The sequence below is a fragment of the Pristiophorus japonicus genome, unplaced genomic scaffold (assembly GCF_044704955.1).
Source record: "Pristiophorus japonicus isolate sPriJap1 unplaced genomic scaffold, sPriJap1.hap1 HAP1_SCAFFOLD_89, whole genome shotgun sequence".
NCBI lineage: Eukaryota > Metazoa > Chordata > Chondrichthyes > Pristiophoridae > Pristiophorus > Pristiophorus japonicus.
Genome location: NW_027254813.1, coordinates 255,597 through 327,685, shown reverse-complemented (window position 1 = coordinate 327,685; position 72,089 = coordinate 255,597). Strand labels below are relative to the sequence as shown.

The 72,089-nt window shown below is 49.7% G+C and overlaps 1 protein-coding gene and 2 non-coding genes across 3 annotated transcripts; 1 reads left to right on the top strand and 2 right to left on the bottom strand.

Moving 5' to 3' along the window:
* The first annotated feature begins 10,669 nt into the window (after positions 1–10,669).
* Positions 10,670–10,742, top strand: trnav-uac (transfer RNA valine (anticodon UAC)). Its single transcript has one exon. It is a non-coding gene; the product is annotated as a tRNA-Val (tRNA).
* A 525-nt stretch (positions 10,743–11,267) lies between these two features.
* Positions 11,268–11,339, bottom strand: trnaw-cca (transfer RNA tryptophan (anticodon CCA)). Its single transcript has one exon. It is a non-coding gene; the product is annotated as a tRNA-Trp (tRNA).
* An 18,198-nt stretch (positions 11,340–29,537) lies between these two features.
* LOC139257616 (zinc finger protein 239-like) lies at positions 29,538–53,326 on the bottom strand (the record flags this gene model as incomplete). The annotated part of the gene is made up of 4 exons (XM_070874554.1): positions 53,132–53,326; positions 52,247–52,467; positions 38,848–38,860; positions 29,538–29,858 (listed from the first exon to the last, which is right to left on the bottom strand). Coding segments are annotated over exons 1-4 (750 nt in total), but the record flags the coding sequence as incomplete, so codon positions are not given.
* Positions 53,327–72,089: the final 18,763 nt, after the last annotated feature.

The following is a 72,089-nucleotide window of genomic DNA, read 5'->3' as shown; positions in this document are numbered from 1 at the left end:
CTGTTCTGGGCAGGGCCCAGGGGATTGTCCCAATATATACCAGCACCTATGATCAGGAGCAGGACACAGGAGATTGCCCCAATATCTACCAGCATCATTTATCAGAAGCAGGACCCAGTGGATTGCCCCAATATATCCCAGCATCATTTATCAGGAGCACGACACAGGGCGTTGCCCCGATATATCCCAGCATCGCTGATCAGGAGCAGGACACAGGGGGTTGCCACAATATATCCCAGCATCATTGATCAGGAGCAGGACACAGGAGGTTGCCCCAATATATCCCAGCATCATTGATCAGGAGCAGGACAAAAGGGGTTGCCCCGATATATCCCAGCATCATTGATCAGGAGCAGGACATAAGGGGTTGCCCCAATATATCCCAGCATCACTGATCAGGAGCAGGACACAGGGGGTTGCCCCAATATATCCCAGCATCATTGATCAGGAGCAGGACACAGGGGGTTGCCCCAATATATCCCAGCATCATTGATCAGGAGCAGGACACAGGGGGTTGCCCCAATATATCCCAGCATCATTGATCAGGAGCAGGACACAGGGGGTTGCCCCGATATATCCCAGCATCATTGATCAGGAGCAGGACACAAGGGTTTGCCCCAATATATCCCAGCATCACTGATCAGGAGCAGGACACAGTGGATTGCCCCAATATATCCCAGCATCACTGATCAGGAGCAGGACACAGGGGGTTGTCCCGATATATCCCAGCATCATTGATCAGGAGCAGGACACAAGGGGTTGCCCCAATATATCCCAGCATCACTGATCAGGAGCAGGACACAAGGGGTTGCCCCAATATATACCACTTTCACTGGTGTAGAGCAGTACCCAGGGGATTACCCCAATATATTCCAGCGTCCCTGATCAGGAGCAGGACCCAGGGGATTGTCCCAATATATACCAGCATCACGTATAAGAAACAGGACCCAGTGGATTGCCCCAATATATCCCAGCATCATTGATCAGCAGCAGGACACAGGGGATTGCCCCGATATCTATTAGCATCACTGATTAGGAGCAGAACCCAGGGGGTTATCCCAATATATACGAGTATCACTGATCAGGAGCAGGCCACAAGGGATTGCCCCAATATATTCCAGCATCACTGATCAGGAGCAGGACCCAGAGGATTGCCCCAGTATATACCAGCATCACTGATCAGGAGCAGGACACAGGGGGTTGATACGATATATACCAACATCACTGATCAGGAGCAGGACCCATTGGATGGCCCCAATTTAAGCCAGCAACGCTGATCAGGACCAGGACCCAGGGGATTGTCTAGTTTGATGACAAACACCCTGCTCCCTTCTTTAGCTATCACCGTGCCCGCGATCCACTTGGGACCATGTCCATAGTTTAGCACATAAACAGGGTCATTCAGATCAATTTCCCGTGACACAGTGGCGCGACCATCATTTACATTTTGTTGCTGATGCCTGCTCTCTACCTGATCATGCAGGTTGGGGTGGACCAGCGAAAGTCTGCTTTTAAGTGTCCTTTTCATGAGTAGCTCAGCCGGGGGCACCCCTGTGAGCGAGTGGGATCTCGTGCTATAGCTGAGCAGTACTCGGGACAGGCGGGTTAGGAGTGAGCCTTCTGTGACTCGTTTGAGGCTCTGTTTGATTGTTTGTGCTGCCCGCTCTGCCTGCCCATTGGAGGCTGGTTTAAACGGGGTCGAGGTGGTATGTTTCATCCCATTGCGGGTCATGAATTCTTTAAATTTGGCACTGGTGAAACATGGCCCGTTGTCACTGACCAGTATGTCAGGCAGGCCGTGGGTGGCAAACATGGCCCTCAGGCTTTCAATGGTAGTGGTGGCGGTGCTTCCCGACATTATTTCACGTTCAATCCATTTTGAAAAAGCATCCACCACCACCAGGAATATTTTACCAAGAAATGGGCCCGCTTAGTTGACATGGATCCTCGACCATGGTCTGGAGGGCCAGGACCACAAACTTAGTGGTGCCTCTCTGGGCGCGTTGGTCAACTGAGCACATACACTGCATTGCCATACACAGGTTCGAAGTTCGAGTCGATACCGGGCCAGCACATGTGATATCTGGCTATCGCTTTCATCATTACTATACCCGGGCGTGTGCTGTGGAGATCCGAGATGAACGTCTCCCTGCCCTTTTTTGGTAGCACTACGCGGTTACCCCACAACAGGCAGTCTGCCTGACTGGACAGCTCGTCCTTTCGCCGCTGGAACGGCTTGATTGGCTCTTGTATTTCAACGGTGATGCTGGCCCAGCTCCCATGCAGTACATAGTTTTTTACTAGCGACAGCAGAGGATCTTGGCTGGTCCAAGTCCTAATCTGGCGGGCCGTAACAGGTGATTTATCATTTTCAAACGCTTCCATGACCATCAACAAGTCAGCGGGCTGCGCCACCATCAACTATTTTGCAGGCTGCGCCATTTCCACCCCCGTGGTGGGCAATGTTAGCCTACAGAGCATCCGCACCGTTCTCAGTGCCTGGCCTGTGACGGATGGTCTCGTTATACGCTGAGAACGTGAGTGCCCACCTTTGTATGCGGGCTGAGGCATTAGTATTTATACCCTCGTTTTCAGCGAACAGGGATGTGAGGGGCATATGTTCGGTTTCCAGCTCAAATTTGAGGCCAAACAGTAACTGATGCATTTTCTTTACCTCGAACACACACGTTGATGCCTCTTTCTTAATCATGCTGTAGGCCCTCTCGGCCTTAGACAAGCTCCTGGAAGCATAGGCGACAGGTTGCAACTTCCCCGCAATATTAGCTTGTTGTAATACACACCCGACTCCGTACGACGACGCGTCACATGCTAGCACAAGTCTTTTACATGGTTTATACAACACAAGCAGCTTGTTGGAGCATAAAAGGTTGCTGGCTTTGTCAAACGCAATTACTTGTTTTTTTTCCCCATACCCAGTTCTTACCTTTGTGCAATAACACATGTAGGGGCTCTAGAAGGTGCTTAACCCCGTAGGAAGTTACCAAAATAGTTGAGGAGTCCCAGGAACGACCGCAGCTCCGTGACGTTCTGTGGCCTGGGTGCGTTCATGATAGCCTCTGTCTTGGCGTCTGTGGGCCGAATGCCGTCCGCCGTGATCTTTCTCCCCAAAATCTCCATTTCTGTTGCCATGCAGACGCATTTCGACCTCTTCAGCCGCAGCCCTACGCGATCCAGTCGCTGGAGGACATCCTTCAGGTTTTATATGTGTTCGGCGGTGTCCAGACCCATAAACAATATATCATCCTGAAAGACCACTGTGTGTGGTACCGACTTGAGTCGGCTCTCCATGTTTCTCTGGAAGATCGCTGCAGCCGACCGAATTCCAAACGGGCATCTGTTGTCGCTGAACAGTCCCTTTTGCGTGTTGATGCAGGTGAGGCCCTTCAAAGACTCCTCCATCTCCTGCGTCATGTAGGCCTAAGTCAGGTAAAGCTTGGTGAACGCCTTGCCTCCTGCCAGCGCGCCAAATAGGTCGTCTGTCTTAGGTAGTGGGTATTGGTCTTGTAGCGAGAAACGATTAATAGTTACTTTATAATCGCCGCAAACCCTGACCGTGCCATCACTTTTGAGTACTTGAACAAGTGGACTAGCCCACTCGCTGAATTCCACTGGGGAGGTGATGCCCTCGCGTTGCAGCCTGTCCAGCTCGATTTCCACTCTCTCCTCATCATGTGAGGTACCGCTCGCGCCTAGTGGTGAATGGGTCGTGCCTCTGGGACCAAGTGGATGCGCCCCTTCGCCCCGGAAAAATTTCCAATGCCTGGCTCAGAAAGTGAAGGAAATTTTTTCAGAACCTGGGGACATAAGGCTTCATCAACATGCGATAGCGTTCGGATGGTATCCCAGTTCCAGCGGATTTTGCCCAGCCAGCTCCTTCCAAGCAGTGTGGGGCCATCGCCCGGGACAATCCAGAGTGGTAGTTCGTGCACCGTGCCCTCGTAGGTGACCTTGACCATGGTGCTGCCCAGGACAGTGATAAGCTCTTTGGTGTACATTCTCAGTTTCGTGTGGATGGGGCTTCGGGCTGGTCTGAATGCCTTGTTGCACCACAGTCTCTCAAACATCTTTTTACTCACGATGGATTGGCTAGCGCCAGTGTCCAGTTCCATGGTTACGGGTAAGCCATTCAATTTTACATTTAGCGTTATAGGTGGACATTTCGTCGAAAATGTGTGCACCCCGTGTACTTCAGCATCTGCCTCCTCTCTCTGAGGCTCGAAATTGCTTTGATCCACCATGGATTGATCTTCCTCTGCCACATGGTGGTTAGCAGGTTTTGCAGAGCTTGCAGCTCATTCGCAAGCTCGTTGGAGATGCCCCATTGTTCCACAGCTCTTGCAAACATACCCTTTGAAGCGGCATGTATAGGCTGAATGGAAGCGTGCACAACACCAACACGGTGTGAATTACCTTGCACTCATCCTTTGTTGGGGACTCTGAGTCATCTGGCTCACCTGAGGCCTGCTGGCAGATGCACACTCGTGGGTTCTGCCCTGTACATTTCTGCTCACAAACACAGTTCCAGTTAATTTATGAACATTGCTAGCACTTGTGTGCTGAGAGATTTGTTTGGTGTTATCACTGGTGGACATAAACGCCTGTGCTATCGCAATGGCCTTACTGAGGGTCGGTGTCTCTACAGCCAAAAGTTTTCGGAGGATGGTCTCGTGGCCAATGCCCAGTACAAAAAAAGTCTCTGAGCATTTGCTCCAGGTAGCCATCAAAGTCACATTATCCTGCAAGTCGCCTTAGCTCGGCGATGTAGCTCGCCACTTCCTGATCTTCAGATCGCTGGCACGTGTAGAACCGATACCTAGCCATAGCATCTCTCCCTCGGGTTAAGATGCTCCCGAACCAGTGTACACAGCTTCTCATACGACTTATCCATGGGTTTCACCGGAGCCTGAAGATTCTTCATGAGGCTGTAGGTCGGTGCCCCACAGACTGTGAGGAGGACCGCTCTCCTTTTTCCAGCACTTCCTTCTCCGTCCAGCTCATTGGCTACAAAGTACTGGTCTAGCTGTTCGACATAGGCTTCCCAGTCTTCACCCTCTGAGAACTTCTCCAGGATGCGCACAATTTGCTGCAAGTTTGTGTTGGATTCGTATTCTCGTCGCCAGTTATTGTGGTCCCAACACAGATGATGCTGCATACAGGGAGTTTAAAGTAACAGTGACCTGAGTCTTTCATAAGACACTCCAGAGTGAGAAACTGGCCTTAGGGGCCGGCTTAAATACAGTGCTCCCAAGGGGTGCTGGGATTCCTTGGGACTTCAGGGGATGAGCTCCCTGGTGGGGGAACATGGGAGTGCATGCTTTACAGATACACAACACCATACATTGCCTCAACTTTGATTTCTGCCAACATCCCTTGTGTTTAACCTTCGCTGCACCTCCGCCACGATCTCTCACCGTTCCTCCACCACGACCTCTCACCGTTCCACCACCACGACCTCTCTCCGCTCCTCCACCACGACCTCTCACCGTTCCTCCACCACGACCTCTCACCGTTCCACCACCACGACCTCTCACCGCTCCACCACCACGACCTCTCACCGTTCCTCCACCACGATCTCTCGTCACTCCTCCACCACGACCTCTCACCGCTCCTCCACCACGACCTCTCACCGCTCCTGCACCACGACCTCTCACCGCTCCTCCACCACGACCTCTCACCGCTCCTGCACCACGACCTCTCACCGTTCCACCACCACGATCTTTCACCGTTCCTCCACACTGACATTCCCACTCCTCCGCTGTACCTGGGTCCCGCCGATATTCCAGCCCATGCACCAAACGGCGACCTGGGTTTTGATGACGTGCAGCAGAGCAGGTCTCCAGCCGTCCTGGTTCGTCCTTGCCACTGGACCAAGACCTCACTCTGTCAAGCCCGTGTGGTGGCTGGTGAGCAATGGTCACACCACGTTAAAACAATCCACCCACAGGCATCTTCCACCCTTTGATTGGAGTTCAGGACTGGAACATCGGGTCCTTCATTGAAACACCTGTGAACCCATGTGGAAGTAAGCCTTCCTCGTTCGAGGACCCACCTATGATGATGATGATGATGATGTGTGGGACCTTACCAAATGCCTGCTGGAAACGATCAGATTAAATCTAGTAAGACCCGTCCCTTGATTCAGTTTTCACTGACCTTGCCTCAGGAAGGCTATATTGGCTTTGGAGGGTGCACTGTGTCGGTTTCCCAGAATGATACCTGGATTCCAAGGTTTAAATTAAGATATGAGATTACACCCACTGGAAATTAGAGGGTCGAGCAGTGATTTTATCAAAATTTTCAAGATAATAAGAGAACAGATAGAGTAGGTAGAGATAAATTATTCCCGCTGGTTCGGGAGTCCCAGACTAGGGGCCAAAATCTAAACATTAGAGCCAGAAGTTTCAGGAGTGAAATCCGGAAACATTCCTACACACACAGGGTGGGAGAGGTTTGGAACTCCCTTCTGCAAAGGGCAGTTGGTGCCGGGTCAGTTGTTCATTTTACATTGCATTTTGACCAAAATTATTAAGGAATATGGGCCAAAGGTGTGTATATGGAGTTTCGTCACAGATCAGCCATGATCACATTGAATGGCGGAACCGGCTCGATGTGCTGAATGGCCTCCTCCTCTTCCTGTGTAACAGGCTCGAGGGGCTGAATGGCCTCCTCCTGTTCCTGTGTCACAGGCACGAGGAGCTGAATGTCCTCCTCCTGTTCCTGTGTAACAGGCTCGAGTGCCTGAATGGGCCTCCTCCTGTTCCTGTGTAACAGGCTCGAGGGGCTGAATGCGCCTCCTCCTGTTCCTGTGTAACAGGCTCGAGGGGCTGAATGGGCCACCTCCTGTTGCTGTGTAACAGATTCGAGGAGTTGAATGGGCCTCCTCCTGTTCCTGTGTAACAGGCTCGAGGGGCTGAATGGGCCTCCTCCTGTTCCTGTGTAACAGGCTGAAGGGGCTGAATGGGTCTCCTCCTGTTCCTGTGTAACAGGCTCGAGGGGCTGAATGGTCTCATCCTGTTCCTGTGTAACAAGCTCGAGGGGCTGAATGGGCCTACTCCTGTTCCTGTGTAATAGGCTTGAGGTGCTGAATGGCCTCCTCATGCTCCTGTGTAACAGGCTCGAGGGGCTGAATGGGCCTCCTCCTGTTCCTGTGCAACAGGCTCGAGGGGCTGAATGGGTCTCCTCCTGTACCTGTGTGTAAGGTCTGGGAAACAAAGGGAGGTGATATGAGAAAACATAAACTAAATGGTATTGTGTTAAAAGGGAAGGAGAAGGATTGAGTGATTTACACACAGAAATCTTTGAAGCTGGGTAGATAAGTTGCTACGTTGTTTAAACAGAATACAGGGCCCTTGGCTTTATATGTAGTGAAATAGAGGACACCAGTGAGGAAGTTGTACCATACCTTTTCAATCCCGGTTTAGGCCTCAGTTGGAGAACTGTTTACAGTTCTGAGCACCACAATTTAGCAAGGATATCAAGGCATTGGAGAGAATGTAAGAAATATATAAGAAACATTTTCTGCTGTTGTTGAAGACACAAACACAGGCATTCATCGAGAATCAACCTGCAGGTGACCACACATAGATTAAAGAGAGCCAGAGAGACTGACAGAATCGGGAAACACCGGCAAATAGACAAGAGATATTGACAAGGACTGAAAGCAGTTTGCGATCAGAAAATTGACGGCCCAGCTGTGGTTAATGACACGGCTTTTGATGATTGATCTCCTTCCAAGCCTTGAACTCTTTGAATGGCGGTGCAGGCTAGAAGGGCCGAATGGCCTACTCCTGCACATATTTTCTATGTTTTCTATGTTTCTACTCAGCATGATTCAGGCATTGATTGGAATTATAACTTCTTAACGATAACAATTATGTGATGTATGTAACTCTGTCATACTTGCCACCAGAGGACGCGACTGTTGGAGTCCTGATGGTCACCTGCCCACACGTGCAGGGCCAGTATAAAAGGTCGGCTGCCATGTTGTTCAGGCACTCTGGAGTTGTAATAAAGAAGACTAAGGTCACACTAAGTTTAACTCACAGTACTCAGCCTCGGGGAGTTGTTCTATACCTCAACAATTGGCGACGAGTAACAGAATACGTACCTTCACACAACCATGGCTGCTGTTGGAATCTTAGAGAGATTCACAGAGAGTGAAATAAATGAGGGCAGCAGGCGGATCTCTGCCGGACACCGGGGAAACAGGGAGACAGACCTTGGAGCAAAGGGATATGGATGGAGTCGGCAAAACTAGAGGCATCTGATTCAGGAGAGTCACAAGGCGTGGAAATTCGGGAGTTTAATGACTTTAAAAGGAACATTTTTGTTTTGTGCTGTTTTGTTCAGAGAAATGTTTGTGAAAGGAATGTTTTGCAGAAAGGGATGCAGCATTTAACCTTCTGCCTTAACACTTGTTTCTGGGTGTCAGGATCACATTTCGTTTCAATGTTATTCTTCCAGAATTAATATTTCATTTGCTGTTTGACAATAACCAGACCCTTGCTCCAAGGTCTGTCTCACTCTTTCCCCGGTGTCAGGCACAGATCCGGCTGCTGCCCTCATTTATTTCAAGTTCAAAATCAACCTGCAGGTGGCCACACACAACACTGAAAAGTAATAATGGCCGAGTGGTCTAAGGTGATGTTTTCAGATCACTATAGATAGTGTTCGAATCCTATTTCAGACATTTCTTATATTGAATCATTAGACAGAATCCATTTGTTTTGTCACCACCAACTCCTTAAAAGTGCGATTCAGCAGTCCACCTGCTCGCTTAACATTTCCGTCTGAACTGGTGCTGAAGTGTGTTCATTCTTTTGTAGAACGACAATTATTTATTTTGCCCTTAGCATGCGAGGAACTTTTCTCCCGATCTCATTGGTTTAATTTTGATAATCTGGTGCTGAAAGTGGAGATGTTTCCGCAGTGTAACGGTTAACACCTTCTAGTTTTTTGAGTTCTTGCTCAACTTTTTCCTTGAGTGCATATGGTACGGAACGGGGCTTGTAGTAAACCAATCTAGCGTCCTTCTGTACCCTGACACTCGCCTTGAAGCCTTGGATCGGACTGCCCGTTTCGCAGAACACCTTTGGATACTTCTTGATAACCTCATCCGTTGATGAAAATCTCGCTTCCACACAGAAAATCTTACTCCAATCCAGCTTCAGTGAGCTTAATCAATTTCTTCCTTGTAAGGCAGACTTGTCTCCTTTCACTGCTATTAGAGGCAAGTTCTGAAATTGATCTTTATATTTCACCGGTACAGTGATACGACCGACCACAGGAATTTACTCTCCCGAGTAGCCTCGCAGCTCTATCTTGGGTTTCTCCAGTTGGAAATCACTCAATTTGTCGCGGTACAGTGACTCCGGTATTACACTCACGGATGCACCCGTGTCAATTTACATTGGTATCTTGAATCCCGCAACATCTATTTGGATTTTGATGCTTTCCGAATCGCTGTCCGTTAACCTCGTGCTCCTGATGATGTGTAACTCTAAGATCTCCTCGTCCTGTTGTTGTTCTTCCATACTATGCAGTCTCTTGGGATTTCTACTCATAGCTTTGAACGCTGGACTCATAGCTTTAAAAACAGGTTTAACCTTCAGTCGGCATGCCTTCGCAAGATGTCCAGTCTTTCTGTAGAAGAAACACTTTGCCTTCACGTGTGGACAACTTTGTGCAATGTGTTGTCCCAGGCACCTACAGCATGACTTCGACGCTCTGGTAGAATTTCCAGTTTATGAGGCTTTGGGCTCCCTTGTTATACCTTCAAATGCTCTGATAATGACTCCACGAGACAATGTGTCGTGCTTGAACTGTAGTGACCCGAGTCATTTGTTGATAACCACAGAGTGAGGATCACACCTGGTGGCCTGCCTTTTATACTAGGCCAGGCACACCTGTGCAGGTAAGCTACAAGTCTCCCACTGCAGTGCCCTCTTGTGGCACACCTTGTAATAGTACAAGCAGAAACCATGTAGAACACATGACAGGTGTCACTGTGGAACCGTTTCTCTCACTCAAAGTTAGACGCACTACCGTGGGCGCCACGAGGTCTAGGTAGGTAGCCATTGACATTCAGGTTCATATATAAATATATATAAATATATCGACATGTATCGTAACTGTTCCCTGGTGGTCGAGGGGTTAAGACCCGGCACACTAACTTGGTTCGACATGTATCGTAACTGTTCCCTGGTGGTCGAGTGGTTAATACCCGGTGCACTAAGCTGGTTTCAATCCTCGATCAATTCATTGCATAAAAATAATTGAGGTCTGTAAGACGATTAATAATTGCTGTAATCACCATGAATACCAATACTTTCTGTGATAGACCAAGCTTACAGACTATCTGGCTTCTCCTGCCCTTTGCTGGGCACGTGTTCGGGGTTTAATTTTACAAACTGGGTGAGTTCGCTGATCGCGGGGAGACAGTAGGAGCCTCTGTGGCCCCACTGTGAGGATGTGGAAGTGAACACGGTGGCTGGGTGATCCGTGACATTTCTGTAAAGGGCAGCGGAGGAGAAGGATTGAGAACTTTGAGTGTGGGACAGAAGTTGTTTAAGGTGAGCCAACACATTCCTGATCAGCACAGAGGGAGCTCACTGGTCAGCTTCTCGCTGTGGGGGTTACTGTATCAGAGGTTTCTGTAGTGTAGTCGTTATCACGTTTGCTTTACACGCAAAAGGTCCCTGGTTTAATCCCAGGCAGAAACATTATGTTTAAACTTGCTGTGGATGTATAATCGGAGGCGAGTTTCGTCTCCCTGCATATGCTGCCTGACCTGCTGAGATTTCCAGCATTTGCTGTTTTTATTTGCTATTTTTCTCCTGGCAAAAGGGCTCCGTTATTCCTTAATTGCTCTTTATTTCACTTCAATGAATAGATAAGTTTGAGTGAAAGAAAACGGATCCACCGGGGACCTTTTGCGTGTGAAGCCAACGTTTAATGATAATAATTGTCAGAATTGGAATTCAAGCTGAACACACGTGCAGAGGAGACAGTGACCTGAACACAGCACCTTCGACCACTCGGCCATCCTGACTATGCAGTGCTGTGTGTGGCCACCTGCAGTTTGATTTTGAACTTTTGTGTCCTGTCACATGAAATAAATGAGGGCAGCAGGCGTATCTCTGCCTGACACCGGGGAAGCAGTCAGACAGACCTTGGAGCAAGGGTTTGGTTATTTTCAAACAGCAAATGAAATATTAATTCTGGAAGAACAATATCCAAAAGAACAGTGACCCCGACGTGATTTGAACACGCAACCTTCTGATCTGGAGTCAGACGCGCTACCGTTGCGCCACGAGGCCTACACAGCGAGCTGGAGATGTTCGTCTATATGAAGGTTCTGCAATACAAGGGGCTGTAAAATTCCCGCCCATTCCCACCAGGTATCACAAGCAGCGCTCACCTGACAGCCATCGTATGCTTTTTTTCTTAACCTTTTGTCTTGCTTTCACGGGAAAGCATCATTAATTAACCCCTCACCTTCTTTTGCACAATCAAACAAATGCTAACTCAGGGACACTCCTTACTTCAATCATTTGTCCTGTGTTTTGTCTAATGTATAGAATGACTCGACAGCCTTGTTACTGTTAACTCACTCGGTTGGAAACCTGGTTCAACTTTATTTACTCCCAAAGTGCCCACGTGACATGGTACTCGCTCTTATATACCAGGGCCTGCGCACACGCGCGTACAGCCCGATGACCTCCGACAGTGGCGCCCCCTGGTGTCTAGTGACCCCAAGCATCAATACATCACATTTTGCATGTGACTGTTAAACCATATCCCATTTTACTCACTGTATTTTAATGGGCGGGGATTTTAAAGTCCCTTGTATTGCAGAACCTTCATATAGACGAACATCCCTTAACTACTGTGTAAACCTCGTGGTTCAACGGTAGTGCGTCTGATTCTACATCAAAGGGCTGCTTGGTCAAATCAAGTCGGGGTCAGTGTTCTTCTAGAATTGTTTTTTCACAATAACCAGACCCTTGCTGCAATGTCTGTCTCACTGTTTAGTAGTGGTAAGGTTGGGGACAGCATCAAACAAGAATTAAGGGATGTGTGCAGTGGTGGTACAGCAGTTGTCATGGGTGACTTTAATCTACATATTGATTGGGCTAACCACATGGTAGTAATGTGGTGGAGGAGGATTTCCTGGAGTGTATTTGGGATGGGTTTCTCGACCAATAAGTTGAGGAACCAATACTAGACTGGGTGATGTGTAATGAGAAGGGACTAATTCGCAATCTTGTTGTGCGGGGCCCTTTGGGGAAGTGTAACATAATATGGTAGAATTCTTCATTAAGATGGAGAGTGTCACAGGTAATTCAGAAACTAGGGGCCTGAACTTAAGGAAAGGGAACTTTGACGGTCTGAGGTGTGAATTGGCTAGAACACACTGGCCAAGGATACTTGAAGAGTTGACAGTGGATAGGCAATGGTAAACATTTAAAGATCACACGGGTGAACTTCAGCAATTGTACATCCCTGTCTGGAGTAAAAATAGAACGGAGAACGTTGCTCAACCGTGGCTAACAAGGGAAATTAAGGATTGTGTTAAAACCCAGGAAGAGGCACATAACTTGGCCAGAAAAAGCAGCAAACCTGAGGACTGGGAGAAATTTAGAATTCAACAGGGGAGGACTAAGGGTTTCATTAGGAGGGGAAGCTTGCTTGGAACATAAAAGCTTCTGTAAATATGTGAAGAGAAAAAGATTAGTGAAGACAAGCGTAGGTCCCTTGCAGTCGGATTCAGGTGAATTTATAATGGGGAACAAAGAAATGGCAGACCAATAGAACAAATACTTCGGTTCTGTCTTCACGAAGGAAGACACGAATAACCTTCCGAATGTACGATGGGACCGAGGGTCTAGTGAGAAGGAGGAACTGATGGATATCCTTATTAGGCAGCAAATTGTGTTAGGCAAATTGATGGGATTGAAGGCTGATAAATCCCCAGGGCCTGATAGTCTGCTTCCCAGAGTACTTAAGGAAGTGGCCCGAGAAATAGTGGATGCATTGGTGGTCATTTTCCAATATTCTATCGACTCGGGATCAGTTCTTATGGACTGGAGGGTAGCTAAAGTAACACCACTTTTTTAAAAAGGAGGGAGAGAGAAAACAAATAATTATAGACCAGTTAGCCTGACATCAGTAGTGGGGAAAATGTTGGAATCAATTATTAAAGATGAAACAGCAGGGCATTTGGAAAGCAGTGACAGGATCGGTCCAAGTCAGCATGGATTTGTGAAAGGGAAATCATGGTTGACAAATCTTCTGGAATTTTTGAGGATGTAACTAGCAGAGTGGACAAGGGAGAACCAGTGGATGTGGTGTATTTGGACTTTCAGAAGGCTTTTGACAAGGTCCCACACAAGAAATTGGTGTGCAAAGTAAAAGCACATGGTATTGGGCGTAATGTACTGATGTGGATAGATAACTGGTTGGCAGACAGGAAGCAGAGAGTCGGGATAAACGGGTCCTTTTCAGAATGGCAGGCAGTGACTAGTGGAGTGCAGCAGAGCTCAGTGCTGGGACCCCAGCTCTTTACAATATACATCAATGATTTGGATGAAGGAATTGAGTGTAATATCTCCAAGTTTGCAGATGACACTAAACTGGGTGGCGGTGTGAGCTGTGAGGGGGACGCTAAGAGGCTGCAGGGTGACTTGGACAGGTTAGGTGAGTGGGCAGATGCATGGCAGATGCAGTATAATGTGGATAAATGTGAGGTTATCCATTTTGGGGGCAAAAACACTGGGGCAGTATATTATCTGAATGGCGGCAGATTAGGAAAAGGGGAGGTGCAACGAGACCTGGGTGTCATGGTTCATCAGTCATTGAAGGTTGACATACAGGTGCAACAGGCAGTGAAGAAGGCAAATGGTATGTTGGCCTTCATAGCTCGGGTATTTGAGTATAGGAGCATGGAGTTCTTACTGCAGTTGTACAGGGTCTTAGTGAGGCCTCACCTGGAATATTGTGTTCCGTTTCGGTCTCCTAATCTGAGGAAGGACGTTCTTGCTGTTGAGGGAGTGCAGCGAAGGTTCACCAGACTGATTCCCGGAATGGCTGGACTGTCATATGAGGAGAAACTGGATCAACTGGGCCTTTATTCAATGGAGTTTAGAAGGATGAGAGGGTATCTCATAGAAACGTTTAAGATTCTGACGGGACTGGACAGGTTAGATGCGGGTAGATCGTTCCCGATGTTGGGGAAGTCCAGAACCAGGGGAGATAGTCTTAGGATAAGCGGTAGGGCAATTAGGACTGAGATGAGGAGAAACCTCTTCACTCAGAGAGTTGTTAACCTGTGGAATTCCCTGCAGAGGTGTATGAGGAGCGTTGGCTGATATTTGGCCGGACCCCAACACACAAATATTAGCATTTGATGTTTTGCTGAATGTCTTGGTTCCTGCAACAAGGTGGCCGCACATGCGCCATGAACCGTCCAAGATGGCGGCCAGTGACCCGGCTGACCCGGGCCTGTCACCACGGGGCCATCCCAGGGCCTGTGGCCTGTGATTGGGGCCTGGGACCTAAAGCAGGTGTTTATGAGGCTCACCAGCCCACTTACGGCTCCAATTCCTGCCCCGCACCGACAACCGACCGTCTCCTGTCCAATATCATCTGGGCTCCACCAATGTAACAAACAGTGTGGATAAAGGGCAACCAGTGGATGTGGTGTAATTGGACTTCCAGAAGGCATTGACAAGGTGCCACATAAAAGGTTACCACACAAGATAAAAAAAGCATGGGTTGGGGGTAATATATTAGCATGGATAGAGGATTGGCTAACTAACAGAAAACAGAGAGTCGGGATAAATGGTTCATTCGCGGGTTGGCAATCAGTAACTAGTGTTGGTGCAACAGGGATCAGTGCTGGGACCCCATCTATTTACAATCTACATTAACGACTTGGAAGAAAGGACCGAGTGTAATGTAGCCAAATTGTTGGGGTGGAATTTATATTAAAGAATATGACTCAGACACCTTTCTGCTCAAGTGGAAAACACACAAGTTTATTATATGTATACAGAGACTCGGCCGAGTTGGAGATCAGTCTAAAAGCTCCGCAGCCTCTTGCCCCCGAACTCGCCCGGCCGTTCCATATTTAATCTCACAACCCACAATCACGTGCGTCATTCTGGTTACAATGGAAGAAGAAAAACCTTTCACAATAAAGTACATGGGACCCTGAGGTCAGCGTTTAGGGCATTCGGTTCCTCCTCATCAGAGAAAAAACATGCATACATCTGTTTGCACTGCAACCATACTTTGTCCAACTTCTTCTATCCCCATGACTCAGAATCAGCAGAGTATATTTGACCATTTTAACATCGCCAGAATGCATAAAGCGGTGTTTCTAAAAATTTTCACTACAGTGATGATACAAAGATGGGAGGAAAAGCAATATGTGAGGAGGACACAAAAAATCTGCAAAAGACATAGGCAGGCTAAGAGAGTGGGCATAAATTTGGCAGATGGAGTAAAATGTAGGAAAGTGTTAGGTCATGCACTTTGGCAGAAAAAAAAATCAAAGAGCAAGTTATTATTTAAATGGAGAAAAATTGCAAAGTGCAACAGTACTGTGGGACCTGGGGGTACTTGTGCACGAAACAAAAGCTTAGTACGCAGGTACAGCAAGTGAACAGGAAAGCCAATGGAATCTTGGCCTCTATTGCAAAGGGGATGGAGTATAAAAGCAGGGAAGTCTTGCCACTGTCATACAGGGTATTAGTGAGGCCACACTTAGAATACTGCGTGCAGTTTTGGTTTCCACATTTATGAAAGGATATACTTGCTTGGGAGGCAGTTCAGAGAAGGTTCCTAAGTTGATTCCGGAGATGAGGTGTTGACTTATGAGAAACGTTTGAGGAGCTTGGGCCTCTACTCATTGGAATTCAGAAGAATGAGAGGTGATCTTATCGAAACGTTTAAGGTTTTGAAGCAGCTTGACAAGGTCGATGCAGAGAGGATGTTTCCACTGATAGGGGAGACTAGAACTAGGGAGCATAAACTTAGAATAAGGGACCTCCCATTTAAAACTGAGATGAGGAACAATTTCTTCTCCAAGAGCATTGTGAATCTGTGGAATTCACTGCCTCAGAGAGCTGTGGAAGCTGGGTTATTGAATAACTTTAAGAGATTGACAGTTTCTTGTCCGATAATGGATTAAAGGGTTATGGGGAGTGGGCAGGGAGGTGGACCCGAGTCCTATTAAGCCATGATCCTATTAAATGGCGGAGCAGGCTCGATGGGCCGTGTGGCCTACTCGAGCTCCTATTTCTTATGTTCTTATGTTACCCTCCCCTTAAGTGCTGACTCTGGCTGGATTCTGTTCCATTCACTGGTTCCCCTCTCCTCCCCTGAAGGTACTGACTCTGGCTGGGTACAGTTCTACACTCACTGGTTCCCCTCCCCTGAAGGTACTGACTCTGTCTGGGTTCAGTTCTACACTCACTGGTTCCCCTCCCCTGAAGGTACTGACTCTGACTGGGTTCAGCTCTACACTCACTGGTTCCCCTCCCCTGAAGGTACTGACTCTGGCTGGGTTCAGTTCTACACTCACTGGTTCCCCTCCCCTGAAGGTGCTAACTCTGGCTGGGTTCAGTTCTACATACACTGGTTCCCCTCCTCTGAAGGTACTGACTCTGTCTGGGTTCAGTTCTACATTCACTGGTTCCCCTCCCCTGAAGGTACTGACTCTGGCTGGGTTCAGTTCTACACTCACTGGTTCCCCTCCCCTGAAGGTACTGACTCTGGCTGGGTTCAGTTCCAGACAACAACATCATTCACTTTGTTCCTGTACCAAGATAGCTGCGCATGCGCGGTGCTACTCACTGAATCAAGATGGCGGAGCGCTGAACCTGCCTTCCTGTACGAACATGGCCGCCGTTAGCCTGGGCCTGTGACCTGGAGAAAGCCCCGCAGCTGCAACCGCCGATATTCCGGTTACTGTTCCGGGCTTGCGGCGTGCACCGGTTGTTTATGAAGCCTCTCCGACTCCCCGCTGGCCCATTGGTCCCCTCCGCCCCGCTAAAAAGGACACTTTTGAGGAGCCCATTCAAATCTTGTCTCCTCCGCCATTACACGCACCGCGCATGCTCCAAACACAGCCAGGGCCGCGCCTGCGCATTGAGCTCCTGTAGTCTGGGTGTGGCACATTCTTCCCCGCGGAGCATGCTGGATACATAAGAGCATGAGGCATAGAAGCAGGAGTGGGCCACCGGGCCCCTCCGAGCCTGATCCCCATTCCAATTAGATTTGATGGAACAGTCTCCAGGGAGCTTTACTCTGTATCTAACCCGTGCTGTACCTGTTCTGCAGTGTTTGATGGGACAGCATACAGGGAGATTCACTATGTACCTAATCAAAGCAGTACCTAACCTGGGAGTGCTTGGGACAGGCTAGAGGGAGACTTAATCTTTATGTAACCCATGCTGCATCTGCCTGGGAATGTCCGGTGACACAGCATCTAAACTTTGTTGCATCTGCCCTGGGAATCTATAATGGGACAGTGTAGAGGGAGCTTCACTCTTTATCCAACCAATGCAGTATCTACTCTGGAATGCTTGGGGCAGGGTAGAGGGAGATATACACCGTATCTAACCTGTGTTGTGCCTGCTCTTGAAATGTCTGGTGGACAGTGTTGAGGAAACTTTATGCGGTATCTAAGCAAGGCAAGTATATCCTTCCTGAGATAAGGAGACCAAAAGTGTGCACAGCACTCCAAGTGTGGTCTCACCAAGGCCCTGCACAAATGTAGAGTGAGATTTGAGAGGGTTACCCTTTATCTAAATTAAGCTGCACTTGCCCTAGAAGTGTTTGTTTGGAATGTGTAGAAGGAGCTTTACTTCGTATCTCACCAATGCAGTACCTTCCCTGGGAGTGTTTGATGGGACAGTGTAGATGGAGCTTTACTTGTATCTGAGTCAGGATAAATCGGTAATTTTTCTATTGGCAAACTAGCTCCAGCATTGTCATAGGCATCAGTGCTCAGTCCTCAATCTATATTAATGACTTGGATGAAGGGACCGAGAGTAATCTAGCAAGGTTTGCTGATGATACAATGATGGGTGGGAAAGAAACATGTGAAGAGGACACAATAATCTGCAAAGGGATATAGACAAGCTAATTGAGTGGGCAAAAATTTGGCAGATGGAGTGTAATGTGGGAACATGTGAGCTTATCCACTGGGGCAGAAAAAAATAGAAAAACACATTATAATTTAAATGGAGAAACATTGCAAAGTGCTGCAATACAGTCACAACTTGAGGTCCTTGTGCATGAAACACAAAAATTTAGTATGTAGGTACAGCAAGTAATCAGGAAGACAAATGGAATCTTGACCTTTATTGCAAGGTGGATAGAGTATAAATGCAGGGAAGTCCTGCTACAACTGTACAGGATATTGGTGAGGCCACACCTAGAGTACTGCATACAGTTTTGGTCTCTGTATTTAACGAAGGATATACTTGCTTTGGAGGCTGTTCAGAGAAGGTTCACCAGGTTGATTCTAGAGATGAGGGGGTTGACTTATTAAGATAGGTTGGGCTTGTTGTACCCATTGGAGTTCAGAAGAATGAGCGGTGATCTTATCGAAACATATAGGATAATGAGGCTCGACAAGGTGAATGCAGAGAGGATTTTTGCACTTATAGGGAAAACTAAAACTAGGGGACATAGTCTCAGAACAAGAGGCCACCCATTTGAAACTGAAATGAGATGGAATTTCTTCTCTAAGAGTTGTAAATCTATGGAATTTCTGCCCCACAGAGCTGTGGAGGCTGGGCCATTGAATATATTAAAGAGGTAGATGGAAAGATTTTGAGGGATAAAGGAATAAAGTGTTATGGGAAGCGGGCAGGGACCTGGAGTTGAGCCCAAGATCAGATCAGCCATGCTTTTATTAAATGGCAGAGAGGGCTCGAGGTACCAAGTGGCCTGCTCCTGCTCCTATTTCTTATAATCTACCCTGTGCTGTACCTGCCCTGGGGTTGTCTGTTGGGAAAGTGTACAGAGAGCTTTACTCTGTATCTAATCCGTGCTGTACCTGCCCTGGGATTGTATGTTGGGACAATGCAGAGGGAGAGATTACTCTGTATTTATCCCGTGCTCTACTTGCCCTGGGAGTGTTTGATGGGACTGTGTAGATGGAGCATTATTCTGGATCTAACCAATTCTGTATCTACCCTGGAATGCTTTGGACAGTGTACAGGGAGAAATATTCCATACCTAACCAGTGTTGTACCTGCCCTTGGAATATCTGATGGGACAGTGTTGAGGGAGCTTTACTCTGTACCTAACGCATGCTGTACCTGCCCTGGGAATGTCCGGTGGAACAGTATGGAGGGAGATTTAATCAATATTTAAACCATGTTGTACCTGTTCTGGGAGTGTTTGATGCGGCAGACTAGAGAGAGCTTTACACTTTATCTATCCCGCGCTGTAGTTGCCTTGGGAGTGTTTGATGTGACAATGTAAAGGAAGATTTATTCTGTACCTGCCCTGGAGTGTTTTATGGGTCAGTGTAGAGGGAGCTTTATTCTATATCTAACCAATGCAGTATCTACTCTAGAATGCTTGTGACAGGGTAGAGGGAGATATACTCCATATCTAGCCTGTGTTGTACCTGCCCATGGAATGTCTGGTGGGACAATGTTGAGGGAGCTTTACTCTATATCTAAGCAAGGCAAGTATATCCTTCCTTAGATAAGGTGACCAAAGCTGTGCACAGTACTCCAGGTGTGGTCTCACCAAGGCCCTGTACAATTATAGAGTGAGGTTTGAGAGGGTTACCCTTTATCTAAATTATGCTGTACTTGTCCTAGGAGTGTTTATTTGGAAAGTGTAGAGGGAGCTTTACTCTGTATCTAATCAAAGCAGTACCTGCCCTGGGAGTGCTTGATATGACAGTGTAGAGGAAACTTTACTCTGTATCTAACCTGTGCAGTCCCTGCCATGGGAATGTCCAGTGGGAAAGTGTATAGCGATCCTCACTGTGTATCTAACCTGTACTGTACCTGCCCTGGGAGTGCTTGATGGGACAGTGTAGAGGAAACTTTACTCTGTATCTAACCTGTGCAGTCCCTGCCATGGGAATGTCCAGTGGGAAAGTGTATAGCGATCCTCACTGTGTATCTAATCTGTGCTGTACCTGCCCTGCGAGTGTTTCATGGGACAGTGTAGAGGGAGCTTCACTCTTTTTCTAGCCCGTACTGTACCTGCCTTGGGAATGTTTGATGGGGCAGTGGAGATGGAGCTTTACTTTGTATCTGAGTCGGGATAAATGGATCATTTTTCTATTGGCAAACAGTGACTAGTGGGGTGCCACAAGGATCGGTGCTGGGTCCTCAACTATTTACAATCTATATTAATGTCCTGGATGAAGGGACCAAGTGTAATGCAGCCAAGTTTGCTGATGATGCAAAGATGGGTGGGAAAGCAAATAGTGAGGACACAAAAATTTTGCAAAGAGATATAGACAGGCTAAGTGAGTGGGCAAAATTTTGGCAGATGATGTACAATGTGGGAACATATGTGGTTATCTACCTTGGCAGATAAGACAGAAAAGCAAATTTTAATAGAAATGGAGAAAAATTGCAAAATGCTACAGTGCAGTGGGATCTAGGGGTCGTTGTGCATGAAACACAAAAAGTTAGTATGCAGCTATGGCAATAATCAGGAAGGCAAATGGAATGTTGGCCTTTATTGCAAGGGGGATAGAGTATAAAAGCAGAGAAGTACTTCTACAACTGTACACGGTATCGGTGAGGCCACACCTAGAGTACTACTTCCAGTTTTGGTCTCTGTATTTAAGGAAGGATAGACTTGCATTGGAGGCTGTTCAGAGAAGGTTCACTAGATTGATTCTGGAGATGAGGCGGTTGAATTATGAAGATAGGTTGGGCATATATGATAATGAGTGGGCTCGACAAGGTGGATACAGAGAGGATATTTCCATTCATAGGGGAAAATAAAACCAGGGGACAGAGTCTCCAAATAAGAGGCCGCCCATTTCTTCTCTTAGGGTTGTAAATCTTTGGAATTCTCTGCCCCAGAGAGCTGTGGAGGCTGGGTCATTGAATACATTTAAGGCAGATATAGACAGATTTTTGATCGATAAGGGAATAAATGGTTATGGGGAGCAGGGAGGGAAGTGAAGCTGAGTCCATGATCAAATCAGCCAGGATTCTATTAAATGGCGGAGCAGGCTCGAGGGGCCAAGTGGCCTATTCCTGCCCTTGGAATGTCAGGTGAGACAATGTTAAGGGAGCTTTACTCTTTATCTAAGCAAGGCAAGTATATCCTTCCTTAGAAAAGGAGACCAAAACTGTGCACAGTACTCCAGGTGTGGTCTCATCAAGGCCCTGTACAATTGTAGAGTGAAGTTAGAGAGATAATTATATTGTATCGTAATTGTGCTGTACCTGCCCTAGGAGTGTTTATTTGGACAGTGTAAAGGGAGCTTTACTTGGTATCTAACCAATGCAAAACCTGCCCTGGGAGTGGTTGATGGGGCAGTGTTGAGGGAGCTTTACACTGTATCTAACCCATGCTGTACCTGTTCTGTGAGTGTTTGATGGAACAGTGTAGTGGGAGAAGTTACTCTGCATTTAACCCATGCTGGAGCTGCCCTGTGACTTTTCATGGAACTGTTCAGAGAGAGTTTTATGCTGGACTTAACCTGTACTGTACCTGCCCTGGGAGAGTTTGATGGGACAGTGTAGAGGGAGCTTTACTCTGTATCTAATCCGTATGTAACTGCCCTGCGAGTGTTTTGGATACTGTAGACTGAGATTTACTCTGTATCAATCCTGGTTGTGTTTGGGACATGATGGAATGGGATTTACTTTGTATCAAACCCTTGCAGTGCCGGTAGTCCTGACATCAGTAGTCAGGAAAATGCTAAAATCTATTATTAAGTACGTAGTAACAGGGCATTTCGGAATTAATAACAGGATTGGGCAGCATTAACACGGATTTCTGAAAGGGAAATTGTCCTTGAAAATCTGTTAACATTTTTTGTGCTAGCTAGCAGGATAGATAAGGGGGAAACCACTGGATGTGGTATATTTAGATTTACAGAAGGAATTCAATGGGGTGCCACAAAAGAGATTATTAAACAAAATTATGGCTCATGGGATTGGGTGTGAAATACTTGCAAGGATTAATGATTGGAAAACGGAGAGGAGGAATAAACAGGTCATTTTCGGGTTGGCAGGCTGTAACTGGTGGGGTCCGAGCATCACTTGGGAGCACCGAAGCAAGCCTCCCATGCTGTACCATTACTCGAGTTTGAATAAAGGAGCTAAGGTCACACTTACTCATGTCTACAGTACTCAGTCACATTGCCAGTTTTTATGTTCATAATAAAGCAATGAGATAACAAACAATCACGCGAAAATGCAGAGAACTGTTGGTATCCTGGAGAAATTCTCAGAAGGGGACGATTGGGAGGCCTGCGTGGAGCGACTCGACCATTATTTCGTGGCCAATGAGCTGGAAGGGGATGAGAATGGTGCCAAACGAAGGGCGATCCTCCTCACCGTCTGTGGGTCAACAACCTATGGCCTCATGAAGAATCTTCTAGCTCCGGTGAAACCAACAACCACATTGTATGAAGAACTGTGTATGCTGGTCCAGGAGCATCTAAATCTGAAGGAAAGCGTTCTGATGGCAAAGTATCGATTTTACACATATCAACGGTCTGAAGGCCAGGAAGTGGTGAGCTACGTCTAAGGCGCCGTGCAGGACATTGCGAATTCGATGCATTTTTTGAACAAATGCTAAGAGACTTCTTTGACGTTTGGTATTGGCCATGAGGTTATCCTTCGCAAACTATTGACTGTTGAAACACCGAACCTGAGCAAAGCCATAACGATAGCCCAGGCATTATGTTCACCTGCGATAACATGAAACAAATTTTGCAACATAGAGGTTTTGGCAAGTACTGTACACAAAGTAACGTCGTTTTCAGACAGGAATGCATGTGGCAGAAGGTACACACCTGCAGCTGCACGCCCTCAGATGACCCAGAATCTACCATCAAATGTTAATGCGAGGCAGTTAACATCTTGTTGGTGCTGCGGAGGTGATCACCGAGCCCATCAATGCCGCTTCAAACACTATGCTGTGGAACAATGGGACACCTCCAGCGAATGTGCAGACGAGCTGCGAACTCTGCTAACCACCACGTTGCAGAGGAGTACGATCCATGGTGGATCAAACTGAACTAGAGACTCGAACCGAGGAGGCAGAAGTGTACGGGGTACACACCTTCACCACGAAATGTCCACCGATCATGCTAAACGTCGAAATGGATGGATTTCCAGTATCCATGGCACTGGACATGGGTGTGAGGCAGTCTATCATGAGCAAAAAGGTCTTCGACACGATGTGGTCAACAAGGCACACAGGCCCAAACTTAGCTCCATTCATACCAAGCTAAGAACTTACACTAAAGGGCTTGTCCCTGTAATTGGCAGCGCCGCAGTAAAAGTCTCCTATGATGGAGCAGTGCACGAACTCCCACTATGGATTGTAGCAGGAGATGGGCCCACACTGTTCGGCAGAAGCTGGCTGTGAAAAATCCACGGGAACTGGGATGACATCCCAGCGCTCTCGTCCACCGACTATGTCTCATGTGGCGAGGTTCTGAGCAAGTTCCCGTTGTTGTTTGAGGCAGGCATCAGAAGTTTCTCAGGGGCGAAGGTGCAGATCCACTTGGTTCCCGATATATGACCCATCCACCACAAGGCACGAGCAGTGCCATATATGATGCGAGAGAAAGTGGAAATGGAGCTGGACAGGCTGCAGCGAGAAGGCATCATCGCCAAGGTGGAGGTCAACGCGTGGGCCAGTCCGATTGTTCCAGTTCTCAAAGGCAATATCATGGTCAGAATTTGTGGGGGCTATAAAGTAATGATTAACTGTTTTTCGCTACAAGATCAGTACTCGCTAACCAAGGCAAATTACCTATTTGCGGCCCTGGCTGGAGGATGACGTTCACCAAGTTGGACCTGACCACGGCCTACATGACGCAGGAGCTGGCGGAATATTCGAAAGGCCTCACCTGCATCAACACACACAAAGGTCTGTTCATCTACAATAGAGGTCCGTTTGGGATTCGATCGGCCACGACAATTTTTGATAGGAACATGGAGAGCCTGCTAAAGTTGGTTCCGTGCACCGTGGTTTTCCAGGATGACATACTGGTCACAGGTCGGGACACCATCGAACACTTGAAGAACCTGGAAGAGATTCTAAGTCAGCGTGGGGCTCAGGTTGAAAAGCTCGAAGTGTGTTTTGCTGCCACCAGAGGTCGAATTCTTGAGGAGAAATATCACGGCAGATGGCATCAGACACACCGACGCCAAGGCGGAGGCCATCAAGAACGTGCCGAGACAACAGAACGTGACAGAGCTGCGATCGTTCCTGGGACTCCTCAACTATTTAATAATTTCCTACCTGGGTTAAGCACCATGCTTGAATCCATACATGTGCTGCTACACAAGGGAGATGACTGGGTATGGGAGAAATCACAAGAGGCTGCTTTTGAGAAAGCCAGAAATCTGTTATATTCCAACAAACTGCTTGTTCTGTATAACCCATGTAAACATTTAGTACAAGCTTGCAATGCGTCTTCATGTGGGGTCGAGTGTGTGTTACAAGTATATTAATCGGGAACATTGTAACCGGTCGCCTATGCATCTAGGAGTTGTCCAAGTCCGAAAGGGCCTACAGCATGATTGAAAAAGAAGCTCTGGCATGCATTTACGGGGTGACAAAAATGGACCAATATCTGTTTGGTCTCAAGTTTGATTTAGAAACCAACCATAAGCCACTCATATCGCTATTCTTCGAGAACAAAGGGATTAATACCAAATCCTCTGCCCACATCCAAAGATGGGCACTTACGCTGTCTGCATATAACTATGTAATCCACCACAGACCAGGCACACAGAACTGCGCTGATGCTCTCAGTCGGCTACCATTGCCCACCAACAGGGTGGAAATGGCACTACCTGCAGACTTGCTCTTGGTGCTGGATGCATTCGAAAATGAAAAGTCACCCATTACAGCCCGCCAGATCAGGATCTGGACCAGCCAGGATCCTATACTGCCCCTTATAAAAACTTGTGTCCTCCATGGGAGCTGGTCCAGCGTCCTAGCGGAGATGCGTGAAGAGATCATGCCGTTCCAGTGGCGCAAAGATGAAATGTCCACAAAATGTCTTTTATGGGGCAATCACGTGGTTTTGCCGAAGAAATGCAGGGAAACGTTCATACGCGAGCTACATAGTACCCATCCAGGCATAATGATGAAAGCTATAGCCAGATCCCATGTGTGGTGGCCCGGCATCGACTCAGGTTTGGAGTCATGCATGCGCCAATGAAATACTTGCTCTCAAACTGAGCAAAGCACCCAGGAGGTACCGCTAAGTTTGTGGTCATGGCCCTCCAAACCGTGGTCTAAGATTCACGTTGACTTTGCGGGCCCGTTTCTAGGCAAAATGTTTTTGGTTGTTGTGGTTGCTTATTGAAAATGGATTGAGTGTGTAATAATGTCTGTACGTACGTCCACTGCCACCATTGAAAGCCTAAGAGCCATGTTTGCCATGGATGGCCTGCCTGACGTCCTTGTCAGCGACAATGGGCCGTGCTTCACCAGTGCTGAATTCAAGGAATTCATGACCCACAATGGGATCAAGCTCGTCACATCTGCCCCGTTCAAGCCCACATCCAACGGTCAGGCAGAACGGGCAGTCCAATCCATCAAGCAAAGCTTGAAACATGTGTCCGAAGGCTCCCTGCAGACCCGCCTGTCCCGAGTCCTGCTCAGCTACTGCACCAGACCCCACTCACTCACCAGGGTTCCCCATCCGAGCTGCTCATGAAAAGGGTGCTCAAAACAAGGCTCTCCCTTGTCCATCCTGATCTCCATGATCATGTTGAGGACATGCGGCATCGACAAAGCATGTACCATAATCGCACAAACTTGTTATGCGATATTGGAGTCAATGACCCTGTCTTTGTACTCAGCTGTGGACATGGTCCCTAATGCCTTGCTGGCACTGTCATTGCCAAAGAAGGGTGTAGTCAAACTTGCCAATGGACTAACTTGCAGAAAGCATTTGGACCAAACCAAACTGCGATTCACAGACAGCCATGAACTACCCGAAGACGATACGACCAACTTCGACCCTCCAACACACACACATAAGTGGCAACCAAAATCACGTTTGACCACAAAGCTGAACTCACGATCCCCAGCTGCCAAGCAAGGCCAGCTGCCCAGCGAAGAACAAACCAACTCACCCATACCTGCATTTGTACCGAGACGATCGACAAGGGAGCGAAAAGCCCCAGATCGTCTCACCCTGTAAATAAGTGCACAATTGACTTTGGGAGGGAGTGATGTTATGTATGCAACCCTATGCAACCTGTATCATACCACTACCAGAGGGAATACCTGTTGGAGTCCCAATGGATCCCAACATCCCTTGGGAGCACTGTATATAAGCAAGCCTCCCATGCTCTACCAACACTCTGGAGTTTGAATAAAGGAGCTAAGGTCACACTTACTCATTGTCTACAGTACTCAGTTATATTGCTTTATTATGAACATAACAATACTGGCATTTATTACAATAGGATTTGAGTATAAGAGTAAAGATGTCTTACTGCAATTATACAGGGCCCTGGTGAAAACGCACCTGGAGTATTATGCACAGTTTTGGTTTCCTTACCTAAGGAAAGATAAACTTGCTATAGAGGGAGTTCAAAGAAGGCTTACCAGACTGATTCCTGGGATCAGAGGGAATGTCCTATGCGAGATGGAGTAGACCAGGCCTATATTCTCTAGCATTTAGAAGAATGAGAGATGAGAGGCGATGCCCACATTCCATGAAGGAATTTTTAAAAAGAGATGAGTGAGGTGTTTAAATTTGATCAAGGACACCAGCCAAATTATTAGACACTCCCTGTCCTTCAGGAACTGTGTCCAGGGGAGAAGCTGATGGGATATCCGATCATCTTCGGGTTAAATGTTGTGCTCATCGAGCTGAGCACCTCGTGCCCAGCATCAAACACTCTCCAGTCGGGCACAGTACGGGTTAGATACAGAGTGAACCCATCTGTCGCTCCCCGACACAGATACTGAGGGAAAGTAAGTGTCCGCAACACTGACATTTCTCTCTCAATAAGGTATAAATTGATCCTGTACCTCTCCCCATCAATCCTGGGCTCCACACGGGCCGAAACCTGCTCCTGTTTCCCTTTCTGCAACAGCACTGAGCTAAACCCAGCCCATAATGAGCAGAGCTCAGGGAAGGTGGTTGCTAGGCACTGCAGTGATGTCATAAAGCAGGGCCATTCAGCCCAGCGGTCCTCTCCTTGTCCCTTTAAAGGTGGTGAGCTGGGACATCCTGTCTCAACACACATCCCACTGTTCATACTGAGAATCCCAGGGAAAGGCCCAAGGCCCACAGTGGAACACAACCAAGGGGGGAAAGAGGAGGAAAGAAGGGGAGGTAAATCAAGGAGTCAGGACTGAGGGCCACCAAGCTTCAGTTTTGGAGACTGTAGACTTCAGGAGGGGAAGAGTGAGTGCTGTAGTTTCAGGATCCAGGGAGAGAACAAGGAACAAATGTGGAAACTGGTGTGGATTCCAGCACAGTGAGGATGTAGCGGGAGGGAGATTGTGTCGGGCCGTGTATTAGGGATGTAGGAGGGACAAGCGAGGAAAGGTCAGAGGAGCAATTACTGAAGCAATGTCCATCAATCGTGAGAGAGAGAAGGTGGGGGTCAGAGTGGGCCCTGGACAGGCCGATAAACTGTTTGTTTGTTGTGACCAGCTTTCCTTCTGTCACAAATAGCCTCCTGTAGCCCAGTGACACAAACAGCCCATTAAACGCCACCAATGTCCTTTGGTCTGGTGAGGTCTCCCTTTGTGAAACATCGGCTGCTGTTGAAGCTTCTCATTCTGACTCGCTCACAGTGAGACAGTATCCACTGTCCCTTTAATTCCATGGCTTCATCTTTGCTGGTATTGGTAACAAGCCCGGGATCACTGAACACAAAACCCAGTCTGTTAATTACTTTCAGCTACTGGACTTAGCGTGTACCCCACAGCCTCTCTCTCTCCTTCAATGTGTGAATAGAGCATCACACCTGCAAAGCTGGTTTAAGTTTATATCCAGGCAGCAAATCTATTTAAGAAAAGCCTGTAGGCCAATGAGGCACTGTTCAGGTGCCAGTGTGCAGCTGATTTGCCCGGTATTTTGCCTGTAATGGAACATAACTGAACATTTCTCCCAGTGTAACCTTTGCTGTAATGAAATGTGTCTTTTAAGAAGCCTCACGTTCTTGCTCATGTCTGCTGCAATTGTGTAGAAAGGGGATGTGTGAAGTGATGGTTTTTGTATGGAGATGTGAAGCAAGGAAACGCTATCTGTGTATGGCAGTGACACAGCCTTGTGGTCGCAGGCAGAACAATGCAGCGATATCCTTGTGGTTCTGGTTTGAGCAAAGTCAGTTCATGAATGCTCAAGCTAAGAGGTGCCAGGGATGGGGAGCAGCGGCTGTAAATAAAAGCTAAATGTAAATTCTGATGCAGTTTATCTTCATTTATACCTATATTAATAGATTTTGCTGAATGTGGTCCATGCCAAGTGCCAGGATATTGGATAAGGCCCACCATAGAAAATGAGTTTGACAACCTGAGATAGACAATGTCAACTGGATTCCCCATCCACCAACCTAACGACTTCTTTACAAACTGAAACTAGTTTGTAAGACATGACCATGTTTACCAGAATCCGTGTTCAGTACCTCTAATGGCCCCTTCCCTTTCCCCATGATCGAAAACAGCATCTCTCAGGATCCCTTCAAGCACCTTCCCATAATCGAGGTCATGTTGATGGGCCATTAGTTCACGAGTTCTGACTTGTGCCCAATTTGGAAAATGGGAACTACACGTGCTGCCTTCCAATCTCAGAACAATCCCTGACTCTACTGAGCTGTTGGAGATATGGGCAAGGGGCTGACAGAGCACCATTCCCATCTCTTTAAACACCCTTGTGTGGCTATCATCCGCACCTTACACGCATCAAGATTAACCCGCACGGCGACTTTGCTGTCAGTGAAGAGAGATGAGAATGACCAAAGTGCCATTTGCCCCTCTCAGTGTGACCCTGAAGGACTGCGTCCAGGCTCCCCCCATACGATCCTCCCCACAGATTGTCCTCTCTGAGCTTCAGCCAGCTAATGCTAAACACTCCGGTGGGAAAGACAAAAATCCACAGCAATGTGTTGAAAGCAACACTAATTTATTTGTATATATCCCAAATATGAAACTCCAGTCCAGTTACAGGAGTTATTAACATCAGCAGAAACAAACCCCAACTGTCAGAATGAACACGATTCAGTCGGGATGTGATTAACAGCAGCAATAAGAGCAGATTCCAACCCCTGCAATCACTTGTGAACTCGCTGGTGTGTCAGCAGGTTGGATGATCGAGTGAATCCCTTCCCACACTCCGAGCAGGTGAACGGCCTCTCCCCAGTGTGAATTTGCTGGTGTCTCAGCAGGTTGGATGATCGAGTGAATCCCTTCCCACACTCCGAGCAGGTGAACGGCCTCTCCCCAGTGTGAATTTGCTGGTGTCTCAGCAGGTTGGATGATCGAGTGAATCCCTTCCCACACTCCGAGCAGGTGAACGGCCTCTCCCCAGTGTGAATTTGCTGGTGTCTCAGCAGGTTGGATGATCGAGTGAATCCCTTCCCACACTCAGAGCAGGGGATGCTGGGTATTGGCTGGGCGGGCTCAGGTTCGGCCTTTTCGGCCCCGCCCGCCTCAGTCCCCAGGACGGTCGACCCGGCGGCTATGCATTCTTCCGCTGGCCCCACGCCCCCCACGACAGCCAGATCTTCCACGCCATCCCCGGGAGGCAGTGGCTGGGCAGCCTCGACTGTCTGACCCTCCCCGGGGACAGATTCCTCCCGTCTACGGCGCTGCTTGAGGGCGCTGGTGGGGGACGCGGGACACGCGGTGGGCACCACCTCCTCCGCGGAGGGATGTTGTTCCCCCTTCGCCTCATTGGAGCGGTGCCTCCTTTTGTTCCTGGGGGTGCGCGGAGGCAGGGAGACCTCCATGTCTGCCGAGGCCTCCCGCTCCGCCACCCCCTTTTACTTGTCTTGCCCGCGCCCGAGCCCCTCTGTGATATTGGTCAAGGGCTCAGGCACGGGCTCAGGGCACCCCGCGCTCGCCGGTGGCAGGGTTGGGCTGAGTGCGGTGGTCAAACTTTCTGGCGCACTGAGGGGACCAGCCTCGAGATGTTTCGCCTTCCTCCGCGCCTTCTTTCCGATCGGACGTTCTCCCTCCCCCCCCGCCAGAGGCCGTGAAAACAAAGGCCCCCGACGATGCCTGCACACCGACAGCTTCCGGTACGCGGACGCCACTCGGGGGAGGGGTGGCGGCGGCGCCAGCCTTGGCCGCCCTCTGTGGTTTCGTGGCTTTGGAGGCGGGGCAGTTCTTGCGAACGTGCCCCACATCCCTACAGGCATGGCACCGCAAGCTGTCCCACGTCCAGAAGACGCGGTAGGCAGTCCCCTCGTGCACCACATTGAAACTTCCCTCCGTCATCTCCTCCCGCGCCAGCCGTACAAAAAGCCGGTGGCAGAAGGAGAACACGTGGCGCAGGCTGCTCTCCCTGAGGCCGAGCGGTATGGGGTTGATCCCCGACCTTACCTCCCCCAGTTGGTGTAGGTGAGGGAGGAGGAGCTCAGCGGGAACAAAGGGCGGGACGTTAGATATGATGACCCTCTGCGCGGTGGCCTCGAGAGGGTCCACCGGCAGGAACGTCCCGCCCACCGTGAGCCCCTTTTCGAGGGCCAGGGACACCGCCCGCTCCGACCCCAGGAAGAATACAGCCTTCCCAGACATCTTGGAGGCTGCGACAATGGCCGAGGGGCCGACTACCCCAGCCATCGCCCGCACGCACTCCTCGATGGTCATTGTGGGGCGAGTGTAGCTCTTGACCCCGTTTTTCTTAGTAATTAGTCTGAATGATGGCAGGGCAGCAGGTGGCGCAGGAGGCACCGTGGAAGCGGTTGCCGCCTGCGCATATGTCCTTGCTGGCCCCGCCACCGGCATGGATGGAGTCGCCATCACGTGGTCCCTTTAAGGGCTACACCCACCCCAAAGTCACAGGCCTTAATGGTCTTTAATTGGCCTCGTTTGAATATATGAGCAGAGGGAGTTCACAGTAGGGCACACCTCTCCCCTAGTTAACGAATGGGGAGGGGCCTTGCTCCCTCTGCTCAGTTGTCTTAATTAACTTTAATTTAAGGAGGAAAGGGGCTTTCAGAGAGAGAGGGGAGAGACAGAGAGGGTGGGGTGGGAAAGAGGGAAGCTGCGAGGGCAGGTCTCCCCTCACAGTGATGTGTGGACGTTTTTCTGCGGTGCACTCCCCAGATAATGGAAAAAAAAACAAGACACAGTCCTTGGAGATGGTCTTCGGGTGGGGGGAGAAGATTTCTTCACTTGGGGCAGCTGGACCCACCTGGGCACACACTCCCAACGATGTTTAATAGGGTGATTAATAATACTTCAGCCAGGTAGTTCCAGCTATCACAGGCTACGCAATGGGGGAGGGGTGCTTCAGTGGTGTGTGGGGGTCTAGCTGTAAGCAAGACCCCCACACACACTTCCACACGCACACACACCCCCCGCGATGTTCCAGCCCTCGGGATGGTCTTATTTCCTCCCCCCACCGATACAACAAAGTCTTTCGGGGAATGCACCAAAACACACCCACCTGTCGAAGATTGTAGAAATGGCTCTCCCTCCTTCCACACTAGATGGTGTTTTCTCAGGTTATTCTTTTCCCCCTCTCCAACTCTTTGTGAAAGTAATAACGATGTTGAATGTTCTGCTCTCCTCCTCTCCCTCTGGATGAATTGGAATTGTAGTAAGCCCCTTCCTCCTCTCCCTGGGCTGTTTCACAGTGCTCATTCCAGGTCTTTCAGGCAGGAGCAACAGCAGGGAGATCCTTCTCTCACTGCGCCAGGCTCCAAATGATCAGGCCACGCCTCCAAAGCTCCACCATTAGTCCACAGATCCATGAAAGTAGCAGGCCGGGTGCATAAGGTGGTTAAGAAGACAGACTGAATACTTGCCTTTATTGGCCAAAGCACAATATACAAGAGCAGGGAGGTTATGCTTCAATTGTATAATACTCTGGTTAGACCACAGCTGGAGTTCTGGTTGTGTATTATAGGAAGGATGTGATTGTACCAGAGAGGGTGCAGAGATTTACTAGGATGCTGCCTGGAATGCAGCATCTTAGCTGTGAGAACAGATTGGATAGGCTGGGTTTGCTCTCATTGGAACAGTGGAGGCTGAGAGGAGACCTTATTGAGGTGACAACATTTTGAGAGGCCTGGATATAGTGGATAGCAAGGGTCTATTTCCCTTGGTGGAGGGGTCAATTACGAGGGGGCATAGATTTAAGGTGGTTGGTGGAAGGCTCAGAGAGGATGCTTCTTCACGCAGAGGGTTGTGTGGGTCTGGAACTCACTGCCTGGAAGGGTGGTGGATGCAGAAACGCTCACCACATTTAAAAGGTGCTTGGATGGGCACTTGAAGTGCCGTAATCTGCAGAGTTACGGCCGTAGAGCTGGTAATTGGGATTAGACTGGATAACCTCCTGTTGGCTGGCGCAGATACGATGGTAAGTACTGCAGCGAATCGAATATGGCCAGGGTGATCTCCTGGACTAGTTTTGATCGCCTGGATGGGTCAGAGAGGAATTTTCCCAGATTTTTTTTCCCCCAATTGGCCTGAGTTTTTATCTGGTTTTTGCCTCTCCCAGGAGATCACATGGCTCCAGTTGGGGTGGAGTGTGGAATGTTCCAGTGTAAGGGGTGTCGCAGTTGTGTGAGGCGGACTGGTTGGCCCGGGTGCTCTTCACCTTTCCGCCATTGTTCATTGCTCATAGGTTTATATTTAACCTTCAGGGCTGCTGACCGAGGGCCGTGCGGCTCTTTATTGGTCGGCGTGGACACGATGGGCCGAAATGGCCTCCTGCGCAATAAATTTCTACATTTCTACCAATTACTTTATATCTATGCCCCATTTATTGACCCCTCTGCTAAGGGGAATAGGTCCCTCATATCCACTCCATCTAGGCTCCACATCATTTTATAAACCTCAATAAGGTCTCCCCTTAGCCTCCTCTGTTCCAAAGAAAACAACCCCAGCCTATCCAATATTTCTTCATTCCTAAAATTCTCCAGTCCAGGCAACATCCTGGTAAATCTCTTCTATACCCTCTCTTTTCTGTAATGTGATGAGGAAAAGACAGTTGGAATTTCTCTAATCTGTGATTTACAAGGACCCTTTCCCTGGTTCCCAGATGTTACTTTTCTTCAGTAATTTTCTCATTATCCCTAAACTCCCATGCTTCCTGTTAATTCTTATAGTTTCACAATTATAGGTATAAACATCTCACATTATAATCTAATCTATTCTATTACTCACACTGGTTTAAGCTTGGAAGAAGCACTGAGGGTAGCAAGGGCACAGAATGTACTCTGGGTGGGGAACTTCAATGTCCATCACCAAGAGTGACTCGGTAGTACCACTACTGACTGAGCTGGCCGAGTCCTGAAGGACATATCTGCCAGACTGGGCCTGCAGCAGATGGTGAGTGAACGAACAGGAGGAAAAAACCTACTTGACCTGGTCCTCACCAATCTATCTGCCGCAGATACGAACAATGACGGAGAGGTAAAGACCAGCGGGTACATCGAGCCTGTCCCACATGGAGCTGCCTCTGTCTATGACAGCATTGGTAGCAGTGACCACCGCACACAGTCATTGTGGAGACAAAGTCACACCGAACACACTCTCAATGTGTTGTGTGGCACCATCACTGTGCTAAACGGGATAGATGCAGAACAGATCTAGCAGCTGAAAACGGGGCATCCTCAGGGTGCTGTGGGCCATCAGCAGCAGCAGCATTGTATTCCACCACAATCTGTAACCTCATGGTCTGGCATATCCCTCACTCTAACATTACCATCAAGTCTGGTTCAATTAGGAGTGCAGAAGAGCATGTCAGGAGCAGCACCAGGCGTACCGAGAAATGAGGTACCAGCCTGGGGAAGCTGCAACACAGGACTACATGTATACTGAGCAGCGGGAGCAGCATGGTATAAACAGGGCTAAGCAATCCCACAATCAATGAATCAGATCAAAGCTCTGCAGTCCTGTCACATCCAGTCGTGAATCAATACAAGAACATATATAAAAACTAGGAGCAGGAGTAGGTCATACGGCAACTCGAGCCTGCTCCGCCATTCAATAAGATCACGGTTGATTTTCTACCACAACTCCACTTTCCTGCACTATCCTCATATCCCATTATTCCCTTAATATCCTATGCTGGGTTCAGTTATACACTCACTGGTTCTCCTCCCTCTCCTCCCCTGAAAGTGCTGACTCTGGTTGGGTTCAGTTCTACACTCACTGGTTCTCCTCCCTCTCCTCCCCTGAAGGTGCTGAATCTGGCTGGGTTCAGTTCTACACTCACTGGTTCCCCTCCCCTGAAGGTACTGACTCTGGCTGGGTTCAGTTCTACACTCACTGGTCCCCCTCCCCTGAAGGTACTGACTCTGGCTGGGTTCAGTACTACACTCACTGGTCCCCCTCCCCTGAAGTTACTGACTCTGGCTGGGTTCAGTTCTACACTCACTGGTCCCCCTCCCCTGAAGGTACTGACTCTGGCTGGGTTCAGTTCTACACTCACTGGTTCCCCTCCCCTGAAGGTGCTGACTCTGGCTGGGTTCATTTCTACACTCACTGGTTCCCCTCCCCTGAAGGTACTGACTCTGGCTGGATTCAGTTCTACACTCACTGGTTCCCCTCTCCTGAAGGTACATTCTCTGGCTGAGTTCAGTTCTACACTCACTGGTTCCCCTCCCCTTAAGTTACTGACTCTGGCTGGGTTCAGTTCTACACTCACTGGTTCCCCTCCCCTTAAGTTACTGACTCTGGCTGGGTTCATTTCTACACTCACTGGTTCCCCTCCCCTGAAGGTACTGACTCTGGCTGGGTTCAGTTCTACACTCACTGGTTTCCCTCCCCTGAAGGTACTGACTCTGGCTGGGTTCAGTTCTACACTCACTGGTTCCATTCCCCTGAAGGTGCTGACTCTGGCTGGGTTCAGTTCTACACTCACTGGTTCCCGTCTCCTTAAGGTACATTCTCTGTCTGGGTTCAGTTCTACACTCACTGGTTCACCTCCTCTGAAGGTACTGACTCTGGCTGGGTTCAGTTCTACACTCACTGGTTCCCCTCCCCTTAAGTTACTGACTCTGGCTGGGTTCAGTTCTACACTCACTGGTTCCCCTCCCCTGAAGGTGTTGACTCTGTCTGGGTTCAGTTCTACACTCACTGGTTCCCCTCCCCTGAAGGTATTGACACTGGCTGGGTTCAGTTCTACACTCACTGGTTCCCCTCCCCTGAAAGTACTGACTCTGGCTGGGTTCAGTTCTACACTCACTGGTACCCCTCTCCTTAAGTTACTAACTCTGGCTGGGTTCAGTTCTACACTCACTGGTTCCCCTCCCCTTAATTTGCTGACCATGGCTGTGTTAATTTCTACACTCACTGGTTCCCCTCCCCTGAAGGTACTGAAACTGGCTGGGTTCAGTTCTACACTCACTGGTTCCCCTCCCCTGAAGGTGCTGACTCTGGCTGGGTTCATTTCTACACTCACTGGTTCCCCTCCCCTGAAGGTACTGACTCTGGCTGGATTCAGTTCTACTCTCACTGGTTCCCCTCCCCTGAAGGTGTTGACTCTGTCTGGGTTCAGTTCTACACTCACTGGTTCCCCTCCTCTGAAGGTACTGACTCTGGCTGGGTTCAGTTCTACACTCACTGGTTCCCCTCCCCTTAAGTTACTGACCCTGACTGGGTTCAGTTCTACACTCACTGGTTCCCCTCCCCTTAAGTTACTGACTCTGGCTGGGTTCAGTTCTACACTCACTGGTTCCCCTCCCCTGAAGGTGTTGACTCTGTCCGGGTTCAGTTCTACACTCACTGGTTCCCCTCCCCTGAAGGTACTGTCACTGGCTGGGTTCAGTTCTACACTCACTGGTTCCCCTCACCTGAAGGTACTTTCTCTGGCTGAGTTCAGTTCTTCACTCACTGGTTCCCCTCCCCTTAAGTTACTGCCTCTGGCTGGGCTCAGTTCTACACTCACTGGTTCCCCTCCCCTTAAGTTACTGACTCTGGTTGGGTTCATTTCTACACTCACTGTTTCCCCTCCCCTGAAGGTACAGACTCTGGCTGGGTTCAGTTCTACACTCACTGGTTCCCCTCCCCTGAATGTACTGAATCTGGCTGTGTTCAGTTCTACACTCACTGGTTCCCCTCCCCTGAAGGTGCTGACTCTGGCTGGGTTCATTTCTACACTCACTGGTTCCCCTCCCCTGAAGGTGTTGACTCTGTCTGGGTTCAGTTCTACACTCACTGGTTCCCCTCCTCTGAAGGTACTGACTCTGGCTGGGTTCAGTTCTACACTCACTGGTTCCCCTCCCCTTAAGTTACTGACTCTGGCTGGGTTCAGTTCTACACTCACTAGTTCCCCTCCCCTGAAGGTACTGACACTGGCTGGGTTCAGTTCTAAACTCACTGGTTCCCCTCCCCTGAAGGTACTGACTCTGGCTGGGTTCATTTCTACACTCACTGGTTCCCCTCCCCTTAAGTTACTGACTCTGGCTGGGTTCAGTTCTACAATCACTGGTTCCCCTCCCCTTAAGTTACTGACTCTGGCTGGGTTCAGTTCTACACTCACTGGTTCCCCTCCACTGAAGGGGTTGACTCTGTCTGGGTTCAGTTCTACACTCACTCGTTCCTCTCCCCTGAAGGTACTGACACTGGCTGGGTTCAGTTCGACACTCACTGGTTCCGCTCCCCTGCAGGTACTGACTCTGGCTGGGTTCAGTTCTACACTCACTGGTTCCCCTCCCCTTAAGTTACTGACTCTGGCTGGGTTCAGTTCTACACTCACTAGTTCCCCTCCCCTGAAGGTACTGACTCTGGCTGGGTTCAGTTCTACACTCACTGGTACCCTCCCCTTAAGTTACTGACTCTGGCTGGGTTCAGTTCTACACTCACTATTTCCCCTCCCCTGAAGGTACTGACACTGGCTTGGTTCAGTACTACACTCACTGGTTCCCCTCCCCTTAAGTTACTGACTCTGGCTGGGTTCAGTTCTACACTCACTGGTTCCCCTCCCCTGAAGGTACTGACTCTGGCTGGGTTCAGTTCTACACTCACTGGTTCCCCTCCCCTTAAGTTACTGACTCTGGCTGGGTTCAGTTCTACACTCACTGGTTCCCCTCCCCTTAAGTTACTGACTCTGGCTGGGTTCAGTTCTACATTCACTGGTTCCCTTCCCCTGAATGTACTGACTCTGGCTGGGTTCATTTCTACACTCACTGGTTCCCCTCCCCTGAAGGTACTGACTCTCGCTGGGTTCATTTCTACATCACTGGTTCCCCTCCCCTGAAGGTACTGACTCTGGCTAGGTTCAGTTCTACACTCACTGGTTCACCTCCCCTGAAGTGTTGACTCTGTCTGGGTTCAGTTCTACACTCACTGGTTCCCCTCCTCTGAAGGTACTGACTCTGGCTAGGTTCAGTTCTACACTCACTGGTACCCTCCCCTTAAGTTACTGACTCTGGCTGGGTTCAGTTCTACACTCACTAGTTCCCCTCCCCTGAAGGTACTGACACTGGCTGGGTTCAGTTCTACACTCACTGGTTCCCCTCCCCTTAAGTTACTGACTCTGGCTGGGTTCAGTTCTACACTCACTGGTTCCCCTCCCCTGAAGGTGTTGACTCTGTCCGGGTTCAGTTCTACACTCACTGGTTCCCCTCCCCTGAAGGTACTGTCACTGGCTGGGTTCAGTTCTACACTCACTGGTTCCCCTCTCCTGAAGGTACTTTCTCTGGCTGAGTTCAGTTCTTCACTCACTGGTTCCCCTCCCCTTAAGTTACTGCCTCTGGCTGGGCTCAGTTCTACACTCACTGGTTCCCCTCCCCTTAAGTTACTGACTCTGGCTGGGTTCATTTCTACACTCACTGTTTCCCCTCCCCTGAAGGTACAGACTCTGGCTGGGTTCACTTCTACACTCACTGGTTCCCCTCCCCTGAATGTACTGACTCTGGCTGTGTTCAGTTCTACACTCACTGGTTCCCCTCCCCTGAAGGTGCTGACTCTGGCTGGGTTCATTTCTACACTCACTGGTTCCCCTCCCCTGAAGGTACTGACTCTGGCTGGATTCAGTTCTACACTCACTGGTTCCCCTCCCCTGAAGGTGTTGACTCTGTCTGGGTTCAGTTCTACACTCACTGGTTCCCCTCCTCTGAAGGTACTGACTCTGGCTGGGTTCAGTTCTACACTCACTGGTTCCCCTCCCCTTAAGTTACTGACTCTGGCTGGGTTCAGTTCTACACTCACGAGTTCCCCTCCCCTGAAGGTACTGACACTGGCTTGGTTCAGTTCTAAACTCACTGGTTCCCCTCCCCTGAAGGTACTGACTCTGGCTGGGTTCATTTCTACACTCACTGGTTCCCCTCCCCTTAAGTTACTGACTCTGGCTGGGTTCAGTTCTACAATCACTGGTTCCCCTCCCCTTAAGTTACTGACTCTGGCTGGGTTCAGTTCTACACTCACTGGTTCCCCTCCACTGAAGGTGTTGACTCTGTCTGGGTTCAGTTCTACACTCACTGGTTCCTCTCCCCTGAAGGTACTGACACTGGCTGGGTTCAGTTCGACACTCACTGGTTCCGCTCCCCTGCAGGTACTGACTCTGGCTGGGTTCAGTTCTACACTCACTGGTTCCCCTCCCCTTAAGTTACTGACTCTGGCTGGGTTCAGTTCTACATTCACTGGTTCCCCTCCCCTGAAGATAATGACTCTGGCTGGGTTCATTTCTACACTCACTGGTTCCCCTCCCCTGAAGGTACTGACTCTCGCTGGGTTCAGTTCTACACTCACTGGTTCCCCTCCCCTGAAGATGCTGACTCTGGCTGGGTTCATTTCTACACACACTGGTTCCCCTCCCCTGAAGGTACCGACTCTGGCTGGGTTCAGTTCTACACTCACTGGTTCCCCTCCCCTGAAGGTGTTGACTCTGTCTGGGTTCAGTTCTACACTCACTGGTTCCCCTCCTCTGAAGGTACTGACTCTGGCTGGGTTCAGTTCTACACTCACTGGTACCCTCCCCTTAAGTTACTGACTCTGGCTGGGTTCAGTTCTACACTCACTATTTCCCCTCCCCTGAAGGTACTGACACTGGCTTGGTTCAGTTGTACACTCACTAGTTCCCCTCCCCTGAAGGTACTGACTCTGGCTGGGTTCAGTTCTACACTCACTGGTTCCCCTCCCCTGAAGGTACTGACTCTGGCTGGGTTCAGTTCCAGACAACAACATCATTCGCTTTGTTCCTGTACCAAGATAGCTGCGCATGCGCGGTGCTACTCACTGAATCAAGATGGCGGAGCGCTGAACCTGCCTTCCTGTACGAACATGGCCGCCGTTAGCCTGGGCCTGTGACCTGGAGAAAGCCCCGCAGCTGCAACCGCCGATATTCCGGTTACTGTTCCGGGCTTGCGGCGTGCACCGGTTGTTTATGAAGCCTCTCCGACTCCCCGCTGGCCCATTGGTCCCCTCCGCCCCGCTAAAAAGGACACTTTTGAGGAGCCCATTCAAATCTTGTCTCCTCCGCCATTACACGCACCGCGCATGCTCCAAACACAGCCAGGGCCGCGCCTGCGCATTGAGCTCCTGTAGTCTGGGTGTGGCACATTCTTCCCCGCGGAGCATGCTGGATACATAAGAGCATGAGGCATAGAAGCAGGAGTGGGCCACCGGGCCCCTCCGAGCCTGATCCCCATTCCAATTAGATTTGATGGAACAGTCTCCAGGGAGCTTTACTCTGTATCTAACCCGTGCTGTACCTGTTCTGCAGTGTTTGATGGGACAGCATACAGGGAGATTCACTATGTACCTAATCAAAGCAGTACCTAACCTGGGAGTGCTTGGGACAGGCTAGAGGGAGATTTAATCTTTATGTAACCCATGCTGCATCTGCCTGGGAATGTCCGGTGACACAGCATCTAAACTGTGTTGCATCTGCCCTGGGAATCTATAATGGGACAGTGTAGAGGGAGCTTCACTCTTTATCCAACCAATGCAGTATCTACTCTGGAATGCTTGGGGCAGGGTAGAGGGAGATATACACCGTATCTAACCTGTGTTGTGCCTGCTCTTGAAATGTCTGGTGGACAGTGTTGAGGAAACTTTATGCGGTATCTAAGCAAGGCAAGTATATCCTTCCTGAGATAAGGAGACCAAAAGTGTGCACAGCACTCCAAGTGTGGTCTCACCAAGGCCCTGCACAAATGTAGAGTGAGATTTGAGAGGGTTACCCTTTATCTAAATTAAGCTGCACTTGCCCTAGAAGTGTTTGTTTGGAATGTGTAGAAGGAGCTTTACTTCGTATCTCACCAATGCAGTACCTTCCCTGGGAGTGTTTGATGGGACAGTGTAGATGGAGCTTTACTTGTATCTGAGTCAGGATAAATCGGTAATTTTTCTATTGGCAAACTAGCTCCAGCATTGTCATAGGCATCAGTGCTCAGTCCTCAATCTATATTAATGACTTGGATGAAGGGACCGAGAGTAATCTAGCAAGGTTTGCTGATGATACAATGATGGGTGGGAAAGAAACATGTGAAGAGGACACAATAATCTGCAAAGGGATATAGACAAGCTAATTGAGTGGGCAAAAATTTGGCAGATGGAGTGTAATGTGGGAACATGTGAGCTTATCCACTGGGGCAGAAAAAAATAGAAAAACACATTATAATTTAAATGGAGAAACATTGCAAAGTGCTGCAATACAGTCACAACTTGAGGTCCTTGTGCATGAAACACAAAAATTTAGTATGTAGGTACAGCAAGTAATCAGGAAGACAAATGGAATCTTGACCTTTATTGCAAGGTGGATAGAGTATAAATGCAGGGAAGTCCTGCTACAACTGTACAGGATATTGGTGAGGCCACACCTAGAGTACTGCATACAGTTTTGGTCTCTGTATTTAACGAAGGATATACTTGCTTTGGAGGCTGTTCAGAGAAGGTTCACCAGGTTGATTCTAGAGATGAGGGGGTTGACTTATTAAGATAGGTTGGGCTTGTTGTACCCATTGGAGTTCAGAAGAATGAGCGGTGATCTTATCGAAACATATAGGATAATGAGGCTCGACAAGGTGAATGCAGAGAGGATTTTTGCACTTATAGGGAAAACTAAAACTAGGGGACATAGTCTCAGAACAAGAGGCCACCCATTTGAAACTGAAATGAGATGGAATTTCTTCTCTAAGAGTTGTAAATCTATGGAATTTCTGCCCCACAGAGCTGTGGAGGCTGGGCCATTGAATATATTAAAGAGGTAGATGGAAAGATTTTGAGGGATAAAGGAATAAAGTGTTATGGGAAGCGGGCAGGGACCTGGAGTTGAGCCCAAGATCAGATCAGCCATGCTTTTATTAAATGGCAGAGAGGGCTCGAGGTACCAAGTGGCCTGCTCCTGCTCCTATTTCTTATAATCTACCCTGTGCTGTACCTGCCCTGGGGTTGTCTGTTGGGAAAGTGTACAGAGAGCTTTACTCTGTATCTAATCCGTGCTGTACCTGCCCTGGGATTGTATGTTGGGACAATGCAGAGGGAGAGATTACTCTGTATTTATCCCGTGCTCTACTTGCCCTGGGAGTGTTTGATGGGACTGTGTAGATGGAGCATTATTCTGGATCTAACCAATTCTGTATCTACCCTGGAATGCTTTGGACAGTGTACAGGGAGAAATATTCCATACCTAACCAGTGTTGTACCTGCCCTTGGAATATCTGATGGGACAGTGTTGAGGGAGCTTTACTCTGTACCTAACGCATGCTGTACCTGCCCTGGGAATGTCCGGTGGAACAGTATGGAGGGAGATTTAATCAATATTTAAACCATGTTGTACCTGTTCTGGGAGTGTTTGATGCGGCAGACTAGAGAGAGCTTTACACTTTATCTATCCCGCGCTGTAGTTGCCTTGGGAGTGTTTGATGTGACAATGTAAAGGAAGATTTATTCTGTACCTGCCCTGGAGTGTTTTATGGGTCAGTGTAGAGGGAGCTTTATTCTATATCTAACCAATGCAGTATCTACTCTAGAATGCTTGTGACAGGGTAGAGGGAGATATACTCCATATCTAGCCTGTGTTGTACCTGCCCATGGAATGTCTGGTGGGACAATGTTGAGGGAGCTTTACTCTATATCTAAGCAAGGCAAGTATATCCTTCCTTAGATAAGGTGACCAAAGCTGTGCACAGTACTCCAGGTGTGGTCTCACCAAGGCCCTGTACAATTATAGAGTGAGGTTTGAGAGGGTTACCCTTTATCTAAATTATGCTGTACTTGTCCTAGGAGTGTTTATTTGGAAAGTGTAGAGGGAGCTTTACTCTGTATCTAATCAAAGCAGTACCTGCCCTGGGAGTGCTTGATATGACAGTGTAGAGGAAACTTTACTCTGTATCTAACCTGTGCAGTCCCTGCCATGGGAATGTCCAGTGGGAAAGTGTATAGCGATCCTCACTGTGTATCTAACCTGTACTGTACCTGCCCTGGGAGTGCTTGATGGGACAGTGTAGAGGAAACTTTACTCTGTATCTAACCTGTGCAGTCCCTGCCATGGGAATGTCCAGTGGGAAAGTGTATAGCGATCCTCACTGTGTATCTAATCTGTGCTGTACCTGCCCTGCGAGTGTTTCATGGGACAGTGTAGAGGGAGCTTCACTCTTTTTCTAGCCCGTACTGTACCTGCCTTGGGAATGTTTGATGGGGCAGTGGAGATGGAGCTTTACTTTGTATCTGAGTCGGGATAAATGGATCATTTTTCTATTGGCAAACAGTGACTAGTGGGGTGCCACAAGGATCGGTGCTGGGTCCTCAACTATTTACAATCTATATTAATGTCCTGGATGAAGGGACCAAGTGTAATGCAGCCAAGTTTGCTGATGATGCAAAGATGGGTGGGAAAGCAAATAGTGAGGACACAAAAATTTTGCAAAGAGATATAGACAGGCTAAGTGAGTGGGCAAAATTTTGGCAGATGATATACAATGTGGGAAAATATGTGGTTATCTACCTTGGCAGATAAGACAGAAAAGCAAATTTTAATAGAAATGGAGAAAAATTGCAAAATGCTACAGTGCAGTGGGATCTAGGGGTCGTTGTGCATGAAACACAAAAAGTTAGTATGCAGCTATGGCAATAATCAGGAAGGCAAATGGAATGTTGGCCTTTATTGCAAGGGGGATAGAGTATAAAAGCAGAGAAGTACTTCTACAACTGTACACGGTATCGGTGAGGCCACACCTAGAGTACTACTTCCAGTTTTGGTCTCTGTATTTAAGGAAGGATAGACTTGCATTGGAGGCTGTTCAGAGAAGGTTCACTAGATTGATTCTGGAGATGAGGCGGTTGAATTATGAAGATAGGTTGGGCATATATGATAATGAGTGGGCTCGACAAGGTGGATACAGAGAGGATATTTCCATTCATAGGGGAAAACAAAACCAGGGGACAGAGTCTCCAAATAAGAGGCCGCCCATTTCTTCTCTGAGGGTTGTAAATCTTTGGAATTCTCTGCCCCAGAGAGCTGTGGAGGCTGGGTCATTGAATACATTTAAGGCAGATATAGACAGATTTTTGATCGATAAGGGAATAAATGGTTATGGGGAGCAGGGAGGGAAGTGAAGCTGAGTCCATGATCAAATCAGCCAGGATTCTATTAAATGGCGGAGCAGGCTCGAGGGGCCAAGTGGCCTATTCCTGCCCTTGGAATGTCAGGTGAGACAATGTTAAGGGAGCTTTACTCTTTATCTAAGCAAGGCAAGTATATCCTTCCTTAGAAAAGGAGACCAAAACTGTGCACAGTACTCCAGGTGTGGTCTCATCAAGGCCCTGTACAATTGTAGAGTGAAGTTAGAGAGATAATTATATTGTATCGTAATTGTGCTGTACCTGCCCTAGGAGTGTTTATTTGGACAGTGTAAAGGGAGCTTTACTTGGTATCTAACCAATGCAAAACCTGCCCTGGGAGTGGTTGATGGGGCAGTGTTGAGGGAGCTTTACACTGTATCTAACCCATGCTGTACCTGTTCTGTGAGTGTTTGATGGAACAGTGTAGTGGGAGAAGTTACTCTGCATTTAACCCATGCTGGAGCTGCCCTGTGACTTTTCATGGAACTGTTCAGAGAGAGTTTTATGCTGGACTTAACCTGTACTGTACCTGCCCTGGGAGAGTTTGATGGGACAGTGTAGAGGGAGCTTTACTCTGTATCTAATCCGTATGTAACTGCCCTGCGAGTGTTTTGGATACTGTAGACTGAGATTTACTCTGTATCAATCCTGGTTGTGTTTGGGACATGATGGAATGGGATTTACTTTGTATCAAACCCTTGCAGTGCCGGTAGTCCTGACATCAGTAGTCAGGAAAATGCTAAAATCTATTATTAAGTACGTAGTAACAGGGCATTTCGGAATTAATAACAGGATTGGGCAGCATTAACACGGATTTCTGAAAGGGAAATTGTCCTTGAAAATCTGTTAACATTTTTTGTGCTAGCTAGCAGGATAGATAAGGGGGAAACCACTGGATGTGGTATATTTAGATTTACAGAAGGAATTCAATGGGGTGCCACAAAAGAGATTATTAAACAAAATTATGGCTCATGGGATTGGGTGTGAAATACTTGCAAGGATTAATGATTGGAAAACGGAGAGGAGGAATAAACAGGTCATTTTCGGGTTGGCAGGCTGTAACTGGTGGGGTCCGAGCATCACTTGGGAGCACCGAAGCAAGCCTCCCATGCTGTACCATTACTCGAGTTTGAATAAAGGAGCTAAGGTCACACTTACTCATGTCTACAGTACTCAGTCACATTGCCAGTTTTTATGTTCATAATAAAGCAATGAGATAACAAACAATCACGCGAAAATGCAGAGAACTGTTGGTATCCTGGAGAAATTCTCAGAAGGGGACGATTGGGAGGCCTGCGTGGAGCGACTCGACCATTATTTCGTGGCCAATGAGCTGGAAGGGGATGAGAATGGTGCCAAACGAAGGGCGATCCTCCTCACCGTCTGTGGGTCAACAACCTATGGCCTCATGAAGAATCTTCTAGCTCCGGTGAAACCAACAACCACATTGTATGAAGAACTGTGTATGCTGGTCCAGGAGCATCTAAATCTGAAGGAAAGCGTTCTGATGGCAAAGTATCGATTTTACACATATCAACGGTCTGAAGGCCAGGAAGTGGTGAGCTACGTCTAAGGCGCCGTGCAGGACATTGCGAATTCGATGCATTTTTTGAACAAATGCTAAGAGACTTCTTTGACGTTTGGTATTGGCCATGAGGTTATCCTTCGCAAACTATTGACTGTTGAAACACCGAACCTGAGCAAAGCCATAACGATAGCCCAGGCATTATGTTCACCTGCGATAACATGAAACAAATTTTGCAACATAGAGGTTTTGGCAAGTACTGTACACAAAGTAACGTCGTTTTCAGACAGGAATGCATGTGGCAGAAGGTACACACCTGCAGCTGCACGCCCTCAGATGACCCAGAATCTACCATCAAATGTTAATGCGAGGCAGTTAACATCTTGTTGGTGCTGCGGAGGTGATCACCGAGCCCATCAATGCCGCTTCAAACACTATGCTGTGGAACAATGGGACACCTCCAGCGAATGTGCAGACGAGCTGCGAACTCTGCTAACCACCACGTTGCAGAGGAGTACGATCCATGGTGGATCAAACTGAACTAGAGACTCGAACCGAGGAGGCAGAAGTGTACGGGGTACACACCTTCACCACGAAATGTCCACCGATCATGCTAAACGTCGAAATGGATGGATTTCCAGTATCCATGGCACTGGACATGGGTGTGAGGCAGTCTATCATGAGCAAAAAGGTCTTCGACACGATGTGGTCAACAAGGCACACAGGCCCAAACTTAGCTCCATTCATACCAAGCTAAGAACTTACACTAAAGGGCTTGTCCCTGTAATTGGCAGCGCCGCAGTAAAAGTCTCCTATGATGGAGCAGTGCACGAACTCCCACTATGGATTGTAGCAGGAGATGGGCCCACACTGTTCGGCAGAAGCTGGCTGTGAAAAATCCACGGGAACTGGGATGACATCCCAGCGCTCTCGTCCACCGACTATGTCTCATGTGGCGAGGTTCTGAGCAAGTTCCCGTTGTTGTTTGAGGCAGGCATCAGAAGTTTCTCAGGGGCGAAGGTGCAGATCCACTTGGTTCCCGATATATGACCCATCCACCACAAGGCACGAGCAGTGCCATATATGATGCGAGAGAAAGTGGAAATGGAGCTGGACAGGCTGCAGCGAGAAGGCATCATCGCCAAGGTGGAGGTCAACGCGTGGGCCAGTCCGATTGTTCCAGTTCTCAAAGGCAATATCATGGTCAGAATTTGTGGGGGCTATAAAGTAATGATTAACTGTTTTTCGCTACAAGATCAGTACTCGCTAACCAAGGCAAATTACCTATTTGCGGCCCTGGCTGGAGGATGACGTTCACCAAGTTGGACCTGACCACGGCCTACATGACGCAGGAGCTGGCGGAATATTCGAAAGGCCTCACCTGCATCAACACACACAAAGGTCTGTTCATCTACAATAGAGGTCCGTTTGGGATTCGATCGGCCACGACAATTTTTGATAGGAACATGGAGAGCCTGCTAAAGTTGGTTCCGTGCACCGTGGTTTTCCAGGATGACATACTGGTCACAGGTCGGGACACCATCGAACACTTGAAGAACCTGGAAGAGATTCTAAGTCAGCGTGGGGCTCAGGTTGAAAAGCTCGAAGTGTGTTTTGCTGCCACCAGAGGTCGAATTCTTGAGGAGAAATATCACGGCAGATGGCATCAGACACACCGACGCCAAGGCGGAGGCCATCAAGAACGTGCCGAGACCACAGAACGTGACAGAGCTGCGATCGTTCCTGGGACTCCTCAACTATTTAATAATTTCCTACCTGGGTTAAGCACCATGCTTGAACCCATACATGTGCTGCTACACAAGGGAGATGACTGGGTATGGGAGAAATCACAAGAGGCTGCTTTTGAGAAAGCCAGAAATCTGTTATATTCCAACAAACTGCTTGTTCTGTATAACCCATGTAAACATTTAGTACAAGCTTGCAATGCGTCTTCATGTGGGGTCGAGTGTGTGTTACAAGTATATTAATCGGGAACATTGTAACCGGTCGCCTATGCATCTAGGAGTTGTCCAAGTCCGAAAGGACCTACAGCATGATTGAAAAAGAAGCTCTGGCATGCATTTACGGGGTGACAAAAATGGACCAATATCTGTTTGGTCTCAAGTTTGATTTAGAAACCAACCATAAGCCACTCATATCGCTATTCTTCGAGAACAAAGGGATTAATACCAAACCCTCTGCCCACATCCAAAGATGGGCACTTACGCTGTCTGCATATAACTATGTAATCCACCACAGACCAGGCACACAGAACTGCGCTGATGCTCTCAGTCGGCTACCATTGCCCACCAACAGGGTGGAAATGGCACTACCTGCAGACTTGCTCTTGGTGCTGGATGCATTCGAAAATGAAAAGTCACCCATTACAGCCCGCCAGATCAGGATCTGGACCAGCCAGGATCCTATACTGCCCCTTATAAAAACTTGTGTCCTTCATGGGAGCTGGTCCAGCGTCCTAGCGGAGATGCGTGAAGAGATCATGCCGTTCCAGTGGCGCAAAGATGAAATGTCCACAAAATGTCTTTTATGGGGCAATCACGTGGTTTTGCCGAAGAAATGCAGGGAAACGTTCATACGCGAGCTACATAGTACCCATCCAGGCATAATGATGAAAGCTATAGCCAGATCCCATGTGTGGTGGCCCGGCATCGACTCAGGCTTGGAGTCATGCATGCGCCAATGAAATACTTGCTCTCAAACTGAGCAAAGCACCCAGGAGGTACCGCTAAGTTTGTGGTCATGGCCCTCCAAACCGTGGTCTAAGATTCACGTTGACTTTGCGGGCCCGTTTCTAGGCAAAATGTTTTTGGTTGTTGTGGTTGCTTATTGAAAATGGATTGAGTGTGTAATAATGTCTGTACGTACGTCCACTGCCACCATTGAAAGCCTAAGAGCCATGTTTGCCATGGATGGCCTGCCTGACGTCCTTGTCAGCGACAATGGGCCGTGCTTCACCAGTGCTGAATTCAAGGAATTCATGACCCACAATGGGATCAAGCTCGTCACATCTGCCCCGTTCAAGCCCACATCCAACGGTCAGGCAGAACGGGCAGTCCAATCCATCAAGCAAAGCTTGAAACATGTGTCCGAAGGCTCCCTGCAGACCCGCCTGTCCCGAGTCCTGCTCAGCTACTGCACCAGACCCCACTCACTCACCAGGGTTCCCCATCCGAGCTGCTCATGAAAAGGGTGCTCAAAACAAGGCTCTCCCTTGTCCATCCTGATCTCCATGATCATGTTGAGGACATGCGGCATCGACAAAGCATGTACCATAATCGCACAAACTTGTTATGCGATATTGGAGTCAATGACCCTGTCTTTGTACTCAGCTGTGGACATGGTCCCTAATGCCTTGCTGGCACTGTCATTGCCAAAGAAGGGTGTAGTCAAACTTGCCAATGGACTAACTTGCAGAAAGCATTTGGACCAAACCAAACTGCGATTCACAGACAGCCATGAACTACCCGAAGACGATACGACCAACTTCGACCCTCCAACACACACACATAAGTGGCAACCAAAATCACGTTTGACCACAAAGCTGAACTCACGATCCCCAGCTGCCAAGCAAGGCCAGCTGCCCAGCGAAGAACAAACCAACTCACCCATACCTGCATTTGTACCGAGACGATCGACAAGGGAGCGAAAAGCCCCAGATCGTCTCACCCTGTAAATAAGTGCACAATTGACTTTGGGAGGGAGTGATGTTATGTATGCAACCCTATGCAACCTGTATCATACCAATACCAGAGGGAATACCTGTTGGAGTCCCAATGGATCCCAACATCCCTTGGGAGCACTGTATATAAGCAAGCCTCCCATGCTCTACCAACACTCTGGAGTTTGAATAAAGGAGCTAAGGTCACACTTACTCATTGTCTACAGTACTCAGTTATATTGCTTTATTATGAACATAACAATACTGGCATTTATTACAATAGGATTTGAGTATAAGAGTAAAGATGTCTTACTGCAATTATACAGGGCCCTGGTGAAAACGCACCTGGAGTATTATGCACAGTTTTGGTTTCCTTACCTAAGGAAAGATAAACTTGCTATAGAGGGAGTTCAAAGAAGGCTTACCAGACTGATTCCTGGGATCAGAGGGAATGTCCTATGCGAGATGGAGTAGACCAGGCCTATATTCTCTAGCATTTAGAAGAATGAGAGATGAGAGGCGATGCCCACATTCCATGAAGGAATTTTTAAAAAGAGATGAGTGAGGTGTTTAAATTTGATCAAGGACACCAGCCAAATTATTAGACACTCCCTGTCCTTCAGGAACTGTGTCCAGGGGAGAAGCTGATGGGATATCCGATCATCTTCGGGTTAAATGTTGTGCTCATCGAGCTGAGCACCTCGTGCCCAGCATCAAACACTCTCCAGTCGGGCACAGTACGGGTTAGATACAGAGTGAACCCATCTGTCGCTCCCCGACACAGATACTGAGGGAAAGTAAGTGTCCGCAACACTGACATTTCTCTCTCAATAAGGTATAAATTGATCCTGTACCTCTCCCCATCAATCCTGGGCTCCACACGGGCCGAAACCTGCTCCTGTTTCCCTTTCTGCAACAGCACTGAGCTAAACCCAGCCCATAATGAGCAGAGCTCAGGGAAGGTGGTTGCTAGGCACTGCAGTGATGTCATAAAGCAGGGCCATTCAGCCCAGCGGTCCTCTCCTTGTCCCTTTAAAGGTGGTGAGCTGGGACATCCTGTCTCAACACACATCCCACTGTTCATACTGAGAATCCCCGGGAAAGGCCCAAGGCCCACAGTGGAACACAACCAAGGGGGGAAAGAGGAGGAAAGAAGGGGAGGTAAATCAAGGAGTCAGGACTGAGGGCCACCAAGCTTCAGTTTTGGAGACTGTAGACTTCAGGAGGGGAAGAGTGAGTGCTGTAGTTTCAGGATCCAGGGAGAGAACAAGGAACAAATGTGGAAACTGGTGTGGATTCCAGCACAGTGAGGATGTAGCGGGAGGGAGATTGTGTCGGGCCGTGTATTAGGGATGTAGGAGGGACAAGCGAGGAAAGGTCAGAGGAGCAATTACTGAAGCAATGTCCATCAATCGTGAGAGAGTGAAGGTGGGGGTCAGAGTGGGCCCTGGACAGGCCGATAAACTGTTTGTTTGTTGTGACCAGCTTTCCTTCTGTCACAAATAGCCTCCTGTAGCCCAGTGACACAAACAGCCCATTAAACGCCACCAATGTCCTTTGGTCTGGTGAGGTCTCCCTTTGTGAAACATCGGCTGCTGTTGAAGCTTCTCATTCTGACTCGCTCACAGTGAGACAGTATCCACTGTCCCTTTAATTCCATGGCTTCATCTTTGCTGGTATTGGTAACAAGCCCGGGATCACTGAACACAAAACCCAGTCTGTTAATTACTTTCAGCTACTGGACTTAGCGTGTACCCCACAGCCTCTCTCTCTCCTTCAATGTGTGAATAGAGCATCACACCTGCAAAGCTGGTTTAAGTTTATATCCAGGCAGCAAATCTATTTAAGAAAAGCCTGTAGGCCAATGAGGCACTGTTCAGGTGCCAGTGTGCAGCTGATTTGCCCGGTATTTTGCCTGTAATGGAACATAACTGAACATTTCTCCCAGTGTAACCTTTGCTGTAATGAAATGTGTCTTTTAAGAAGCCTCACGTTCTTGCTCATGTCTGCTGCAATTGTGTAGAAAGGGGATGTGTGAAGTGATGGTTTTTGTATGGAGATGTGAAGCAAGGAAACGCTATCTGTGTATGGCAGTGACACAGCCTTGTGGTCGCAGGCAGAACAATGCAGCGATATCCTTGTGGTTCTGGTTTGAGCAAAGTCAGTTCATGAATGCTCAAGCTAAGAGGTGCCAGGGATGGGGAGCAGCGGCTGTAAATAAAAGCTAAATGTAAATTCTGATGCAGTTTATCTTCATTTATACCTATATTAATAGATTTTGCTGAATGTGGTCCATGCCAAGTGCCAGGATATTGGATAAGGCCCACCATAGAAAATGAGTTTGACAACCTGAGACAGACAATGTCAACTGGATTCCCCATCCACCAACCTAACGACTTCTTTACAAACTGAAACTAGTTTGTAAGACATGACCATGTTTACCAGAATCCGTGTTCAGTACCTCTAATGGCCCCTTCCCTTTCCCCATGATCGAAAACAGCATCTCTCAGGATCCCTTCAAGCACCTTCCCATAATCGAGGTCATGTTGATGGGTCATTAGTTCACGAGTTCTGACTTGTGCCCAATTTGGAAAATGGGAACTACACGTGCTGCCTTCCAATCTCAGAACAATCCCTGACTCTACTGAGCTGTTGGAGATATGGGCAAGGGGCTGACAGAGCACCATTCCCATCTCTTTAAACACCCTTGTGTGGCTATCATCCGCACCTTACACGCATCAAGATTAACCCGCACGGCGACTTTGCTGTCAGTGAAGAGAGATGAGAATGACCAAAGTGCCATTTGCCCCTCTCAGTGTGACCCTGAAGGACTGCGTCCAGGCGCCCCCCATACGATCCTCCCCACAGATTGTCCTCTCTGAGCTTCAGCCAGCTAATGCTAAACACTCCGGTGGGAAAGACAAAAATCCACAGCAATGTGTTGAAAGCAACACTAATTTATTTGTATATATCCCAAATATGAAACTCCAGTCCAGTTACAGGAGTTATTAACATCAGCAGAAACAAACCCCAACTGTCAGAATGAACACGATTCAGTCGGGATGTGATTAACAGCAGCAATAAGAGCAGATTCCAACCCCTGCAATCACTTGTGAACTCGCTGGTGTGTCAGCAGGTTGGATGATCGAGTGAATCCCTTCCCACACTCCGAGCAGGTGAACGGCCTCTCCCCAGTGTGAATTTGCTGGTGTCTCAGCAGGTTGGATGATCGAGTGAATCCCTTCCCACACTCCGAGCAGGTGAACGGCCTCTCCCCAGTGTGAATTTGCTGGTGTCTCAGCAGGTTGGATGATCGAGTGAATCCCTTCCCACACTCAGAGCAGGGGATGCTGGGTATTGGCTGGGCGGGCTCAGGTTCGGCCTTTTCGGCCCCGCCCGCCTCAGTCCCCAGGACGGTCGACCCGGCGGCTATGCATTCTTCCGCTGGCCCCACGCCCCCCACGACAGCCAGATCTTCCACGCCATCCCCGGGAGGCAGTGGCTGGGCAGCCTCGACTGTCTGACCCTCCCCGGGGACAGATTCCTCCCGTCTACGGCGCTGCTTGAGGGCGCTGGTGGGGGACGCGGGACACGCGGTGGGCACCACCTCCTCCGCGGAGGGATGTTGTTCCCCCTTCGCCTCATTGGAGCGGTGCCTCCTTTTGTTCCTGGGGGTGCGCGGAGGCAGGGAGACCTCCATGTCTGCCGAGGCCTCCCGCTCCGCCACCCCCTTTTACTTGTCTTGCCCGCGCCCGAGCCCCTCTGTGATATTGGTCAAGGGCTCAGGCACGGGCTCAGGGCACCCCGCGCTCGCCGGTGGCAGGGTTGGGCTGAGTGCGGTGGTCAAACTTTCTGGCGCACTGAGGGGACCAGCCTCGAGATGTTTCGCCTTCCTCCGCGCCTTCTTTCCGATCGGACGTTCTCCCTCCCCCCCCGCCAGAGGCCGTGAAAACAAAGGCCCCCGACGATGCCTGCACACCGACAGCTCCCGGTACGCGGACGCCACTCGGGGGAGGGGTGGCGGCGGCGCCAGCCTTGGCCGCCCTCTGTGGTTTCGTGGCTTTGGAGGCGGGGCAGTTCTTGCGAACGTGCCCCACATCCCTACAGGCATGGCACCGCAAGCTGTCCCACGTCCAGAAGACGCGGTAGGCAGTCCCCTCGTGCACCACATTGAAACTTCCCTCCGTCATCTCCTCCCGCGCCAGCCGTACAAAAAGCCGGTGGCAGAAGGAGAACACGTGGCGCAGGCTGCTCTCCCTGAGGCCGAGCGGTATGGGGTTGATCCCCGACCTTACCTCCCCCAGTTGGTGTAGGTGAGGGAGGAGGAGCTCAGCGGGAACAAAGGGCGGGACGTTAGATATGATGACCCTCTGCGCGGTGGCCTCGAGAGGGTCCACCGGCAGGAACGTCCCGCCCACCGTGAGCCCCTTTTCGAGGGCCAGGGACACCGCCCGCTCCGACCCCAGGAAGAATACAGCCTTCCCAGACATCTTGGAGGCTGCGACAATGGCCGAGGGGCCGACTACCCCAGCCATCGCCCGCACGCACTCCTCGATGGTCATTGTGGGGCGAGTGTAGCTCTTGACCCCGTTTTTCTTAGTAATTAGTCTGAATGATGGCAGGGCAGCAGGTGGCGCAGGAGGCACCGTGGAAGCGGTTGCCGCCTGCGCATATGTCCTTGCTGGCCCGCCACCGGCATGGATGGAGTCGCCATCACGTGGTCCCTTTAAGGGCTACACCCACCCCAAAGTCACAGGCCTTAATGGTCTTTAATTGGCCTCGTTTGAATATATGAGCAGAGGGAGTTCACAGTAGGGCACACCTCTCCCCTAGTTAACGAATGGGGAGGGGCCTTGCTCCCTCTGCTCAGTTGTCTTAATTAACTTTAATTTAAGGAGGAAAGGGGCTTTCAGAGAGAGAGGGGAGAGACAGAGAGGGTGGGGTGGGAAAGAGGGAAGCTGCGAGGGCAGGTCTCCCCTCACAGTGATGTGTGGACGTTTTTCTGCGGTGCACTCCCCAGATAATGGAAAAAAAAACAAGACACAGTCCTTGGAGATGGTCTTCGGGTGGGGGGAGAAGATTTCTTCACTTGGGGCAGCTGGACCCACCTGGGCACACACTCCCAACGATGTTTAATAGGGTGATTAATAATACTTCAGCCAGGTAGTTCCAGCTATCACAGGCTACGCAATGGGGGAGGGGTGCTTCAGTGGTGTGTGGGGGTCTAGCTGTAAGCAAGACCCCCACACACACTTCCACACGCACACACACCCCCCGCGATGTTCCAGCCCTCGGGATGGTCTTATTTCCTCCCCCCACCGATACAACAAAGTCTTTCGGGGAATGCACCAAAACACACCCACCTGTCGAAGATTGTAGAAATGGCTCTCCCTCCTTCCACACTAGATGGTGTTTTCTCAGGTTATTCTTTTCCCCCTCTCTCCAACTCTTTGTGAAAGTAATAACGATGTTGAATGTTCTGCTCTCCTCCTCTCCCTCTGGATGAATTGGAATTGTAGTAAGCCCCTTCCTCCTCTCCCTGGGCTGTTTCACAGTGCTCATTCCAGGTCTTTCAGGCAGGAGCAACAGCAGGGAGATCCTTCTCTCACTGCGCCAGGCTCCAAATGATCAGGCCACGCCTCCAAAGCTCCACCATTAGTCCACAGATCCATGAAAGTAGCAGGCCGGGTGCATAAGGTGGTTAAGAAGACAGACTGAATACTTGCCTTTATTGGCCAAAGCACAATATACAAGAGCAGGGAGGTTATGCTTCAATTGTATAATACTCTGGTTAGACCACAGCTGGAGTTCTGGTTGTGTATTATAGGAAGGATGTGATTGTACCAGAGAGGGTGCAGAGATTTACTAGGATGCTGCCTGGAATGCAGCATCTTAGCTGTGAGAACAGATTGGATAGGCTGGGTTTGCTCTCATTGGAACAGTGGAGGCTGAGAGGAGACCTTATTGAGGTGACAACATTTTGAGAGGCCTGGATATAGTGGATAGCAAGGGTCTATTTCCCTTGGTGGAGGGGTCAATTACGAGGGGGCATAGATTTAAGGTGGTTGGTGGAAGGCTCAGAGAGGATGCTTCTTCACGCAGAGGGTTGTGTGGGTCTGGAACTCACTGCCTGGAAGGGTGGTGGATGCAGAAACGCTCACCACATTTAAAAGGTGCTTGGATGGGCACTTGAAGTGCCGTAATCTGCAGAGTTACGGCCCTAGAGCTGGTAATTGGGATTAGACTGGATAACCTCCTGTTGGCTGGCGCAGATACGATGGTAAGTACTGCAGCGAATCGAATATGGCCAGGGTGATCTCCTGGACTAGTTTTGATCGCCTGGATGGGTCAGAGAGGAATTTTCCCAGATTTTTTTTCCCCCAATTGGCCTGAGTTTTTATCTGGTTTTTGCCTCTCCCAGGAGATCACATGGCTCCAGTTGGGGTGGAGTGTGGAATGTTCCAGTGTAAGGGGTGTCGCAGTTGTGTGAGGCGGACTGGTTGGCCCGGGTGCTCTTCACCTTTCCGCCATTGTTCATTGCTCATAGGTTTATATTTAACCTTCAGGGCTGCTGACCGAGGGCCGTGCGGCTCTTTATTGGTCGGCGTGGACACGATGGGCCGAAATGGCCTCCTGCGCAATAAATTTCTACATTTCTACCAATTACTTTATATCTATGCCCCATTTATTGACCCCTCTGCTAAGGGGAATAGGTCCCTCATATCCACTCCATCTAGGCTCCACATCATTTTATAAACCTCAATAAGGTCTCCCCTTAGCCTCCTCTGTTCCAAAGAAAACAACCCCAGCCTATCCAATATTTCTTCATTCCTAAAATTCTCCAGTCCAGGCAACATCCTGGTAAATCTCTTCTATACCCTCTCTTTTCTGTAATGTGATGAGGAAAAGACAGTTGGAATTTCTCTAATCTGTGATTTACAAGGACCCTTTCCCTGGTTCCCAGATGTTACTTTTCTTCAGTAATTTTCTCATTATCCCTAAACTCCCATGCTTCCTGTTAATTCTTATAGTTTCACAATTATAGGTATAAACATCTCACATTATAATCTAATCTATTCTATTACTCACACTGGTTTAAGCTTGGAAGAAGCACTGAGGGTAGCAAGGGCACAGAATGTACTCTGGGTGGGGAACTTCAATGTCCATCACCAAGAGTGACTCGGTAGTACCACTACTGACTGAGCTGGCCGAGTCCTGAAGGACATATCTGCCAGACTGGGCCTGCAGCAGATGGTGAGTGAACGAACAGGAGGAAAAAACCTACTTGACCTGGTCCTCACCAATCTATCTGCCGCAGATACGAACAATGACGGAGAGGTAAAGACCAGCGGGTACATCGAGCCTGTCCCACATGGAGCTGCCTCTGTCTATGACAGCATTGGTAGCAGTGACCACCGCACACAGTCATTGTGGAGACAAAGTCACACCGAACACACTCTCAATGTGTTGTGTGGCACCATCACTGTGCTAAACGGGATAGATGCAGAACAGATCTAGCAGCTGAAAACGGGGCATCCTCAGGGTGCTGTGGGCCATCAGCAGCAGCAGCATTGTATTCCACCACAATCTGTAACCTCATGGTCTGGCATATCCCTCACTCTAACATTACCATCAAGTCTGGTTCAATTAGGAGTGCAGAAGAGCATGTCAGGAGCAGCACCAGGCGTACCGAGAAATGAGGTACCAGCCTGGGGAAGCTGCAACACAGGACTACATGTATACTGAGCAGCGGGAGCAGCATGGTATAAACAGGGCTAAGCAATCCCACAATCAATGAATCAGATCAAAGCTCTGCAGTCCTGTCACATCCAGTCGTGAATCAATACAAGAACATATATAAAAACTAGGAGCAGGAGTAGGTCATACGGCAACTCGAGCCTGCTCCGCCATTCAATAAGATCACGGTTGATTTTCTACCACAACTCCACTTTCCTGCACTATCCTCATATCCCATTATTCCCTTAATATCCTATGCTGGGTTCAGTTATACACTCACTGGTTCTCCTCCCTCTCCTCCCCTGAAGGTGCTGACTCTGGTTGGGTTCAGTTCTACACTCACTGGTTCTCCTCCCTCTCCTCCCCTGAAGGTGCTGAATCTGGCTGGGTTCAGTTCTACACTCACTGGTTCCCCTCCCCTGAAGGTACTGACTCTGGCTGGGTTCAGTTCTACACTCACTGGTCCCCCTCCCCTGAAGGTACTGACTCTGGCTGGGTTCAGTACTACACTCACTGGTCCCCCTCCCCTGAAGTTACTGACTCTGGCTGGGTTCAGTTCTAGACTCACTGGTCCCCCTCCCCTGAAGGTACTGACTCTGGCTGGGTTCAGTTCTACACTCACTGGTTCCCCTCCCCTGAAGGTGCTGACTCTGGCTGGGTTCATTTCTACACTCACTGGTTCCCCTCCCCTGAAGGTACTGACTCTGGCTAGATTCAGTTCTACACTCACTGGTTCCCCTCTCCTGAAGGTACATTCTCTGGCTGAGTTCAGTTCTACACTCACTGGTTCCCCTCCCCTTAAGTTACTGACTCTGGCTGGGTTCAGTTCTACACTCACTGGTTCCCCTCCCCTTAAGTTACTGACTCTGGCTGGGTTCATTTCTACACTCACTGGTTCCCCTCCCCTGAAGGTACTGACTCTGGCTGGGTTCAGTTCTACACTCACTGGTTCCCCTCCCCTGAAGGTACTGACTCTGGCTGGGTTCAGTTCTACACTCACTGGTTCCATTCCCCTGAAGGTGCTGACTCTGGCTGGGTTCAGTTCTACACTCACTGGTTCCCGTCTCCTTAAGGTACATTCTCTGGCTGGGTTCAGTTCTACACTCACTGGTTCCCCTCCCCTGAAGGTGTTGACTCTGTCTGGGTTCAGTTCTACACTCACTGGTTCACCTCCTCTGAAGGTACTGACTCTGGCTGGGTTCAGTTCTACACTCACTGGTTCCCCTCCCCTTAAGTTACTGACTCTGGCTGGGTTCAGTTCTACACTCACTGGTTCCCCTCCCCTGAAGGTGTTGACTCTGTCTGGGTTCAGTTCTACACTCACTGGTTCCCCTCCCCTGAAGGTATTGACACTGGCTGGGTTCAGTTCTACACTCACTGGTTCCCCTCCCCTGAAATTACTGACTCTGGCTGGGTTCAGTTCTACACTCACTGGTACCCCTCTCCTTAAGTTACTAACTCTGGCTGGGTTCAGTTCTACACTCACTGGTTCCCCTCCCCTTAATTTGCTGACCATGGCTGTGTTAATTTCTACACTCACTGGTTCCCCTCCCCTGAAGGTACTGAAACTGGCTGGGTTCAGTTCTACACTCACTGGTTCCCCTCCCCTGAAGGTGCTGACTCTGGCTGGGTTCATTTCTACACTCACTGGTTCCCCTCCCCTGAAGGTACTGACTCTGGCTGGATTCAGTTCTACACTCACTGGTTCCCCTCCCCTGAAGGTGTTGACTCTGTCTGGGTTCAGTTCTACACTCACTGGTTCCCCTCCTCTGAAGGTACTGACTCTGGCTGGGTTCAGTTCTACACTCACTGGTTCCCCTCCCCTTAAGTTACTGACCCTGACTGGGTTCAGTTCTACACTCACTGGTTCCCCTCCCCTTAAGTTACTGACTCTGGCTGGGTTCAGTTCTACACTCACTGGTTCCCCTCCCCTGAAGGTGTTGACTCTGTCCGGGTTCAGTTCTACACTCACTGGTTCCCCTCCCCTGAAGGTACTGTCACTGGCTGGGTTCAGTTCTACACTCACTGGTTCCCCTCTCCTGAAGGTACTTTCTCTGGCTGAGTTCAGTTCTTCACTCACTGGTTCCCCTCCCCTTAAGTTACTGCCTCTGGCTGGGCTCAGTTCTACACTCACTGGTTCCCCTCCCCTTAAGTTACTGACTCTGGCTGGGTTCATTTCTACACTCACTGTTTCCCCTCCCCTGAAGGTACAGACTCTGGCTGGGTTCAGTTCTACACTCACTGGTTCCCCTCCCCTGAATGTACTGAATCTGGCTGTGTTCAGTTCTACACTCACTGGTTCCCCTCCCCTGAAGGTGCTGACTCTGGCTGGGTTCATTTCTACACTCACTGGTTCCCCTTCCCTGAAGGTACTGACTCTGGCTGGATCCAGTTCTACACTCACTGGTTCCCCTCCCCTGAAGGTGTTGACTCTGTCTGGGTTCAGTTCTACACTCACTGGTTCCCCTCCTCTGAAGGTACTGACTCTGGCTGGGTTCAGTTCTACACTCACTGGTTCCCCTCCCCTTAAGTTACTGACTCTGGCTGGGTTCAGTTCTACACTCACTAGTTCCCCTCCCCTGAAGGTACTGACACTGGCTGGGTTCAGTTCTAAACTCACTGGTTCCCCTCCCCTGAAGGTACTGACTCTGGCTGGGTTCATTTCTACACTCACTGGTTCCCCTCCCCTTAAGTTACTGACTCTGGCTGGGTTCAGTTCTACAATCACTGGTTCCCCTCCCCTTAAGTTACTGACTCTGGCTGGGTTCAGTTCTACACTCACTGGTTCCCCTCCACTGAAGGGGTTGACTCTGTCTGGGTTCAGTTCTACACTCACTCGTTCCTCTCCCCTGAAGGTACTGACACTGGCTGGGTTCAGTTCGACACTCACTGGTTCCGCTCCCCTGCAGGTACTGACTCTGGCTGGGTTCAGTTCTACACTCACTGGTTCCCCTCCCCTTAAGTTACTGACTCTGGCTGGGTTCAGTTCTACACTCACTAGTTCCCCTCCCCTGAAGGTACTGACTCTGGCTGGGTTCAGTTCTACACTCACTGGTTCCCCTCCCCTGAAGGTACTGACTCTCGCTGGGTTCAGTTCTATACTCACTGGTTCCCCTCCCCTGAAGGTGCTGACTCTGGCTGGGTTCATTTCTACACACACTGGTTCCCCTCCCCTGAAGGTACCGACTCTGGCTGGGTTCAGTTCTACACTCACTGGTTCCCCTCCCCTGAAGGTGTTGACTCTGTCTGGGTTCAGTTCTACACTCACTGGTTCCCCTCCTCTGAAGGTACTGACTCTGGCTGGGTTCAGTTCTACACTCACTGGTACCCTCCCCTTAAGTTACTGACTCTGGCTGGGTTCAGTTCTACACTCACTATTTCCCCTCCCCTGAAGGTACTGACACTGGCTTGGTTCAGTTCTACACTCACTGGTTCCCCTCCCCTTAAGTTACTGACTCTGGCTGGGTTCAGTTCTACACTCACTGGTTCCCCTCCCCTGAAGGTACTGACTCTGGCTGGGTTCAGTTCTACACTCACTGGTTCCCCTCCCCTTAAGTTACTGACTCTGGCTGGGTTCAGTTCTACACTCACTGGTTCCCCTCCCCTTAAGTTACTGACTCTGGCTGGGTTCAGTTCTACATTCACTGGTTCCCTTCCCCTGAATGTACTGACTCTGGCTGGGTTCATTTCTACACTCACTGGTTCCCCTCCCCTGAAGGTACTGACTCTCGCTGGGTTCATTTCTACATCACTGGTTCCCCTCCCCTGAAGGTACTGACTCTGGCTAGGTTCAGTTCTACACTCACTGGTTCACCTCCCCTGAAGTGTTGACTCTGTCTGGGTTCAGTTCTACACTCACTGGTTCCCCTCCTCTGAAGGTACTGACTCTGGCTAGGTTCAGTTCTACACTCACTGGTACCCTCCCCTTAAGTTACTGACTCTGGCTGGGTTCAGTTCTACACTCACTAGTTCCCCTCCCCTGAAGGTACTGACACTGGCTGGGTTCAGTTCTACACTCACTGGTTCCCCTCCCCTTAAGTTACTGACTCTGGCTGGGTTCAGTTCTACACTCCCTGGTTCCCCTCCCCTGAAGGTGTTGACTCTGTCCGGGTTCAGTTCTACACTCACTGGTTCCCCTCCCCTGAAGGTACTGTCACTGGCTGGGTTCAGTTCTACACTCACTGGTTCCCCTCTCCTGAAGGTACTTTCTCTGGCTGAGTTCAGTTCTTCACTCACTGGTTCCCCTCCCCTTAAGTTACTGCCTCTGGCTGGGCTCAGTTCTACACTCACTGGTTCCCCTCCCCTTAAGTTACTGACTCTGGCTGGGTTCATTTCTACACTCACTGTTTCCCCTCCCCTGAAGGTACAGACTCTGGCTGGGTTCAGTTCTACACTCACTGGTTCCCCTCCCCTGAATGTACTGACTCTGGCTGTGTTCAGTTCTACACTCACTGGTTCCCCTCCCCTGAAGGTGCTGACTCTGGCTGGGTTCATTTCTACACTCACTGGTTCCCCTCCCCTGAAGGTACTGACTCTGGCTGGATTCAGTTCTACACTCACTGGTTCCCCTCCCCTGAAGGTGTTGACTCTGTCTGGGTTCAGTTCTACACTCACTGGTTCCCCTCCTCTGAAGGTACTGACTCTGGCTGGGTTCAGTTCTACACTCACTGGTTCCCCTCCCCTTAAGTTACTGACTCTGGCTGGGTTCAGTTCTACACTCACGAGTTCCCCTCCCCTGAAGGTACTGACACTGGCTTGGTTCAGTTCTAAACTCACTGGTTCCCCTCCCCTGAAGGTACTGACTCTGGCTGGGTTCATTTCTACACTCACTGGTTCCCCTCCCCTTAAGTTACTGACTCTGGCTGGGTTCAGTTCTACAATCACTGGTTCCCCTCCCCTTAAGTTACTGACTCTGGCTGGGTTCAGTTCTACACTCACTGGTTCCCCTCCACTGAAGGTGTTGACTCTGTCTGGGTTCAGTTCTACACTCACTGGTTCCTCTCCCCTGAAGGTACTGACACTGGCTGGGTTCAGTTCGACACTCACTGGTTCCGCTCCCCTGCAGGTACTGACTCTGGCTGGGTTCAGTTCTACACTCACTGGTTCCCCTCCCCTTAAGTTACTGACTCTGGCTGGGTTCAGTTCTACATTCACTGGTTCCCCTCCCCTGAAGATAATGACTCTGGCTGGGTTCATTTCTACACTCACTGGTTCCCCTCCCCTGAAGGTACTGACTCTCGCTGGGTTCAGTTCTACACTCACTGGTTCCCCTCCCCTGAAGATGCTGACTCTGGCTGGGTTCATTTCTACACACACTGGTTCCCCTCCCCTGAAGGTACCGACTCTGGCTGGGTTCAGTTCTACACTCACTGGTTCCCCTCCCCTGAAGGTGTTGACTCTGTCTGGGTTCAGTTCTACACTCACTGGTTCCCCTCCTCTGAAGGTACTGACTCTGGCTGGGTTCAGTTCTACACTCACTGGTACCCTCCCCTTAAGTTACTGACTCTGGCTGGGTTCAGTTCTACACTCACTATTTCCCCTCCCCTGAAGGTACTGACACTGGCTTGGTTCAGTTGTACACTCACTAGTTCCCCTCCCCTTAAGTTACTGACTCTGGCTGGGTTCAGTTCTACACTCACTGGTTCCCCTCACCTGAAGGTACTGACTCCGGCTGGGTTCAGTTCTACACTCACTGGTTCCCCTCCCCTTAAGTTACTGACTCTGGCTGGGTTCAGTTCTACACTCACTGGTTCCCCTCCCCTTAAGTTACTGACTCTGGCTGGGTTCAGTTCTACATTCACTGGTTCCCTTCCCCTGAATGTACTGACTCTGGCTGGGTTCATTTCTACACTCACTGGTTCCCCTCCCCTGAAGGTACTGACTCTCGCTGGGTTCATTTCTAGATCACTGGTTCCCCTCCCCTGAAGGTACTGACTCTGGCTAGGTTCAGTTCTACACTCACTGGTTCACCTCCCCTGAAGGTGTTGACTCTGTCTGGGTTCAGTTCTACACTCACTGGTTCCCCTCCTCTGAAGGTACTGACTCTGGCTAGGTTCAGTTCTACACTCACTGGTACCCTCCCCTTAAGTTACTGACTCTGGCTGGGTTCAGTTCTACACTCACTAGTTCCCCTCCCCTGAAGGTACTGACACTGGCTGGGTTCAGTTCTACACTCACTGGTTCCCCTCCCCTGAAGGTACTGACTCTGGCTGGGTTCAGTTCTATACTCACTGGTTCACCTCCCCTTAAGTTACTGACTCTGGCTGGGTTCAGTTCTACACTCACTGGTTCCCCTCCCCTGAAGGTGTTGATTCTGTCTGGGTTCAGTTCTACACTCACTGGTTCCCCTCCCCTGAAAGTACTGACACTGGCTGGGTTCAGTTCTACACTCACTGGTTCCCCTCCCCTGAAGGTACTGACTTTGGCTGTGTTCAGTTCTACACTCACTGGTTCCCCTCCCCTGAAGGTAATGTCTCTGGCTGGATTCAGTTCTACACTCACTGGTTCACCTGCCCTGAAGGTGTGGACTCTGTCTGGATTCAGTTCTACACTCACTGGTTCCCCTCCTCTGAAGGTACTGACTCTGGCTGGGTTCAGTTCTACACTCACTGGTTCCCCTCCCCTTAAGTTACTGACTCTGGCTGGGTTCAGTTCTACACTCACTAGTTCCCCTCCCCTGAAGATACTGACATTGGCTGTGTTCAGTTCTACACTCACTGGTTCCCCTCCACTGAAGGTACTGACTCTGGATGGGTTCATTTCTACACTCACTGGTTCCCCTCCCCTTAAGTTACTGACTCTGGCTAGGTTCAGTTCTACAATCACTGGTTCCCCTCCCCTTAAGTTACTGACTCTGGCTGGGTTCAGTTCTACACTCACTGGTTCCCCTCCACTGAAGGTGTTGACTTTGTCTGGGTTCAGTTCTACACTCACTGGTTCCTCTCCCCTGAAGGTACTGACACTGGCTGGGTTCAGTTCTACACTCACTGGTTCCCCTCCCCTGAAGGTACTGACTCTGGCTGGGTTCAGTTCTACACTCACTGGTTCGCCTCCCCTTAAGTTACTGACTCTGGCTGGGTTCAGTTCTGCATTCACTGGTTCCCTTCCCCTGAATGTACTGACGCTGGCTGGGTTCATTTCTACATTCACTGGTTCCCCTCCCCTGAAGGTACTGACTCTGGCTGGGTTCAGTTCTACACTCACTGGTTCCCCTCCCCTTAAGTTACTGACTCTGGCTGGGTTCAGTTCTACACTCACTGGTTCCCCTCCCCTTAAGTTACTGACTCTGGCTGGGTTCAGTTCTACACTCACTGGTTCCCCTCACCTGAAGGAGTTGACTCTGTCTGGGTTCAGTTCTACACTCACTGGTTCCCCTCCCCTGAAAGTACTGACACTGGCTGGGTTCAGTTCTACACTCACTGGTTCGCCTCCCCTGAAGGTACTGACTCTGGCTGGGTTCAGTTCTTCACTCACTGGTTCCCCTCCCCTTAAGTTACTGACTCTGGCTGGGTTCAGTTCTACACTCACTGGTTCCCCTCCCCTGAAGGTGTTGATTCTGTCTGGGTTCAGTTCTACACTCACTGGTTCCCCTCCCCTGAAGGTACTGACTCTGGCTGGGTTCATTTCTACACTCACTGGTTCCCCTCCCCTGAAGGTACTGACTCTGGCTGGATTCAGTTCTACATTCACTGGTTCCCCTCCCCTGAAGGTACTGACTCTGGCTGGGTTCAGTTCTACACTCACTGGTTCCCCTCCCCTGAATGTGCTGACTCCGGCTGGGTTCATTTCTACACTCACTGGTTCCCTTCCCCTGAAGGTACTGACTCTGGCTGGATTCAGTTCTACACTCACTGGTTCCCCTCCCCTGAAGGTGATGACTCTGTTTGGGTTCAGTTCTACACTCACTGGTTCCCCTCCTCTGAAGGTACTGATTCTGGCTGGGTTCAGTTCTACACTCACTGGTTCCCCTCCCCTTAAGTTACTGACTCTGGCTGGGTTCAGTTCTACACTCACTGGTTCCCCTCCCCTGAAGGTGTTAACTCTGTCTGGGTTCAGTTCTACACTCACTGGTTCCCCTCCCCTGAAGGTACTGACACTGGCTGGGTTCAGTTCTACACTCACTGGTTCCTCTCCCCTGAAGGTACTGACTCTGGCTGGGTTCAGTTCTACACTCACTGGTTCCCCTCCCCTTAAGTTCCTGACTCTGGCTGGCTTCAGTTCTACACTCACTGGTTCCCCTCCCCTTAAGTTACTGACTCTGGCTGGTTTCATTTCTACACTCACTGGTTCCCCTCCCCTGAAGGTACTGACTCTGGCTGGGTTCAGTTCTACACTCACTGGTTCCCCTCCCCTGAAGGTACTGACTCTGGCTGGGTTCAGTTCTAAACTCACTGGTTCCCCTCCCCTGAAGGTGCTGACTCTGGCTGGGTTCATTTCTACACTCACTGGTTCCCCTCCCCTGAAGGTACTGACTCTGGCTGGATTCAGTTCTACACTCACTGGTTCCCCTCCCCTGAAGGCGTTGACTCTGTCTGGGTTCAGTTCTACACTCACTGGTTCCCCTCCTCTGAAGGTACTGACTCTGGCTGGGTTCAGTTCTACACTCATTGGTTCCCCTCCCCTTAAGTTACTGACTCTGGCTGGGTTCAGTTCTACACTCACTAGTTCCCCTCCCCTGAAGTAACTGACTCTGGCTGGGTTCAGTTCTACACTCACTGGTTCCCCTCCCCTTAAGTTACTGACTTTGGCTGGGTCCAGTTCTACACTCACTAGTTCCACTCCCCTGAAGGTACTGACACTGGCTGGGTTCAGTTCTACACTCACTGGTTCCCCTCCCCTGAAGGTCCTGACTCTGTCTGGGTTCAGTTCTACACTCAGTGATTCCCCTCCTCTGAAGGTACTGACTCTGGCTGGGTTGTGTTCTACACTCACTGGTTCCCCTCCCCTTAAGTTACTGTCTCTGGCTGGGTTCAGTTCTACACTCACTAGTTCCCCTCCCCTGAAGGTACTGACACTGGCTGGGTTCAGTTCTACACTCACTGGTTCCCCTCCCCTGAAGTTACTGACTCTGGCTCGGTTCAGTTCTACACTCACTGGTTCCCCTCCCCTTAAGTTACTGACTCTGGCTGGGTTCAGTTCTACACTCACTGGTTCCCCTCCCCTGAAGGTGTTGACTCTGTCTGGGTTCAGTTCTACACTCACTGGTTCCCCTCCCCTGAAGGAACTGATACTGGCTGGGTTCAGTTCTACACTCACTGGTTCCCGTCTCCTTAAGGTACTTTCTCTGCCTGGGTTCAGTTCTACACTCACTGGTTCCCCTCCCCTGAAGGTGTTGACTCTGTCTGGGTTCAGTTCTACACTCACTGGTTCCCCTCACCTGAAGGTACTGACTCTGACTGGGTTCAGTTCTACAATCACTGGTTCCCCTCCCCTGAAGGTACTGACTCTGGCTGGGTTCATTTCTACACTCACTGGTTCCCCTCCCCTTAAGTTACTGACTCTGGCTGGGTTCATTTCTACACTCACTGGTTCCCCTCCCCTGAAGGTACTGACTCTGGCTGGGTTCAGTTCTACACTCACTGGTTCCCCTCCCCTGAAGGTACTGACTCTGGCTGGGTTCAGTTCTACACTCACTGGTTCCATTCCCCTGAAGGTGCTGACTCTGGCTGGGTTCAGTTCTACACTCACTGGTTCCCCTCCCCTTAAGTTACTGACTCTGGCTGGGTTCAGTTCTACACTCACTGGTTCCCCTCCCCTGAAGGTGTTGACTCTGTCTGGGTTCAGTTCTACACTCACTGGTTCCCCTCCCCTGAAGGTATTGACACTGGCTGGGTTCAGTTCTACACTCACTGGTTCCCCTCCCCTGAAAGTACTGACTCTGGCTGGGTTCAGTTCTACACTCACTGGTACCCCTCTCCTTAAGTTACTAACTCTGGCTGGGTTCAGTTCTACACTCACTGGTTCCCCTCCCCTTAATTTGCTGACCATGGCTGTGTTAATTTCTACACTTCACTGGTTCCCCTCCCCTGAAGGTACTGACACTGGCTGAGTTCAGTTCTACACTCACTGGTTCCCCTCCCCTGAAGGTGCTGACTCTGGCTGGGTTCATTTCTACACTCACTGGTTCCCCTCCCCTGAAGGTACTGACTCTGGCTGGATTCAGTTCTATACTCACTGGTTCCCCTCCCCTTAAGTTACTGACCCTGACTGGGTTCAGTTCTACACTCACTGGTTCCCCTCCCCTTAAGTTACTGACTCTGGCTGGGTTCAGTTCTACACTCACTGGTTCCCCTCCCCTGAAGGTGTTGACTCTGTCCGGCGTTCAGTTCTACACTCACTGGTTCCCCTCCCCTGAAGGTACTGACACTGGCTGGGTTCAGTTCTACACTCACTGGTTCCCCTCTCCTGAAGGTACTTTCTCTGGCTGAGTTCAGTTCTTCACTCACTCGTTCCCCTCCCCTTAAGTTACTGCCTCTGGCTGGGCTCAGTTCTACACTCACTGGTTCCCCTCCCCTTAAGTTACTGACTCTGGCTGGGTTCATTTATACACTCACTGTTTCCCCTCCCCTGAAGGTACAGACTCTGGCTGGGTTCAGTTCTACACTCACTGGTTCCCCTCCCCTGAATGTACTGACTCTGGCTGTGTTCAGTTCTACACTCACTGGTTCCCCTCCCCTGAAGGTGCTGACTCTGGCTGGGTTCATTTCTACACTCACTGGTTCCCCTCCCCTGAAGGTACTGACTCTGGCTGGGTTCAGTTCTACACTCACTGGTTCCCCTCCCCTTAAGTTACTGACTCTGGCTGGGTTCAGTTCTACACTCACTAGTTCCCCTCCCCTGAAGATACTGACACTGGCTGTGTTCAGTTCTACACTCACTGGTTCCCCTCCACTGAAGGTACTGACTCTGGATGGGTTCATTTCTACACTCACTGGTTCCCCTCCCCTTAAGTTACTGACTCTGGCTAGGTTCAGTTCTACAATCACTGGTTCCCCTCCCCTTAAGTTACTGACTCTGGCTGGGTTCAGTTCTACACTCACTGGTTCCCCTCCACTGAAGGTGTTGACTTTGTCTGGGTTCAGTTCTACACTCACTGGTTCCTCTCCCCTGAAGGTACTGACACTGGCTGGGTTCAGTTCTACACTCACTGGTTCCCCTCCCCTGAAGGTACTGACTCTGGCTGGGTTCAGTTCTACACTCACTGGTTCGCCTCCCCTTAAGTTACTGACTCTGGCTGGGTTCAGTTCTGCATTCACTGGTTCCCTTCCCCTGAATGTACTGACGCTGGCTGGGTTCATTTCTACATTCACTGGTTCCCCTCCCCTGAAGGTACTGACTCTGGCTGGGTTCAGTTCTACACTCACTGGTTCCCCTCCCCTTAAGTTACTGACTCTGGCTGGGTTCAGTTCTACACTCACTGGTTCCCCTCCCCTTAAGTTACTGACTCTGGCTGGGTTCAGTTCTACACTCACTGGTTCCCCTCACCTGAAGGAGTTGACTCTGTCTGGGTTCAGTTCTACACTCACTGGTTCCCCTCCCCTGAAGGTACTGACTCTGGCTGGATTCAGTTCTACACTCACTGGTTCCCCTCCCCTGAAGGCGTTGACTCTGTCTGGGTTCAGTTCTACACTCACTGGTTCCCCTCCCCTGAAGGTACTGACTCTGGCTGGATTCAGTTCTACACTCACTGGTTCCCCTCCCCTGAAGGCGTTGACTCTGTCTGGGTTCAGTTCTACACTCACTGGTTCCCCTCCTCTGAAGGTACTGACTCTGGCTGGGTTCAGTTCTACACTCATTGGTTCCCCTCCCCTTAAGTTACTGACTCTGGCTGGGTTCAGTTCTACACTCACTAGTTCCCCTCCCCTGAAGTAACTGACTCTGGCTGGGTTCAGTTCTACACTCACTGGTTCCCCTCCCCTTAAGTTACTGACTTTGGCTGGGTCCAGTTCTACACTCACTAGTTCCACTCCCCTGAAGGTACTGACACTGGCTGGGTTCAGTTCTACACTCACTGGTTCCCCTCCCCTGAAGGTCCTGACTCTGTCTGGGTTCAGTTCTACACTCAGTGATTCCCCTCCTCTGAAGGTACTGACTCTGGCTGGGTTGTGTTCTACACTCACTGGTTCCCCTCCCCTTAAGTTACTGTCTCTGGCTGGGTTCAGTTCTACACTCACTAGTTCCCCTCCCCTGAAGGTACTGACACTGGCTGGGTTCAGTTCTACACTCACTGGTTCCCCTCCCCTGAAGTTACTGACTCTGGCTCGGTTCAGTTCTACACTCACTGGTTCCCCTCCCCTTAAGTTACTGACTCTGGCTGGGTTCAGTTCTACACTCACTGGTTCCCCTCCCCTGAAGGTGTTGACTCTGTCTGGGTTCAGTTCTACACTCACTGGTTCCCCTCCCCTGAAGGAACTGATACTGGCTGGGTTCAGTTCTACACTCACTGGTTCCCGTCTCCTTAAGGTACTTTCTCTGCCTGGGTTCAGTTCTACACTCACTGGTTCCCCTCCCCTGAAGGTGTTGACTCTGTCTGGGTTCAGTTCTACACTCACTGGTTCCCCTCACCTGAAGGTACTGACTCTGACTGGGTTCAGTTCTACAATCACTGGTTCCCCTCCCCTGAAGGTACTGACTCTGGCTGGGTTCATTTCTACACTCACTGGTTCCCCTCCCCTTAAGTTACTGACTCTGGCTGGGTTCATTTCTACACTCACTGGTTCCCCTCCCCTGAAGGTACTGACTCTGGCTGGGTTCAGTTCTACACTCACTGGTTCCCCTCCCCTGAAGGTACTGACTCTGGCTGGGTTCAGTTCTACACTCACTGGTTCCATTCCCCTGAAGGTGCTGACTCTGGCTGGGTTCAGTTCTACACTCACTGGTTCCCCTCCCCTTAAGTTACTGACTCTGGCTGGGTTCAGTTCTACACTCACTGGTTCCCCTCCCCTGAAGGTGTTGACTCTGTCTGGGTTCAGTTCTACACTCACTGGTTCCCCTCCCCTGAAGGTATTGACACTGGCTGGGTTCAGTTCTACACTCACTGGTTCCCCTCCCCTGAAAGTACTGACTCTGGCTGGGTTCAGTTCTACACTCACTGGTACCCCTCTCCTTAAGATACTAACTCTGGCTGGGTTCAGTTCTACACTCACTGGTTCCCCTCCCCTTAATTTGCTGACCATGGCTGTGTTAATTTCTACACTTCACTGGTTCCCCTCCCCTGAAGGTACTGACACTGGCTGAGTTCAGTTCTACACTCACTGGTTCCCCTCCCCTGAAGGTGCTGACTCTGGCTGGGTTCATTTCTACACTCACTGGTTCCCCTCCCCTGAAGGTACTGACTCTGGCTGGATTCAGTTCTATACTCACTGGTTCCCCTCCCCTTAAGTTACTGACCCTGACTGGGTTCAGTTCTACACTCACTGGTTCCCCTCCCCTTAAGTTACTGACTCTGGCTGGGTTCAGTTCTACACTCACTGGTTCCCCTCCCCTGAAGGTGTTGACTCTGTCCGGCGTTCAGTTCTACACTCACTGGTTCCCCTCCCCTGAAGGTACTGACACTGGCTGGGTTCAGTTCTACACTCACTGGTTCCCCTCTCCTGAAGGTACTTTCTCTGGCTGAGTTCAGTTCTTCACTCACTCGTTCCCCTCCCCTTAAGTTACTGCCTCTGGCTGGGCTCAGTTCTACACTCACTGGTTCCCCTCCCCTTAAGTTACTGACTCTGGCTGGGTTCATTTATACACTCACTGTTTCCCCTCCCCTGAAGGTACAGACTCTGGCTGGGTTCAGTTCTACACTCACTGGTTCCCCTCCCCTGAATGTACTGACTCTGCCTGTGTTCAGTTCTACACTCACTGGTTCCCCTCCCCTGAAGGTGCTGACTCTGGCTGGGTTCATTTCTACACTCACTGGTTCCCCTCCCCTGAAGGTACTGACTCTGGCTGGGTTCAGTTCTACACTCACTGGTTCCCCTCCCCTTAAGTTACTGACTCTGGCTGGGTTCAGTTCTACACTCACTAGTTCCCCTCCCCTGAAGATACTGACACTGGCTGTGTTCAGTTCTACACTCACTGGTTCCCCTCCACTGAAGGTACTGACTCTGGATGGGTTCATTTCTACACTCACTGGTTCCCCTCCCCTTAAGTTACTGACTCTGGCTAGGTTCAGTTCTACAATCACTGGTTCCCCTCCCCTTAAGTTACTGACTCTGGCTGGGTTCAGTTCTACACTCACTGGTTCCCCTCCACTGAAGGTGTTGACTTTGTCTGGGTTCAGTTCTACACTCACTGGTTCCTCTCCCCTGAAGGTACTGACACTGGCTGGGTTCAGTTCTACACTCACTGGTTCCCCTCCCCTGAAGGTACTGACTCTGGCTGGGTTCAGTTCTACACTCACTGGTTCGCCTCCCCTTAAGTTACTGACTCTGGCTGGGTTCAGTTCTGCATTCACTGGTTCCCTTCCCCTGAATGTACTGACGCTGGCTGGGTTCATTTCTACATTCACTGGTTCCCCTCCCCTGAAGGTACTGACTCTGGCTGGGTTCAGTTCTACACTCACTGGTTCCCCTCCCCTTAAGTTACTGACTCTGGCTGGGTTCAGTTCTACACTCACTGGTTCCCCTCCCCTTAAGTTACTGACTCTGGCTGGGTTCAGTTCTACACTCACTGGTTCCCCTCACCTGAAGGAGTTGACTCTGTCTGGGTTCAGTTCTACACTCACTGGTTCCCCTCCCCTGAAAGTACTGACACTGGCTGGGTTCAGTTCTACACTCACTGGTTCGCCTCCCCTGAAGGTACTGACTCTGGCTGGGTTCAGTTCTTCACTCACTGGTTCCCCTCCCCTTAAGTTACTGACTCTGGCTGGGTTCAGTTCTACACTCACTGGTTCCCCTCCCCTGAAGGTGTTGATTCTGTCTGGGTTCAGTTCTACACTCACTGGTTCCCCTCCCCTGAAGGTACTGACTCTGGCTGGGTTCATTTCTACACTCACTGGTTCCCCTCCCCTGAAGGTACTGACTCTGGCTGGATTCAGTTCTACATTCACTGGTTCCCCTCCCCTGAAGGTACTGACTCTGGCTGGGTTCAGTTCTACACTCACTGGTTCCCCTCCCCTGAATGTGCTGACTCCGGCTGGGTTCATTTCTACACTCACTGGTTCCCTTCCCCTGAAGGTACTGACTCTGGCTGGATTCAGTTCTACACTCACTGGTTCCCCTCCCCTGA